The sequence below is a fragment of the Haliaeetus leucocephalus genome, unplaced genomic scaffold (assembly GCF_000737465.1).
Source record: "Haliaeetus leucocephalus isolate CR32 unplaced genomic scaffold, Haliaeetus_leucocephalus-4.0 Scaffold173, whole genome shotgun sequence".
NCBI lineage: Eukaryota > Metazoa > Chordata > Aves > Accipitriformes > Accipitridae > Haliaeetus > Haliaeetus leucocephalus.
In genome coordinates, this window is record NW_010972609.1 from 8,149,510 (window position 1) to 8,220,354 (window position 70,845).

Consider the following 70,845-nt stretch of genomic DNA (forward strand, 5'->3'; position numbering starts at 1 on the left):
CGTTGCCCCATACAGAACCTTTGAAAGAATTCATACATCAAAAGAAATACACTCCAAATAACAGAGTTTACAGTGTATTTATTCAGTTAGGTACACAGAGCCTTGAGCTTCTGAGAAACACCTGTAAGTACACGAGGCCCTCTGTTCGGCTGACCTGGCAGGCATCTTTTCCTCCATCTGGAAATCCAGCACACATTATAGTGTCACCTTGGATGGGTTTCTTTAAAGTTGATAATGCTCTTGAACACTCCTTACTGTTTAGGATTGGTAGATTGACTTCATATAAGACCTGAGGGAGTACTCCATCTGAAATACAAAAAAATTGTTCATAAGAAATGCTGAAAGGTGAACTTAATGTCACTGCTAATACACCAAAAAAACTTAGTTGGAAACTTGCTCCAAGCCATTTTATAGTTACAAGCATGTTTTGATAAACATCCAGTTTTGTGTACATAAGCAGTTTTACTTGAATAAATTTTAAAATGTTTCCAAATCAAAATACAGGTCTATATATTGTAGTGATCCGTTTTGAGATAATTCACAGGTAGGCATAGAAGCCAGCAAAGATCCTGTTTTGAGACTACAATTCTTAGGACCAGTTGATGGTTTCTTCTGGTCTGCGTATGACCTACGCAATCAAGCTCTTAACTTCAGAAATAAGACACTGAGAAACCTGAATGTCAAAGAACAATTTGAGTGGCTTACTCTCATTTAAGCGGCCCCAACCACAAGCAGTGCAGATATATCCAGCTTCAAACTTTTCACCAGGATCAGGAAGACATGCTGGCAAAACTGATGAACCTGCCACACACGGACATGAATTCTATTGGTAAGTATTTGAAAGAACAACAACAAAAAGCTTCCTTTCTCAGTTAGGTTTGTTGTTTTTTTTTTTAACTGAAAAGTATTGTTATTTTTGTGACATCTAAAAAATTAACCTGGCATTTGACAATTTATCTGTGCCTCCCCTTTGTAGTGTTTTGGAATGGAAGAAGAAAGCCATGAGCACCACAAGCTTCGGCCCAGGCCTTGCCATTCAGCTTAAACTTAGCTGCTACCACGAGCCAAACTTCCATTAGAAAAAGTAGTCACTCGTCTTTGTGGTGACAAAGAACGAGCAACCTCATGATCAGAGCTGGAGCCTTCGGAAGAGCAAAGCATTGCGTGGACTCTCCTATGCACCTCAATATTACGTAAAACTGATGTGAAGTGGCCTTCCAGAAAACCTGACCGTAAGGCGAAGTTAGCGTACAGCTGAGAAACAGCTGGCTCACGGGCCAGGAGACGGGCAAGCAGCAGCTGTCCTCCCCCCTTCCCATTTCAGCCCCCAGAGGGACCACTCTGCCACCGCTGCAGATAATCCCAACTCCCTCCCGCAGCCTGCACCAAGCGAAGAGAGGGCAAAACGCAGAGCGGGTGTCAGCGAGTGAGGTACAGACAGCACCGCGGTACGCTCTGAGCTCTGGTCTGCCTTTCACTAGCTTTACTGTTCGCCAGAGGCAGAAATTTCCACCTGTGCCTTCAATAAAAAAGAAAACCACCTATCTGGTCAATTTTAAATCTCCTGCATACAAAGAACAACACCTTTTTCTTGAAGGGAGTATGGAGGCTGAAAAAGGCCATTGTCGTGGTTTAACCCCAGCCAGCAACTAAGCACCACGCAGCCGCTCACTCACTCCCCCCCCATCCAGTGGGATGGGGGAGAAAATCAGGAAAAGAAGTAAAACTCCTGGGTTGAGATAAGAACGGTTTAATAGAACAGAAAAGAAGAAACTAATAATGATAACACTAATAAAATGACAACAGTAGTAATAAAAAGATTGGAATGTACAAATGATGCGCAGGGCAATTGCTCACCCCCCGCCGACCGACACCCAGCCAGTCCCCCAGCGGCGAATCCCTGCCCCCCCACTTCCCAGTTCCTAAACTAGATGGGACGTCCCATGGTATGGAATACACTGTTGGCCAGTTTGGGTCAGGTGCCCTGGCTGGGCATGAGAAGCTGAAAAATCCTTGACTCTAGTCTAAACACTACTGAGCAACAACTGCAAACATCGGTGTTGTTAACATTCTTCACATACTGAACTCAAAACATAGCACTGCACCAGCTACTGGGAAGACAGTTAACTCTATCCCAGCTGAAACCAGGACAACCATTTAAGTCAACTGATACATTTTTCTGACTCACCTCTGGTATTTTAAATACTACAGCTGCAAAATACTCTGGAGATTTTTAGTGGTATAATCTGACAGCTGTGAAATTGGTTCAAACTGAGTTTCAAGATCTTTCACAGCATCTGGGAGAAGCAAAGGCCTTACCTTCCCCACTGAAAAAGATCACAGATAACTATGGCCTTACTGAAGGTGAAGGCTCCATCCAGCTTCAGAAGGGCAACGTCATAGTTCATCGGCCTTCTGGGGTCAAAGTTTGGATGCTTAATGACATATTTAACAGGGAGTGTCTGCTCGCCATTCTCCCTGATCCTCAAATCATGCTCTCCTGCAGTGACATTCATGTACTGGACAAGGTTCCTGCAGAATAGAAAAATAGAAGTTCAGCTACAGAAGCTTCAAAATGAAAGGGAAAAATATAGTTGTTTTAAAAGAGAATTTATTACTACTGATACCTAATACCTTTCATCTTCAGATTTTAGAGCACTTAACTGGTAGTCAGCAAGAGCTGAGTATGCCCTGCAGTTGAAATCAGGAGTTGAAAAGGACTGAGAAGAAAAACAATTTAGCTACGCTCCCGACTGTGCTTTGGTGGTCCACTGACGAACCAGGTCCTCTTACTGTATTTAAAAATGTTCAGTCACACTGCTTTTTGAAGGAGGAAGGAAGATTTGGACATAGGAAAGTACAGAAAACATAAGACCACTTCTCTAGCATTCTCAGTTCATAACTTAAAAGCTTACGTGAATCCTGCTTTAGGGCTCCTAGTACCAGATCAGATGTGCAGCAAGGAAACACAAAAGCAATCATTATAAACTTTTTATTCTGCTTCAGATTTATTCCCCGGACTTGAAGAATTATTTTTGTGTCAGGAGGCTTTATACTGATTTAGATATTGCCTGTCCTTCTGTAGTTAATATAAACTTGGCAGTTATTGGCTAATTTGACGAAGATGTGATCACATACAATGCCAGATACAGATCAAATTTATAATTCCAGGTGATCCACTGGTAGAAAGGTTCAGTATTAACTATAACGGAATTAGAACCTCAGTGAAGCCACCACAGATCAGCACTGAAACCTTCTGTACAACGTTCACAGACTTTTTTTTTAAGCACTAAGGCTGAAAATCATCAGCATGCAAGAGGTCAGTACTAATCGCATATACTCTGCCAGTTGTTACTGAAAAAAAAAAAAAAAATTGCAGTCACTTGATAATTATAGTTAGGTACAGAGTTTTACCTACACTTCCAAAATCAGTCTCCAACAATCCCTGTAAGTTAATTTTATTCTTAATTATTTTTGAGATGCTCAAAACTTTTGTTTTTTCCCTCTTTCTGTTAAAACATGGAAAATATTGGTTACAAATAAAATGGTAGCACCTGTAAGTAATCACCACAAAAGATGCTACAGCACACACACACTTCTACAATCAATCATTTTCTGCACCTGCAGCTCCTGAAATATCACATCCATACCTGTCTAAGATGCAGTGAGCTGCCGTGACCACCCACTGAGCAGAAACAATAGTGCCTCCACAGAAATGCTTTTGCCTTAGTTTCAGGGAAACCTGCATCATAAAGAAGGCACACCAAATAAAGAAAATCTTTATATCTGCTCTGATTGCCTTTGAGGAAGAAAGGAAAGAGTACATGCAGGTACTTTCTGAAGATTCACATAGCTAAAGTACATGCTGCTTTTCAAGCAAACACACTTTCATGGCATTCTTACAGTCCTTGAGTCTAACAGATCCTAAACCTTGCTGTTTTCCCCTCAGCTGTGACTTGGTACCTGGATAAAAGCAACATACATATAATAAATGCCAAGTCACTGAGGTACCTGGCCGGCTGCAAATATTCCTAGTTAGTTGAGAATCTTTCTTTCCTTTGCAGGTCACTGGGAGCACTGCAAATCCATGATGCCTGACAATAGTTGGGAGCAGGGGTGGTGTCCTTCGGTGCCCTACTTTGGAGCAGTTTCACCCATGCCTCTTTGCAGTAGGCTAATCTACAGATGCTCTTTCAGAAATAATGATAAACAACATAAAAAATGATAAGCAAAGGTTTCTCGGGGAGCAGGACAGTTTCCACGTCCTCTCTGCCTGCTTCATTGCTTTTCACAAAAGCAGGGTGGAGCTCAACAATACACCCTAAGTGTCAGTAAGCACAAAGTATACCTGTTTTCTTCTTTTGTCATTTCTATGAACAGTCAGGACTTTGTTCTGAAGATAAAACCACATTTGCTTGTGCAAACCTGCCATGGATGTGAGCCTTGTTTCACCTGGTTTCCTCCAACAATCCGAGTGAAAAGGTTAAGGTAACTCCATGGTTTTGTCTCTTGAACTTTCTGCCCACACTTTGGATCTGAGGAGTAAAAGGGGGAAAAAAAAGGAAGGATTCAGTCTGAACTTAACTTTTGCTGCTTTCTTGGTAACATAGAATTGGAAGGCATGGCCTGGTGCAGAGGTCAGTGCAGTCTCTCTGCCACGACAGGAACCACATCTTGTAATTCCTAATACAAACTGCCCAGACTAAGGCTGAATTGGGCTAAGAGAAAGGCAACGTACTTTATTATTGCAGAATTTCTCCAAATGAGCACTGTATGGTTCAATTGTATCACAAATATTTAAGTTTTGCCTTCCAGGAGCAAATGTGTGTGTGTGTGTGTGTGTGTATATATTTTAATATTCTTGTTAGGTCCACACTTACTTGAACTTTTTGAATGTCAACATTCTCGTTCAAGCAAGTTTTGGAATTATTTTGGACTAAATCACTGTTTCATTATCACTTTCAGAAATCTCTTTACACCCAGTGTTTGTACTTAAAATATTTTGGGCAATTGGGGTAAAAATGCACAACATACAGACCTTGATGACCAGTAACAGTGACTGAATTTCTCCAGAACACCTATTACTGTACCAACTTTATTTCTGCTTAACTCACTATCATTATCATCTACTATGGCTAAGTGAAGCCGATAATATTTACGTGTTTGTAAAGGAGTATATTTACAGAAACAAATATCTGTGGTGCTAACTACTGATTTGGTGGTATTTTAAGAAAGATAGAAGCAAAGCAACCAATTCTGCCAAGCAGCACATTGTAGCAGAGGAATTCTTTGTAGTGCGCTTCCCAGACCCAACAGTGGCCACAATTTTTTTTTCTTGAAGCTGTATGAAAACTCATTGAAGCCAAACACATCTCTGACATTTTACTACAAATTCTGTTAAACACTACCTTGGGAAAAATTTAGCATCCATAAATTTGGAACATTTTGTTGTTGTTTTGGCAGATAGGTGGCTGTATTCAAAGGATGGAGAACCAATACTTGTATACAGTAGAAAATGTGGAATCCTCCAAACTATAAAATACAGCCTACAAAACCTACAAAAAGGGTTTTGCAATCATCCTCAGGATTAGCACGGCTGATGTAAGTGATTACAGTCTCACAACAATGCTGACACAATGCTATTTACCTTAGCTTATAAATAAAAAAGGCTTTATATAGAACTGACCCTGTTCATTTATCTCATTTTTTTTCATTCTTTCCTAATTCTCACTGCACCCACCTTTTTCCCATGTGCAAAGATACAGTGAAGAAAGGGGAAAGAGGAAAGAGAGACAAAATAAAAAAAATAGGATTTAGGTTTTACCAAAAGGAATTTGGTACTGGGGAAACGGGCAAAAATAAATAAATACAATTTAAAAATCAGATTCACAAACTAAAACTTTGCTTTTTTCTTTCAGCTTGAATACGTCTACGCTCCTAAGATACGCAAGATTAGTTTGAAAGTTACAAGTTAATACTTATATTAATATTACACCAAACTTATATTATCTCTATTTGACAAACTCTAAAATCTTCTGCGCCATGGCTTTTTTAAGCCCAAGAGATTCCTGACTGCTTTACAGACTGCTTCAGGACCAATGTCTTTCACTGTTTGGATGAGAGATTTCTACGTAAACTGCATCACAGTCGGCTGCATGGAAGGACGCTGAAGCCAGCAAATACCATTCTACAGAATACTATGCTTTGGACTGCTTAAGTGAGCAATTTACCATGATGATTTAGATACCACAACCATTTTGACAGCCAAAATAGAGTTTTTACAGTGAAAACAATTGCTTTGCAGAATTTCTGAAATCAACCTTCAAATTTCCCTTTTTTACTACTGCAAATTTAAAATGGAAGCAAAACGATCACACAAACAGCCAAGATCTGACTTCCATTCCAGTTTGCTATAAATCAGTAAGTCTTCATGAAGGAAACAGGAACAATTACAATCATTATTGTTCCAAAACAAGAATAGGCTGGATTTTAAGATGTAAGACAACAGAAGAGAGGACTCGTATTTTGTTTGCAGCCCATGGGTAACATGTTAAACCATGACCTTCATTAACTTGCTGCAAATCTGAGAGTATTTAATTTTATTTACTTAATTATAAATCATATTTATTTAATGTTATTCATTCTGAATCATCAAGGAATCAGACAACAGTTTCATAAGAATTACTCATTAAAAGTTACAGTTACAGACTTGGACTGGAACAAAAGCAAAGAATGAAAACTAGACCAATTGTTCTAATGCTACCTTGTGTCTAGGTCTACCAGCTCTTAGCGTCAAAACCTTAGAGGGTGAAACTAGCGCAGTTTCTTTATTTCAGCATCGACTTTCATGCTTGTCACTGCCTAAGAACAAAACCGCTAGTACACGGAAAGCTGTTAAAGTAGACGTGAAATTTTCATCCTACCTTTCTGAAGAGCGGATGGTACAGCACGAAGCTCTGTAATACAAACTATCCCCGTCAGGAGAAACTGCAGCTTACTGGGGACAACGCGCATCTTGGGGTGCTAAATGACTGAGTGAAAACAAGGAGAGTTTTTATAGGGAAAAAGAAACCCAAATACTACACTGCAGGAGAACAGCAACTAATTGAAGTAGAAGTTACTTATTAATCCAGCCATAAAGCACTTAACCTGCACAAAAAGTTTTCCAAATTTAACAGAGCATGATTCCTTTATATGCTATTACTGAAGTCTTTGCTGTAAAGCACTAGCTAAAATCCTCCCTAAAACTATTTTTTTCAGGCAAAATGACAAAATGAAGTTACCATTGCACGCTGTGCTAGCAACACTTACCCAGGCTGATGTACGCATCGAAGTAGAACACACATGAACAGAATGTCAATTGCTATTTGCCCTTACAGCTTCTACAGCTTTTGAAGAGGCAATACTTTGTATTTCCTGCACACTTTATATTTAGCCAATTTTACAGACCTGAGAAACACACCACAAACTTATCATTTTGTTGACAGCATGCTCAGTGTTGTACAAGACACAGACAGCTCTCTGCATCACAGTGTCATTTTTTTCAAAAGAGCAGTGTTTTCATCCCATTTTTGAAAGGCAACTAAGGAGGACAGGGCTCAGCTTTTTAAAAATATTTCAGTATTGCTGCAATCAGCAGTGCCGGTTCCGAGTCACTTTGGTGGCTAAGCTCCACTTTTAATAGCAATTTAAGTGGAAGTCTCTTAGAAGACTATTCAAATCCTAAATAAGGAATACATCAGCAGCTAAATTAAAAGATTTCACAAAACAGAAAGCATAAGTTACCCTGCAGATTCACCACTTAAAACTTTTCTCTCATCGGTTTTAGCAGGTATTGCCTGACTTGGAAATGACTGACCGAAGTGATAAATACAATTAAAATACTATTTGAATGATCTTAAATTCATATGAAATATATAAGCACAAAAGTAAGACATCAGAGTCATCAAGAGAAGCAATAGATTTACTCTGAATGACAGAAGCCACAAGTCTCATTTGTACCAGAAAGAGCAAGGGGTAGTTATACCTGGGAACAAAGAAATATTTACACAAGACAGGGAAAAACAGTTTGTTTGTGTTGGTTTTTTTTTTTCTTGGCTTAAGTGGTTGAGATCCTCAGCTTCCCCTCTCTTTGTAAAAAATAATTCAATATTTCCACCTTCAATATTCCCACAAACCCCATAATTTTCACATGGGAAATGCATCAAACTTTGAAGACAGAAACATGGGATAAATAATACATGCATGTTAACACAGATTTCAGTCTCAAACACCTTCATAGTCATAACTTATCCAAATTACATTTTTTAAAGATGCCACTAGGTAAATGTAAAATATATATTCTTTTAAAATAAGTTGCAAAAGTAATTAAACAGTTTCTCTTTTGTGGTTACCATCATGATGGACAAGACTCATGTTTTTTAATTCTGCTCAGGCTCCCAAAGAAAACGATCTTATACTTGACCCATTAGCCCCAGTCTATTGAATATGTGCTATTATTTGGCCAAGGATTTCATAATACCTCTCTGATCCACCATCAATCAACATCCCAACAATCATTTATGCTCTAAATTCTAGGTTTTTGTTGTTCTTTTCCTCTGCCAGTCTGAGGATAACAAAACCCAGCTTTTACTCTGGATATGCAATTTCATAACAAACGACTGAATACAAACCCTGTTCTAGAAACTTTGAGTTGCAGTTGTTATAAATTATATTTCTGTTATAAATATACAGAACTCCTTAAGACTGCAGTTTTCCTACTGGTCCTGTGGAGATCCCTAATTCTGCAGCTTCTGAAACCTGCATCACTAATATCATTCCGTCTCTAATCAAAAACTTTGAAGGCTGCTTTCCTTCATTAATTCATTTGTATTTTGCAGGAACAAAAACCCCAAACACCCAAAATCGGTTTCGTGTACAGTAGAGCGCTCTGATCACCCACCACAATGACATCTTTGGAATGATGCCATCCAACAGGATGATATAAAACCCAGAATAAACAATCTCTGCAGTTATAAGTGATGCCGTACAAACTAAATCTGTCGCATTTCTGATGAGAAATAGAAACATCCAGCCCACTGGCAAATGAAGAAACAATCAGCTCATTTCAAATTTATGACAGAGAGGCAACACTTACTGTGCAGCAGCCAAAGAGGTCGGAAAGAAAAAGCATAGAAGGACACGTTCTGTACAAGCTGCTCCTTATCTGGGATGGCAAAACAGAAGCGCGGGCTTTCTTGTCTTACTATTCTTTGTTCTCCTCTTTTGCTACCTATTTATCTTCCTCCTGACGCTGTTATCTTTATCCTGTGTGCAGACAGAGGCACTAATGGCTTTACCTACTTCCCCCACTGTATAGCTGCTATTGCTCTTAAAACTCGCAGGTTTGGCAGGCAGCCCTGCCAGCATCATTCCTCAAAGGCAGGCAAAGGTCAAATCTTACGACTTGATCCCCATCCACGCATTTGCTCTGAATCTCAATGCAGAGCTGGCTTTGTGTCCTGTTAGCGTCCTGTACCTTCGTAGTAAGAAAAACAAAGCCATTAAATCACTAACTGTCCAAAATGGCCCGATCCAAGTTTTAGCAGGTAGAGCCAGTCCCTCGCCTCAAAATAATGGTGCTAATCAATGCTAGTCAGTCTGGCCTGTGCCTTCCTTTGCTGTGCACTTGGAGAACAAAATGCTTGTAAATCAAAGTATGCTTGATGCTGTATAAATGTATATAGCTGCTCCTTCCTATGAGGTTATTAAAAAAAGCAAATATGCACACATACAAGTAAGTTTAAAACCAAGAGAAAGCAAAGACTATAGATAATATTAACCACCAGAACCTTCCAGAATGGTTGCTCTGTTCTGGTTTTGAGGGCGTTTTAAAGGGGGTCGAGGGCTGGTGGTAGGGAACGCACGCTGCTTTTCAGGGAAGGTTAGTGGACCGCTGAGATGGCCAGACTGCAAGACATAAAAAACCACTTTCTAGTCTTGCTAGGAAAGTTGCTTTGTGCTGATCCTCCTGTCCAAGGGGGAAGAAAGGTGGAAAATTTATTCACTTAGTGACAATGTAAAGTTTAAGAGAAGAGGGAACGAGGAGTGCAGGACAGAGGGTGGGGAGGGTAAAACAAGCATCAAATGCTGGTTAGTAATTAACCTGTTAGAAGATCAGTAGAAAAGACACATTTAAATTGGACTGGGTTTTGCTGGGTTTGGTTGAGAGTTGGTTTTGGGGTTTTTTATTTGGTTTTGGTTTTTGTTTGGTGGTTGGTTTTTTTTTTAAACACAATGAGCTGTGCTTTCAAGGGTCACTAATCACATCCAAACAGTTTGCAAGGCCACTGCTGGAAAACTGGAAAACCTATTAGCTCAATAAAATTAACAGTTTCATATTTTAAACAAGATATAATGTCTTGAAATATTAAACTTCAAAAATCTTATCATTCATGTATTACATTTATGAATCCAGTAGTTCTTAACTGAAAGCAAATTTAGTTTTAGAAGGGATTAAATATATTTGTTTTGATAGTTGCGCATGAATTTTGATTTTCAAAAAACTTATTTTTCACCAGTTTTAGCCTATTGTAATTCCAATGACTTGATTCAAATTATGCCCAAGTTTGACGTAACAAGAAAATCAAGTTTAATTCTCAAGATGAGCCCATTATTGCCTACCATTTCCCCAAAATTAAATAACACATTAAAATGCATATAAAAGACCCTAAATAGCACCAGCACAAAACTCACTTCAATTTTAATATGCTTAAAAAACCACCACCACACACACACACATTGAGAGAGATTAACTTTCCATTCACTTCTTTCAGCCAAAGCCTTCTTGTTACCTCAAAGATCAATGTATTGAAAAGCTGAGGGAATTACCTCCTTGAAATTCTCAATTCCTAGAATCAAAACATTAAATAACTCAACTCATAAACACGTTCTTCCCTCTCCACAAATATAGTCTCATCTCAGAGCAGAACCATGCTGTTCTGCCACGTTACGCCTTCAGCTGGGATTTGAGCCGCACATTTTTTAGACTAGTAGAGATCATTGATAAATTTACTTGACCTCCTGCAAAAGATAAACCACAGAATTCCACCTCAACATTCCCACATGAATCCTAGTTAAGCTAGTTTTATAGTTTAGTATTATAGTTAGGTTTGGGTAAACATTGCAAAAAAAGATCTGCAAACTAAAATTTTGCAGTAATAATGTTCACAAGGCTATCAATTAATTTTCCGAAAAGATTCATATCCATGATTTTTCAGTCACTGGGACTTTTTTGGGGAAGCAAAGTGTTTGCCTGAAAATTAAGCAAATAAATATTTATAAAAAGGTCAGAGATGAAAGTTTTAAGCCAGCATTGTTTTGAGCCTATTTAATTTCCATCTATTAATAAGATTGATTGCTACTATACCAAGGACAAACAGTAACTGTTGAAAACACACAAGGAAAATGCTTCACAAGTGATCCAAAAAACTGATGTATGTTTCCACAGCACTTGTAGGTTCATGATAGATTTAAACCAACCTAAGTTTAGGCTGCTACCAAGAGGGCAGTTGTGCCCCATCTCCCATGAAAGTACCTGTGGCTGCCATTCCCCTGTGCTAGCCTCAGTTCTGGTCAGGCTGGGTGGACAGCTGAATGCTCTTCTTTTTTATGTAGCTGGATTTGCTTTCATAGCTGAATTGGTTTCTTGATCAAAGCTGTTACTCAAAAATTGAATGTTAGTGCGAATGCGAAGGAGGAGGAATGAATCTATGCACTAGACAGATCAGTCCATTCCTTTTGCTTGCAGCCTCCATTTACAATTTAAAATACCTAAAGCAATCATGAAACGTCAGCCAGACTGGGTTTTAGACACAGTGTTGTCCTAAAAACAGACCCAGAGTTTTAAGTTCTGGTCCAAGCTTTGTTATGACCTCCTGTCTGGTTCTGGTTAGTAAACGTGTCATAGCTAAATGTCTGCAATATTCAAGTATCGACTATCACACTCTGGGGATTATGAAGTCCCTTTTCTTAGGACGTGAAGATCCCTGAAGGGGCAAAGTATCTTTACAGACTTTTAGCAATGTAGAAGTTAGAAGATACAGTCACCTAGTAACTCCATAGTTCAAATAGGAAAGTTGCTACGACCGCTGCACAACTTGCATCCACTCCACATCCTCCCAAGTATTAGTCAGCCTAATATATCAGATTCCCTTGGATGCAGACTACTTTGTGAGACTTTGTGCTTTTAACGCTTCCTCCCCCGCTTCCACCGTGTTCCCATTACAGCCCTCCGCATAACTGAAAGGGCCACTGTTCTTGCCTCACAGAGAGACATTTAGTTATGTTTTATTGCTTCTAATTAACTGAAGTAAGGACTCAGAGGGAGCAGTAAAACAAGAAAGGTTGGCTTTTGATAATGTTTTTACTTCAACTTGCTACATCCTCCTAAATTCTTCAGTTGACCTGTCAGGGCACAGAACAAAGCGTACAATAGCAAGAATGTTCAGAAGAGTACTCGGTGGAATGAGAACCCACAGAAACCCCCCAAGACACTGTTTCCCAGAACATTTGGTCTTCAATTCAGCCTTTTGGATATGCATCAAGATCTATTCGAGTCTCCTGTGCAAAAAAGGAGTGCAACTTTACAGAAAAATGCACTAAGATCTTTTTCATTATGCAAAGCAAAGCGCAATAGTTGCTATACTAGCCAAAAGGAACCGGTAACCAAGAACTAAAAGAAACAACACCTGCTGGCCTTTTCCCACTTATCACAGCAGCTCCATTTTTCCTGCTTTCAGAGCTTACCAATACACGAGAATTGTAGATACAGGCTCAGTTACTTGCATCTGTGAGGAGTAATGCTATGACATACATTTTCCTTTTGTAGCTAAGTCTTCTCATACCTTTCAAAGTAAAGACTACCAAAACCAAACAAGATGAACAATGTCAAGAAATGCAAAAATACTGCATGCTATGAAAAGCACAATGTGTTAAGGTACAGGCCAAAGCTTCCCCTGGATAGAGTCCAGCCTTACATCTACAGCATAACCGATTGAGAAAGGACAAATGAAGGAAGAGAAAGGGAACAAAGTTGTGCTTAGCTCAAGCATTTGGCCTGAATATCTCAAAATGCTTTGGAAGGAAAGATCGATACTAATGCTTTTCAGCTAAGGAAAATCTGGCATATGGATTAAGCAAATCAGCAACGGTCAGAATTATGCTAGTTGCTTAGCTCCCAAACATACAGCATCCCCTCAGGAATGTTTTGTTGCTAATGAAATACATAGTCTTTAGCACAGCAGCAGCTCCCCAGTGTAAACATAAATGAAAAATAGAGAAACACTAAAGCATTAATTTCATGTAACTGCACTATTTTATCCTAACGTAGTAGCAATTACTGGGTTTGTTCCACAGGTCTCTAGACCCTATATTTAGCATCCTCTCACATCCAGAAGAATAAAGCCTGAAATGCAACAAACCTGAGCTTACGAGGATTGTACCGCAGAGAAGTTATCATGAACACAAAGGGTATGAGGTCCTGGCTCTCCTCACTCAGCAGGCACCTTGATGACGTGAGATGTAAGGCACTGGAGAAACAGGCCCTCCATCGCTGCCAGCTGTCTCGGCTGTTCTGCACCGCTTTGTGCACAGATAAGGGAGTCTGTCCATCCATCTCGCCCTCCATCCATCCTCCATCTCCCTCCCACTGTTGTTATTGTGTGCACGGAGAAGAGGATGCCTCACACAGCTAACTGCTACGAGACAAGTACGCCAATTAACAAGCACGTTTTTATATCATACCACGCTTTGACGAGGACAGTTGAAATGATGCTAGTGCAATCTGGCGTGATTTGGCTGACCAAACTGGCATGATTTGGCTGAACAAACGTTCATCAAGCAGGCTTTGTAGATTAGGAGACAGAATTTTTTTTCCAAGAATGTAATTTCTTCTCTCAGCATGACCAATGATAAAGAATAGAATGCTTTCCAGAGTAACTAGTTAAGCCACTTAAAAAACCAGATACTCCTATTAAGATTTATCACTTATCCCCTCACCATCCTCTTGATAAGAATCATTCTGATATGTTTATATTGATCATCTCATAGGAATAAATCTCCAGCTCAGCTGTACAAGTATCAGCTCACACTTTGCTTACTGCTTCCCTCATCTTTGGGCCCGATACTAAAAAAATCTTAACTGGACACACTAGATTTTCAACATCTACACGTCTATTCTGATTAAGCATTTCTATGATGGCTTTAGCATTTTATCACAAAACACAAACGACTCCTGAACATAAGAGCTGAACGTAAGGAACAACCTTTGGTATAACCATTTGATGACTGCATTATTTTTTTATACCTGACACTACAAATGAGGAATATACTGCTAAGTGACAAGTGCAGGTGTGAAACAAGTACGAGTGAGACTACAGTCCTAACCTGTCCTCCCTCCCCAACTTTAGGTACTCTTGCCCCAGATACACATTTGCCAGCAAGCTCTGATTATATACTATCTTCCAACAAGGTTCAAAACATCATAACAGAGCAAGGTATAAAAGGAGAGTTTGTCTGCTACATAGAAGACATTCATAATAATTACATAGAATCAACTGCACATCTGTCATTAAACTGATGCGTAACAGACACATGGTCCAAAATAAATCCAACAAATTACATGATTTTTGGAGAGCACAGTGAATACATTTTAATGTCCGATTTTAACATGGGAAACAACATTTACAGTATTACAGCGCTTAAAGAATATGCTCAAAATACATAAATACTCCATCTCAGGCAAAGGGCAGTGAGATGAATTCTTGCATGCTTTTTCAGAAACATACTTGAGATAAAAATGTATTATAAGATAAAAAGGTATTACGTTAGCGTGGCTATGCTGCCGGTACAGTGTCTGTACATCGCATCAAGAACAGGACATAAAAGGACAGCACTCCAGGTGCCTGCTACGTTCAGCACTGGAAGTCCAAAACTCCTGGTATTATTGCACAGCCTATTTCACGGAGGGTACCACTGCCTTACAAGGAGACAGAACTGAATCCAAATGGTAGGTGATGAGAGTTGAATGATTTGTCAAACTAGCTTAAAAGCCCAGGAGAAGGAAGTCCAGAAGTAATCCATATATTTGCTCTTGATCAGTCAACAGAGACTAGCTTCCACTGTTACAGAAAACTGGCACATAACCACGGTCTGTTTGCTCTTGGGCCAGGCTTGGTCTCCATGGCTTAATAATGTATTTTCGGGACCCAGGCAAAAATGCAATCAGCGCAGGGAGAATCAGAGAGCAGGTTCACAGCCCTCAGCTACTAGTTTAGACTGAGAGGTCAAGCCAGAAAAGAGGAGAGAACAGTGACAAAGTAGCATACTCATAAAGCTATTTATGCTGCGCCAGAACTGTAGAAAGGTGGATTTAAAAATCTTCGCGGGTACTTTCCAGGCTGAAATCTGGGTAGTGGGTTTTGGGGTTTGTGAAAATTGCAAGAGTCACAGTCCCCACCTTTAAACGTGGAAAAAGAGACACAAAGAGAGCCAGAGAGGAAGAGTGCAAAGTTAAAAACAGAACTTAGTCTTCTGTCAATCTTACACTACCAGAACAGTGTAACAGTGCAGAAAGCACAAACAAAAGTCAGCCCAAGCCCCAGGAGAAAGCAATTTCAGAAAGATGGGGAAAGCTAAGCCAAATGGGATTACTGAACAATGATGGGATATTTCCTTTAATTATAAACAAAATACAGGCAATAGCAGAATCAACTGCATTCATATTTATTCTTCTAGCTGCTATATTAATATATGCATACAGTAGTCTTCATTGAAACCAAATTAGGAAGTACTGTGTTCTGTTTTCAGCTCTGCCATAAGATGGCAGAGCAACACTATTTCTGTCATGGAGGTAGTTGATCTACATCTGATAATTTGATATTGCCTGGTAAACATGCAGCCATGCAAGCAGCTGTAGAAATAAAAATCGTTTCCCCTCTGTACTGCAAGACAAACCTCATGCAAATCCAGCGAGATATCTAAAGTCATATCAGAAAATTTATGTCATCCTCTTAATAGACTTTGCAGAAATAAATTTTAAACTGTGTTCATGATTACAGAGAAGGCTTAAGGAAAACCAAGAAATCTGCAATGTTATCTAATCATAAGGAACCACATTCTGAATAATGGTGACACAGCCAGCACGGACCTTGCTGCATGATTTTTGTATGGCTCTTCCAGTTTTGTACCTCATTCTCAATGCTGAGTATTCAAGGGACAGTAATTTGCAAACCCTTTCTGCCCCATAGCAAACCTAAGCAGGATTTATCCTAGTACAGGTATATGCACTGATACAAAATCATGCGGGTTTAATTTTTAGCTAGCTTAGAATTCTTAAATTGAATTAATATGCCCGTTTCTCTCACTTTCATAACTAGCCTCCTGCCTCCAAGGAGCAAAGACTTAGCAAGCAGCTTGTAGCAATGCAATCACCCACGGTATCTTCTGCCGCAGGGGATACTCGCTGTTTAGGTCTTACCAGCCAGCAATGAAACTACTAGTTCTCTCATTTAGGGAAAGATGCAACATACATTGTGCTACAGTAAATACCACACAGTAGGATGAAAGAGGGGAAGTAGAAAACTCTTCTGTTGAAAATGAGGGGATTTCCCATCTCTGCAATGGTAGATGTAGCTCTAAATACCAAGTAGGAAATGAGAAGTCAGCCTTATAAAATGCTCAGTAGTTTGAACATGCAAACACAACTTAAGTCTCTGCAAAAATGATTGTGGCAAGGAGAAGAGGCAAAAAGAGCCAAACCAAAAAAGCTAAATAATGAAGGTACTAAAAAAAACCCCCAACATTGTCATATCTAAGTAAGATGATCATGCATACTGTGAAGAAGAGGTATGGATGTACAGCCATTTCATCACATCTGCTTTGGATGGGATAAATTTCAGCTATCTCAGCAAGATTTGGCAAAGTTGACAGCTTCAGGGTTTAGGTTGCTACTATCACATCTGCAATGACAGGCCAGAGCAAGTTCCAACCAGCACGTTGCAACAAAATGATTGTGGAAGAATCTTAATAGCTTAAGAAAATGAATTTACAGGAGTTCCAGGGCTGATGTGAAACTTCAGTAGGTAGAAAACTGAACTATACCACTGGTCAATTCTCTTGCACCAATTCAGTCAAAAATTGGAGGCCTTTTATGAACATCACAGAACACTACAGAAGCCACATTATACTCAAAGACAGGAAGTGTTTTTTTCCTTTCATCAGCAGATGCGTGATATTCCACACAATCAGCATTAGTTAAAGCTGCTAAATTCTTTCCACTCAGAACAACTGCAATACAGTCTACCTAAGCTAAGCAGGCAAGTTTTAATGTCAGCCCTCTTTCTTCAAGAGACAGTTATCTCTAACATAGTGGTATGTGGCACTAGGAGACTGGTCAGTATATTTATTTGTGGCTCAAAAAGACATGTGAATTCAAACAATACAGACAGTGTTAAATTAAAATGAACAAGCTTTATTCTTGTGTTGATGTAAACAGGAGAGGAACTAAACCACCTACAAATTCTGTGCATACTTTACTTAAGACTTCATTGCCGTGGGGGTCGGTCACATAGCTGTGAGCAGCACTGTGCTGATCATGCAAGATCTCTGGCCAGTTCTGAAAAAAAAAAAAACCCAAAAAAAAAAAACCAAAAACACCCCCCACCAAACTAGACCGCAAATACTAACTCCCTACAGAAAAACAGCTGAAACACACTGAATAGCAGTGTTTCTTTCACAACTTTGTGCACAATGCAACCCTTTTTATGTAGGAAAGTACGATGTCAAGCCCTCGGAACACTGCAGTTCACAAATACTGCAGAATACTGTAATTTTGTGCCACCCTGTGCTAGTTTATATTGAAATAGTGCACATCACTTGCTGCACTGTTCCTTGCCCTAATGTAATATGCATGGGGTTGCATCACTAATCCATGATTTAGGAACTCTCTACCTTCTCTAAAGCAAAGTTCAGGGGTAAACTGTAGTTTTTGATATCTTTTCATGCAGAAAAAGCCGCAACGTACAAAGCTTGAGCAGTACATGTGTGTATGGACAGATGGATGAAAGGAAACGGGGTAGGATAGATAAATCTGCAACCCAAGTACAGCAAACTTCAGTGAGGCACATCTTAATCTCCAGAGTAACCTATCAAAAAAAAAAAAAACCCAAACAAAAAAACCAAACCACCCAAAACCCCACGAACTTCCAGAGGCTGAAATCATGTGTGGTGCTGAGAACATGAGATGTAACAGGGCTGTGGACTACCATCACAAGCCAGCCAAGGGAAGCACTGCCATTGACATTCAAGATCTTACCGACAGGCAACTCCTTCAGTTTAGCAGCTTCTCCATCTTTTGCATGCTTTTCTCCACCAAGATGCAGAGAGTCATTTTCTTTCTGCACTGTATTTCTACCTGCAATGTTAGAGCTCCTCCATGGGCCTGGTATAGTCTTCGGAATCCTAAACTGTTCCCAGGTAGCAAGAAAGCAAACCAAAAGGTCTCTCCAGCTCCTAACTTGCAGGAAGGATGCCAGATTTAGGACTATGAAGAGTTAATAATTCAAGTAGTCTCCAATATTGTCTTTGTTACAGGCAGGAAAGAATCATGCAAGAAACTAGTGGTTACTTAATAGGTGTGTTCAGCATGAGTCATTTTTCAAACACCAGGTAAATTAGAGAGTTTAACACTGCAGTGCCACAAAGCCTATCCTATGGACCAGGATTCAACACCAAGCACAAGAAGCTTCTGCTTACAGTCTGATTTTCTGCGCGTTCACAGACTCTATCACTTGCGAGCTCCGTTTAGCCAAGGCTCTCCCACTTCCTAGATTAAGTTAAAAGTTGACACACAGCAAGCAACTGTCTAGACTTCATAAATGTGGAAAAACCCTGACAACAGAGTTTGGGTACGCTTCAGCTTAAAACTTCTTAAAGTTGAGATTTTTATTTATTTTTTTTTTAACTTACACTTATTCATTCCTCACTCTGAAATACCTGGTTTGATGTACAAAATACTATTATTAAGGTGATACAATTAAATAAACAAACCTGAATTTAATCTCTCAGTTAACATTGGATGAATAACCACTGCAAAGGTCAGAATAGCAGAATGGCTAAGGTAACTTAAAAACAAAGAGAAGAAAAAAAACCAAAATCAATTCAGAACCTCTGAAACGCCACTCTTCTGTTGCACATTTTACACGTTTCTGACCATTAGGATACCCAGAAACTTCAATATCTAAAACTCCATGAGTTCAGCTGGGGCTAATAATCTTGACTTCTTGGCAGAACAACTGAGACCAGAAGTCACTCCATTTTGCCCTCCTAGATTATTATCGGCACCCAAACTTCCCAGCAAGGACTGCAGTCTTTGCTAGCGCAAAGCTCTCTCTATAGTAGAGTTTATGATTCCTGAAGTAAAAAATGCTGCTTTTAGAATTAAAGTTTGTTGGTATCAGATCATCTGCTGCAGTGTAGCTTTAATTGGCCAACCTCAAACAGCATCTGACCTGGGTTGTTTGCCTGTTTAGACATTTTTCCCTCTCAGGAAAATGGCCTTTAATCAGAACAATCCTCTTCTCCAACAAAATGTTAAATGTGTGTATGAACGAGAATGCTTAGAAAGAGTTGGTTTTGCTATGCAAAGTATCCTTGCTGCAATACCTATTTCAAACCCCGCAGAAGACTCGCTTCACTCTTTCCATTTGCCCTCCTGCAGTTGAGATCAATGGCAGCAAAATCAGGGCTGGCCTGTTCCCCACGTTCCACCCTGAAGGGCTTCAGGCTGCAGACCCAGAGTTTACCACGGAAACACCAACAGTCTCCTAACAACAGGGCTCTGAGCGATGTTGCAGGAACGTTAGCAACTTGGAGCTAGTCATCACAATTTCCTATATTTCCTTCCTATCTCTGCCTGCCGAGCATTCAGAGCCGCACCAACAGCGACGGCGTGCAGGATTACCGTGTGCCAAGAGAGATAAATAGGTGTGCGAAAGAAAAGATTAGATCTCTGTCTCGAGGCATCTAACTGCAATTATATTACACAAGTGAAGTTAGACAACAGGCTAACAGTAGCCCCTGCAGTAGTAACGCTCTATTTTGCAGCAGGCGTAATAAAGTTTTCAAAAACAGAGCACACAATAATTGCCATCAACATGCACTCTGTCTATTTATCACTGCTTACCTAACAGTCTGTGTGCAACAACAGCCCATTGTATGATCCCTGGTTTAAACCCCCTTTTGGCTTGCTCTCTCTATTCCAATGAATTGTCAGTCCATCAACTCACTGAAGCAACAGCGTCTGCAATATTGTTATTAATGGTGTATCAGCACTTTCACCCAACCACTGCTTAGCTGTGCATTCAAGTTTGCTCTAAAAATTAACTCTAGAACACAGCTCCTACAGAGCTGTAGAAAAAGTAAAACTAAAATGATTTCCCCCCCCCCTCAAATGTGTGCAGTAACAAGCTCCCGGGTTGTTTTCCATAACTGGCAGGAAGAAAAGTGCCTTTCATGGAATGCAACTAAACTTGCTCCTCTTCTTTGACCTTTCCACTTACTGCTACCTGCTCAGGCATGTGCGGAGAGTATTTTTAAGACTGATACCATCTCTCTGCAAGTTCGTTTACTAGTCATCAACCTTTCAAACCCAACAGTAAGCAAACTGGAACTTGCATATCTTAATGCAGTCATAAAAATAGTTACTGCATACTGCATTTCATATACCTATAACGATTAAATGGAGATGATAAACCTTTCAGTTCTGTAAAGTGGTGAAAATCCTCTCGTACACCTTGCACTGCAAGCGTTTAAGCTTTTGCTACGAAGACTGACACTGAAAAGCCATTCATGCATTTGTGTACGTGTGTGTGTATATACACACACATACATGCTTGTAGAGTTTACACAAAAAATAAGCAAGTTATGTAATTTAGAGATTATTTATTGGAAATACTTAAGTTGGGGCTTGTATTTTAATCTTCTATTCAATAATGACATGGAAAACATTTAATTCTATTACAACTGGAACTGTCTGCCTGTCACAATACAGCAGGTATTGTCTGCACAGTGTTGAACTTCAATTGATTTGGAAAGTATAGACTGTACAGATTATTTACTATAATTATATATTATAGTATTATATAATGTATTATATATATTATTTACTTTTTAAAACACTGTATTGGTAGACATGCACCACTTACAAACAGTCTCTTGAGGCAAGCCTCTTTCCTAAACAAGGCAACTGCCAGGTAAGAGAGACTGGGCTCTGAGTTTCTTAGTTTCCAAACAACTAATCTTCAGTCATTCTTTTCTGAAGAAAAAGAGGTGAAAGAACACGAGTGTTAGAGAATCTGCTATGATAATGTTACAGTCTAAGTACATAAAGAGACTAATTGTGTGTCACTTCTTCAGAACACTGAATATTGCTTTTCTAGTAAGCTTATAAATGCACACAGTTCAAAATATTAGTGCAGTTAAATCTAAGCAGAGCTTACCAAATAACATCACATGTATTCAAATTACTTTAGCTCCAAGACATCCCAGACACTGGCCAGGAGTCTGTTGTTCAAAACCTGCAATACGATCAACATTTTAGTTACAGCCTTTGTACCTTTTATCTTTCCTCTGATACTTCATTTTGGCAAAATAGAATTAAACAGCCCGAGAGACATCTTCCTACAGCAATCTTACCAATAAACTAAAACGAATTCCTGCAGGAGCAAATTTCAGTGTTTGCAGTAACTTAGAGTGTTTACTTTCAAAACACAATCTCTAAAGCGCTTATACTTTCCACTCTAAAGAAAAGGACAACAGTAGAAATATTTTAAGAGCAGTGATTCATCATCCACCTTCCATTTTAACTCTTCTTCCGCTTCTCTTCTAGACAGGTGCACATACTACCACAAGCTATGCAAGTTTTATTTAATCCAGTTGTATAAAATTTGACACTTTTTTTACCACTTTCCCATTTCTTTTATGCACATGTACTTCTTGCTTTCAAAAGGTAGCAGGCCAGAAGGCTTTAGACGAGTCTCAGGAAGTAATTTGTGCAATAAGGATGAAATGTTTCTTCCCATTTTCCACATCTATGTCTAGACACTGGTGACAACCTGCGCTCCTCCACTTCAGTTCTGGTGCCCCCTGATAAATCATAAGTTTGTCAAATCTATTTACACTTTAGCATCTATCACTGGTGTATACTTCAAAAGCCTCCTTCAGAAGCTCACCGCTGGACACAAGCTTAAGAGTATTTCATTCTATAGCACAGCATCAGTCAGCAGCCCTAACGAATTTCAAATAATGCTGTATCCAGACCAGCTTCATGTCTTCTCCTCAGACCAAACAGTGCTCTTCCATACAGCCAGCATGAAGACCATGGCATCAACACAGCAAAAGAACCTGAGAAGGTACTGGACTAGTGCAGTTTTGATGCAAGCCAAGCACTGAACAGATGGCACGAGTTAACACAGGCATTCTATTTTTAGCCTTCTTGTAAAGCAGTTATGTTTTGAAAATAGTAATGGTTAAGTGTTTCCTCCCTCCATTCCAAAAGGAGCCACAGACAGAACAGCAAATCAGAAGACACGAACAAAAACAGAAAAGAGGGAAGACTAGCAATATATATTGCTCTTTATATATATGTACATGTTTATGGAGATTATGAGACATGTACACATTAAATACTTTGGAATTTTTTCAAATTATTTTACAGTGCTTGCAAATTACTATGTATGTTCATAATGTGATTAGTGCAATACTTTGAAGAAACACGATGGCTCGAATCTGCTATGGATATATGTTTTAAATAGAATTCTGTCAAAAAAATCCCTCTCTCCAGGGAACATAAAACCAGCAATAAACCAGGCGGCTGGACAACAGAAGCCATGTGCACTGTATACATAGTTTGAGAAGTCCTATAAAATCCAACAATTAATAGACAGCATAGTATTAGAGATAGCTGGAGGGGAAAAAAAAGTAAAAACACCAATAGTTTTTCCACTTCACACATTTTACACTAAAAAAAAAAAAAAAAAATCACTTTTTTACCTTAAAAGTTGGAGTGCTGACTCTGTGCACATGAAATCACACTGATGTTTTCCTCGTGACCTATGTCTAGGAATTTGCACTAGCCTCCCAAGCTACCCAGACTAAGGATATTACCGAGAAGACAAAGCATTACCCAAAGGAAGCTGTTTGCCATGTATTTGGTAGGACTTTCAAGAAATTCTACAAAACTCAGCAGCTGTGAAACATATTTGAACACCTACTAACACACCATATATGCTCCAACATATATATAAGAGGGAAGAAAAATTGCTGCCTGCAATCAAAAGAACTACGGCTGAAAAAGGCCTGCAGTTGAGGACAAATGCTTTAATTAAATGCAGTGAAGCAGAGGAAGCAAGCAGTCCCTCTGGAAGCAAGTGTTTACAAGTCAGCATGGAGGGGCACATGGATGATGCAGAAAAGATGAACAAGTAGAGCAGCAAGTTCACTGTGGGTCAGTTCAAACAAGCTGCTATTCAGAGGAACCTCTGAGCCTTTTCTGTCTTCTCCTTATGGAAACTGCTTTCCTCTTACCTGAAGTCTGTGTCTATCCCCCATCTGTGACCAACTTCCTAAAGAACTCTATGAAACTGCTGCTGCTGAAAAGAACAAGCAAAAGCTTCTAGAAGAGTGATTCAGAAGCAGCAGCAGTAATCAACCCTGAAAATCCCATTAAGGAACTGGAGACAAACTGGGCAGGAAGACTAACACCAGGCGCTCTCAGTTTAAAGTGGTGGCAGCCCATCTTTCAGCATCACTTAAAGCCCAAACGAGCTTGTTCTCCTACTCCAAAGCTCCAAGCAGTTAATGTGTACCACCTGCCAGTAACTACCTGTTCTAAACTCTCCCACCTGGGTTTCTAAGAAGGTGATCTCAAAATAGGAGCCACCCAATGTTTCACAGGTGGGAAGAGGAATTAAGGAAAGATGACCTGTCATGCTTTAAAGATTATAATCATTCATCAAGATGAAGTCATCATATTCACTTGTCATGTTTTAATACCTTTCTAACAGAAAATGCAAAAAACATTCTGATGTGGTGACACCACTGCCTTAGGATTTAGAAAGGGTGTTACTTTAAGTATGAAGGTGACATTGGCTTTCCACTTAGCATGGTTTTCCTGGAAATTTTTTTTTTTTTTTTGAAGTGCCTGAAGAGATAGCCCTTTCAGGCAAAGCTATCTTACCACACCACCACATATCCAACTTACCCTAAAAGATGCCTGACATAAAAAGGTTAATTACTAAACCTGCATGCCAAGCACCTGTAAAGCTAGCAGGAGCGAAGGGAACATCTGTTTCCAGATTTCTCATTCAGCTTCTATGCCAGCTATGCTGATCACTGCTGGCACCCAGGGTAATAACTCCTGACATTTTAACAAAAGACAAACAAGAAGCACAAAACCCAAGGGTTTCCAACAGAATGACTAAAGTGACAAGATTGCATTTAATTCTAAAACAAAGAAAGAAAGAAGTGCCAAGAAGAACTAGCTGATTTTTTTTTTTTTGCATTCGCTTTCTGGTCTTAGCATTTTTTTGCTTACAAAAGTTACAGTAAAGTTCTAATTAGAAGCAAGGTTATTTGATAGGTATTAGCACAACCTTTAAAGAGAAAAGCACCAACTGTGTCTATATTCTGTGGCTCTGAGTTTTCCCAGCACTTTTCTTTCTATTAAGTCTGATTAAAAATATTTCAGATCATTAATTCAGACATAACTAGTATTTCCTACCAGTGGTTTAACTCACATCAGTACTTTCCTCTTTCTCTATAGTAATACTGGAGACTGATAGAACAGTGAGATCACTTAACATTTAAAAAACTGGAATTGTTCTGTCTCCCTAACCAGAGAGGTTTGCTACAAGGAAAGCCTTCACAGAATACTATTGGAGTGCAAGTTCCTAAAATATCTTCAGCCACCTAATGTTCTGTAAAATTTCAAGTCACATTTAATGCTCTTTGAACTCGTATATAGGTGCTAAGCACCTACTGGCTCTGAAATGCAGAAAACACATGGAATGCAGAAACCAGCGCAGACATAGCCAATTCATCCCGAAGGTGACTTACTGGGCTAAGCACAGCACATTCCTATTAAAAATGGATAGACTTGGTTTTAAATTAGAGTCACAAAGAGTGGAAGTTACCTTGCATGTTTTTCTTTCCAAATCAAATATTTAACAGAGGAAAACCACAGGTGTCACTGACAAGGAAAGATTAGTTGTGGCTTAAAACCACACAGATGAATTGAAAAGCAGAGAGACATGCTTTGCTCACTAAGTAACCTTCTAAGTGCACGATTCAGACCGGTATGTGTTGTCACGGGTGAATGAGAAGCCTTTCATTTGTTTCCAAGAATTGGAATTTAACATTCCTAAAGAGACCCCAAATGGCCATTCCCCTGCTATCTACAGTGCCTGGCATTAATAAAGTGTCTACGACCAAAAGCATACAGTGGTTTTGTCTCGAGAGGCCCAGCACTACTACAGTCAGTAGAGTGGGTGGCAAGAGTAGAGGAGCCAGTAGTAGCATGGGGGCAGGTGGAGAAAGCAAAGGAGCTAACAGTTTTTGTTTGCTCAGGGCAAACTAACCTGCCATAAAATACTCCAAACATACCAGATCTTACAGAAGCATAGTTAAATCCAGAGCTCTGGTCTTCCTTCTAAAAAAAGCCCCTTCAGCAAGGGGAGATTAAGCCTAAAACCTAAACATGGAAGCAGCCCACTGGATTATCACTCTTGCAACATGATACAGAGGAAAAGGGTGGTTATTACGAATCCTACGTGAGATCGTGTTAACTAGCTGATTATAGGCAAGTGCTCTGCCAGCAAACAAACAGAATGCTGGGGGAAATCAGTTTATGGGTCTTCCACTGTTGTATTTGGAAGAGAGCTCTTTCACATGTAAGCTTGGAGAAGGTTGCATTAACAGTCAGAATAGCGTATGTTGTTAATTCACAGTTACCCAGTGAAAGCTCAACAGCTTCAGGAGGATTGTGCTGCTCTGGCCTGAGATAGACTTAAATCCTTACCCTAGTTACTAGGCACAAAGTACTGAAAAACCATATGCTGTGTGCTTTATGCAACAAATAGGAGGTCTCTGACCTAAACTGGGAGAGCCCGTATGAAGCAGGAAAGGTAAGATGGATTGTAAAGATACAGGCAAACAGAAAACAACTAGTCTCTCTCAAAGTAAATTTAACTTCATACAATTGGGATTATACTTAACTATTAACTTAAGTACAACTTAAAAATTAGGCATGTCAAATAAAAAGTCCTTAAAGGGACATGAAGCAAGAAATCGTACAGCACAGCAAGTGGATCACAATATTTCCATTCTTCCTCCAAGGACTTAGAGTAGCTATGAAGTCCTCTTGTTCTAGCCTATGCAATTTGTTCAAAATTTATTACCTCCTTGAAGTACGAGAAATTTTTTAAAGCCTATTTGAACAGATTGGGAGTCTGTTCATGGGAGTCTAATCATGGGAGTGATTAACGTGTATTTGTGGGACACACTGCTGCGCTTTATACCATGTAAATAACTTAACTTGCAAGAAGATTTCTATCCTGTAAATTGCAAAGAAAACCTCATCTTGCACATACTTCACAAACTTTCATACACTGTCAGCAACACTCCAAACATCTCTAGTTTGCTCTCCAAATTGAATCTGAATCTTCAAGTTGAATAAGCACTGTATTAGGAGAGTACATTAAACGAGAAGTGCTGGATGACAGACTTGTTCGCTTAGAGTCAACTTGTATGATTTGTTTGGACCACAAGCTTTATCTACAATGCAGATCATGAGCCACACGGCACAATACAGTGTCAATACAGCCTCAATTCCACATACATACTAACTTAAGTACAAATATTAACAATATTCAGCCTGCTCCCATAATTTAACCATTTCATTTCCACAGGTCTTTAACTCCTCACCCCACAATGTGACTGCTTTTGAGATGTCCCTGCTTATTTTAAGCATTTGCCTTATGATTCTGAATCGTACTAAGAAAACTGTGTAATAGAGGAAATCGAGCCTCCTAACTTTAGATTCTTGAATTCCATCCAAGTTAGGTGCCTGTAACAGTAAGTGTAACTATTTGTGTCCCTAGACATCCAGTTCTGGGAAAATTTCATCAGGAATGAAGGAAAGGATGAGCTATTGAGTTTCGTAAGGATAAAAATACTCAACTGTATGATGCCGTCTTGAATCTGGATTAAGGCTGACATGATACATAAAAGTTAATAGTGGCTAAGTACTGAAACATTTTCACTTAAGTGGTAAATCAGATGTTTGTTGATTAAAACAAGAATACCAGAACTACTTTTCTGACACTCCTGGTGGTAGACTGAATTGCTGTTTCTACCGTAGACATAGGGTATACACAGATGATGTAGTGGAAACTAGCACCACAAGAGGCAAGGGCAATTTAAGATTTAATGTTCATCCTACATCCCAGAAAATTTTAACCAAGTGGTGCTTTTAATTTTTTCGTTTCAGAGAATCCTACTATAAGTTCATACTTTAGTTTTTTCATATGCTCATAAAGAAGCCAAAGAGGCCTTGCTTCTACATGTCAGGCTATTTTTTCAGAAATTATAGTGGCTACAGAATTTTACCATCCTGAAAGGTGTAACAATTCAATTAGAATGAAATGAAAGGTTTCTGGGTAATAATCACTACACTTGCAGTTAATGGATATAACTGAATCAAGAGTAAAAAAAGTTCCATTCGCCCTACCTAGAGCCCATGCCTCTAAGCATTCTAATTTTATTCAGTGCGTTAATGTGTTGGAACTTTTGCTTTCACCAATTAGTCGTGGTTTCTCCTGCTTCTCATAGCAAGAATAAAAGCTGCTCAAAGCTGTCATTGTTCCATATTCCAGAAAAGACAGTTGCATCACTACTAATTATCTATCAGTGAGTCACATTTGTTGCAGAGCAGGCAAAGCCAAAGTGAACGTCAACTCTGCACTGAAGAAAAGTACTAAAATAACATTAAGGAGGGAAGCATTTATAAATATCTTGAAAGTGGATGCAGGGTTAAATTTAGTTCGAGACAGCAGAGAAGCAGCTCACAGTTTGGTTAAGTAACCTTTAACTTGCAGTCATCTACAGACAGAAAGGAGGAGAGTGTTGTCTGAAGAAGCTCTGAAGAATACTCTAGAAGAGATCAAGAAAACCTAGAATTTAAAGTGGTGAGACCTGTCACGCTTTGCTTCTAAATTTATGATGGTACAGCACACATTAAAAATAAGAGCAGACAATTCATATCAGCTCCACTGGAACTATTTTACAGTCTCTAGAGATTTACACAAACACACAGTGAATGTCACCAGGCTAGACAAAATAAATTGCACATACTTCAGCACAAGACGACTGACAAACAGCATGAATACAGTTCAAAGCAATTCACTTACATTTCCCCAGAGCAGCCATTCTTTGGTGACTTTTCTTCATTTCTGTTTTAAAGTCTGCTCAGCAGATTGTGAAATATGTAAAAATATTATGAAAAGTTATACTTCCCAGCTCCGTGCAGGGTACTTCTCAGATCCAAGTTACCTCTATAAACTTGTTCTTTGTTTTTGAACAACCTACGATGTAATACTGCACTATGAAAAAAGGGTAAAATGTTTAACAGCACAAGATACATAAAGGATAACATCTTGAAACTTTTTTTTTTTGCTTTCAATTTTGAATCAAAGACACCAAAAAAACCCCATCTATTTCTGGTAGTTTACGTCTTAAAGTCAAGTAAAGGAAAGGTTATGCTTTAAAGCTAGTAGACGCCAAACCACAGCTGACAGATGATGTATGATCTCTAGATAAAAGGAGGAAGAATCCATGAAATCTGAAGATTCCAAGAAATTAAGGTTAAAAAAAACCCAAAAAACCAAGGCATTTTGGTGATGCACTAACTTAATGCTACCTTCTCCTCCCTCACCACAAAATGTAGATGCTACAAGTAGCTGTAGTCACTTACAATTCCTTGAAATATTAATCCAAAAGCTACTGCAAAACCACAGTATCCTTTTAAACCACATGAAAAAGCACCCATCTATTTAAGTAAATTTGAAACTAGTACGACAAGGGAACAGGCAATGACAGCGAAAACTAGCTGACATACAAGGAAGTCACCATGACCAAGCATACCTCACCATGTGTTTTGATATCACCTCATGAAGGTTTAGATTGTGGGGGTTTTGTTTGTTGTTTTTTTTTGTTTTGTGATTGTGAAGGGTTTTCTGTTTTGTTTTGTTTTTTTTTTTTTAAATGCAGTATTAGTCATTAACTTGATTTTCAAAGTTTCTCACAAAGGAAAGAGCATGTTTGTGTATATTAAGATGGCATTTACATTATCCAGTTATTTTCCACAAATTAGACTAGAAACATGCAAAAAAAAATAAACACTGGAACACCACTTTCAAGGGATTTGTTTATTTTTGGTTTACAAACAAAGGCACCCAATATTTCTGTTTATGTCTTATAAAAGCTCACAGATTTAGCATTTGTTTCCAAACATCTGTTCCTACAGCAGACAAAAACATTACAGGAAAATGTAATTTTTTTCTCCTCATCCCATATTTAAATACCAGTAACTTAAGTGATCATGTTGTTTCAGGCTGCTCTTCCTATTTAACCAACTGGAATACCTCCTGTAACTTGCTAGTCAGTACAGTGAGTCTAGCTTACTGTATCAAAATATAGTTCCTGTATATTTTTGATCAACATCTGTTATGTGCAAACACTGGTATGAAGAACTGCAAGGGAACAGGGTTCTGATATGGAAAAAACCCCAGTCGTTTCAGATAGAATTTCACAGACTGACCACAGGAAGTGACAAAACTAAGGTAATAAATGCAACACTGAATCTATTGTCAATTAAATAGGATGACTGATGAATTTGTGTAAGATACCAATAGTGCACAGAACCACAGTCTCCAAAGAGGAAAAAAAATTGGGTTTCTAGATTGGCAAATGTTGAAAGAGAGAGGTTAAATACCCTTATGTTTAAGCTAATCCTTTTCTTTGTTACTTATTCAAAAGAATATATTTTTTAAGCAGTTTTGGACCAGAGATAATCAGTTCATTGGCTTCATAGTTCTCAGTATAAACAAATGAACATTATAAGTATCATGTACGATAAACAACCAAAATTCATAAGTGAATTGCTTCACAGAATCATTTTCAGAATATGATGTATTTGTCTTTTCAAACTTCAGCCACATGCCAACATGGGACAAGGGGTGTCACTGGATAGTAGGCACCTCTGAAAAAAGTCTACAATGCAAGAATGCTTAAGCATACTTTCAGGTCCAGTAAGATACTTGGGGAGGCAACTAAAAACGGAATACACCTAATGTATTTGTTCAAGTGTAACATCTTCAATCACAGAAGCCATAATTTATTTTCAGCCAGTTAGAGGTCTCTCACACAAGGTGTGGTCCTAGACCATTTAGGCTTTTCATCACTAGCTTTATATATACACAGGTAATTTTAAAAAGGAATTACAGCTTAACTACTTACTACAGAATATTTAGCTTCAACAAGGAAGCCATTATCTTTTCAAAATGAGATATACACCTGCATGAAAGGTGTTCTCTTGAAAGTAAGAGTTTTCACAAGAATAGCAAAATAAGTTCTTTACCTACTCAATTCAAATAGGACAAAAAACTATCAAGGGCAAGTATAATGTAGCTCTTGTGTAATTAAGTCATTATTTGCCTTTCCAAGCAGATTCAAGAACAAACTCATCAGTATAAACTGATTTTAATGAACAAACACTGGGCAACGGTGCTGGTCAGTGCATCAATTAAAGGAGCATTACAGTGTTCTCAGACAGAATTCTGTGCAACCAAAATTTAAAGGGATCTTCATGTATTGCCTTAAACAAGGATTCATTCTTTTCTTACACCTTGCTATTTTTACAAATGGTTTCCCTACTGCAACAAACTAACATGCAGAACAACCAGATTTCTTCAGATTTAATCCTAGTAATTTAAGTTAAAAGATAGATGGAAGAATTGTTAACATACTTTCATTTTGAAGCAAGGTACATCTTGCTCTGCTTGCCCAGTGAAATGAGAAGTTTTATTGGGGCAGGGATGCGAAAGTGTGCTTACGCATTAGTGTTGTCCATGCATCAAATGTCATAGCTCAGATTTTAAAAATTATTAATTCATGAAGTATTTGCTAACATTGCTTAAAATTTAAAAACAGGTATATCTCTTAATGAAAGCCTATAGTTTGTCCAACTACTATTACCAGTAACATAAATAGCAACTAAGCATAATAAATTCCTTTCAAATACATTTACCTTTTGAAGTCAGAAGTGTAACAATCCAGTGTTGGCTCTGTGTTCCCAATAAAAATCATTAAAAAAGAGGACAGTCAATGACTTTATTTTTGCCCCCCTCAGGGTTACATTTCCTTTTATCTACCCAATGATAAGATCAATTCTGCTTTCAGAGAAGCAAATCGTTCATGACGACATAAATGCAAGTTGGATGCAGCCAGTTTTGAGCACAGAACTGAATCACTAAGTGCATTCTGAAGACCAGATCAGACAAAAGGCCTTTCAGTAATTAAGGAAGGTTGGGTTTTTTTGTTTTGTTGTTTTTTTCCTTTTTTCTTTTAAAGCAAAGTAGGCACCATTGTTGCATCCCTACTTTGAGAAGAAGGGAAGAAGTGGCAAAAAGTAAAGACAAATTACTGAAGTCCTCAAATAATTTTTTTCAGGAGATCCACCGTCATTTATACACTTTTGCAACTTGCAAAACCCTTTGTAATTTAGAAGAATTTCAAATAAATAGGTCTACAGCAACTACTAAGTCAATATTTATCTTGCTCAATGTGGAGTAAAACTTAAAAAGAAAATAAATCATGTTAAGGCAGATTTCAAACACGTTCCAAATTGCACAGTTATGTTGGTCAGTGGTCTAAAATGTTTTCCCCAGGTCAAAGAGTTAAAAGTTACTTAAATGCTTGTCTAATGCCAATTCAACCTGGCACTTGACCATTTTATTTTCTCTGTTTCCAGAAGATACACAACTAACATTACATATACCATACCGTATATTTTGCACTCCAATTTAAGATGAAATTATGCTTTTACAAAATGTGAGATGACTACATGTTACAGGCTTTGTGCAGTTAGACCACCATATGCATAGATGTCCTAATGCTAAATTCTCTTCTTCAGTATCTCATAGTACTGGAAGCTCTGAAGTAGGAGAGGAACTTGTAACACAGACTAACCACAAAGTACCAGATATTTCTTGCCATTTGTGATCTTGCAATAAAGATACGCCAGATCAGGATCACAAGAACTGTATTGAAGCCATAGCGTATATTCCTTAACCTAAGGGAAAACAAAAGAAATAATTAAAAGCTAAGGTACCAAGACTTACAGGAAAAAAGAGCACTCTAAAAATTAACTTGTAATGTAGAATTTAATTTGTTCATCTGTTCATCTCAAGATACACTGTGAGTGGTATTACATGAACAACGGAAGTAAGCTGATTAAGTGAAGGACCAAACAGAGAAGGCTTTTCCATAGTTCACTGCTGGAAACCGGAACACATGAAAACTAAGGAACAGAGCCAGCCCTGTAGCTAACCACATGTACTTCTGCTTTATAGCTGCTTGATAAAAACATCTTAAAGCCAAGGTCACACATACAGTAACTTACCTGTAGAAGGCTGCCATCCACCCCAAGAACAAGGATATATTTAACACTATGAACTCCCCTACACCCCTCCACATATTTATAACTTCATATATATGTAGAAGTAACTCCAACTGCCACTGACCAAAAAAAAAAACTCCCAAAACCCAACATCATAGGATTTTCCAACCACAGAGCCTGGAGTCTTCACTGCAATTTTAAACTTACTCCTTCTCAGGGAACTATATGGAAAGATTAGAAGAAACAAAGTGTCCTTCTAGAGCAACTGTGACTTTTAGTAGTCTTCTCACAGGTAAAGATGGAAGCTTCAAGACAAACAGCAACCAGAATTGGCTGGGATTTCTTAGAAACAGAGTAATCTCTTTGGTTCAGTAGATCGTGACAATTTGTATTTTTAAGACACCTCTTTTTAAGGAAATACTGACTGCCCTTATCTTGTTTTACAGGTAGGCTGGGTGTTAGTATAGCCAGACCTTCCTCTACATACTTTATTTGTAGAAAAAACAGCCTGAATTTTTGTATTACAAAAGTAAAGCCCACTTTTTTATTCGAGGAAAAATTCTACTCAGTAGTTTCCTAGAGAAGCCAGGTCCCCTAGGCTGCCACATCTGCTTAATATTGAAGCAGTGAACTCAAGTTCAGATTAGAGTAAAGAGCTAGATGGTAACAGAAGAGGCCAACTTAATAGCTCAGAGTAAATATATGTTAGAATCTGAACCTCTTGCAAAATAATCCACTTAAAAACTGAGAGCTGTGGGCAACCAGATGCTGTTCCAATACAAGACTGTTTCTCACGTTATTCTCGGTACGATCCCTTGCACAAAGAATGGCAACTGTATGATAACTCCTGTGCATTTTTAACAGCATCTAGATTTAAAAAAAAAAACAAACAAATCTGAAGGGGATACCTCTTCAGCTATCCTCACTGTTATCAAAGATTACCATCTTTCAAAAGTATCTCTGAGATCGTAACATATCATGCCAATCCACTCTACAACTGCAAATCCTTGTCTTTAGAAGAATGACACAAGTAATGACCTACGCCACTTCTCTTTGTGCTATCAGGATAGCTGATGTGAAGTAGAACTGCAGAACAAGATTAATCACTTTTATTTCACTCTTTAAAAAGACAAATCAAAAAGTCTGCAACTGTCTTTATGAATCAGCCAAGAACAAAACAAGGGCAACTGTGCCAGTAAAATTCTGGACAGTAACAATGCATTCGAACTGGAGGAGTTAAGCCACAGATAAAAGGCTAAGAGAAGTCATCTTAAAGCACCAACATCAAAGTTTCCTGCTCTGAGGTGGAGAGTCCATGCCTGTTTACTCACCTGCTTCAAAAGATCACATTCCCAGAAGAAACAACTATTGTTCTATTAAAACTCCTTAACTGAACAAGCCATTCTGACCTTGTGTTACTGTGTACCTGTTTACCTTCCAAAAGACACTTGGGTAAAATCAGAAACCTGGATTACAGTATACACTAGTGATCAGAGCTACAACCATAACCCCAGACCAATACTGTAACTATTAGTACTGAGAGCAACTCAGGAGCAACAAATGGAACAAGAAAGATGACAGCTGACTTCTTCAGAAAATGCTTCAGACCACTGAACTGGAATAGAAGAATTTTGGAGGACCTAAACAGGTGCTATAAAGAACAATTGAGTCATAATATGGAAAAGCAAAACTTGACAAGGGCAGGAAAACACAGAAAATATAAACAGAGGAAAATGAAAGTTTATACTTACTTATTCAAGTGTTTCCTAGCTGCAGGGAGGCCAGACATTTCTTCATTCAGCACATATTTCTTCGTTCCCATGCAGTAATTTTCCATGTATTCTGCCCAATGTAGTTGTCGAACATCAAAATTAAATGTCTGCATAAAATGAAAGCTTTCACTGTTAGTTACCTAAAAATTCACCTGCTATACAGAATAACTTAAAGGAAAAGAATAAATGCCTTTATACCAGATAATTCCAATTTGTCTTTGATGTAAAAAAGTTATCTTGTTCTTAATCATAAGAACAATCCAGACTTAGATCCCATTTCTGACTCAACTACCAGCTTCTTAAACCACCTCTTCCAAATCTCAACCATTTCATGCCTTATTTTTCCTCCTCAGCAGTAGTATTCTTCCCTCCACTTCCAAGTGCACTGCTTTCCCATTTCATTTGTCTGTAAGGAATTCTCTAGAAATAACTATTTTCTATTATGTTGTTTCCTTTTAAGCAACAAAATAATTCTAATATGCTGTAGAATGAACACTGCTCTGTGCCTAGTTCACTGTTGCATAAATGCAGAATTCTTTTAGCTGTGCTTATAGTTGGACAGCTATATTTTAAAAAGAACCACATGAGTATCTTCCTCAGGAGAGGAAGTTACTACAGTAAATTCACAACTAAAGTTTTTCACTGATGTATTGATTTCTTCATCTCAAGATTCTACAACAACAGCTGTTTAAGTGCAAATAAATACCAAGATTTTCCTAGCAGGCTTTCAGCTCTGCCAATTTTGTTGCAGGTAAAAGAATAAGTAAGATCATTACAGGAACAAGAAACGAGTAAACAGTTTTGTGCAGTGAAACTGTATTCGGCTTTAAAAGTTGTTATACTTATGCTAAATCCCCAAGTCCATGTTTCCAAATAAGCTGCTTAACAGCATGGCAGGTGTGTTATAAGGTATGATGAAAAATAAATGCATTACAGTTCTGAAGACAATCCCTCACACTGTAATTTAGCATTGTTTGCAAGTTTAAGGTCAGCAGTCATGACATAAGACACATACATGCCAAACAGCCTTCTAGTAAGTTATCAGAAGGTCTCAATTAAACATTATTTTCCTTAATATATCATCACAGCAAGAATGTAAAAGTAAAGAAAGTACAGTTTCAACCATTATTCCAACTAGTTCTTTACTGCTGTATGCACATCTTATCGAAAACAGCTATTTGAAAATACTAACAGTCCAAAGCTCTGGGATTATTTTGGGTTTGTTTTTTAAACTTTTTCTGAATTCAAGTTGCTGGGTGGAGGTGAGATGGCGGGAAGGGGTGGAAATCCTCTCCACATAAGAATCACTAAAAGCTATTCTACTTCTTATTTTTAGACAGTTTATTTAGAAGTTTGGCAGCTTTTCTTCAACTTAACTATAGAACAAGATTCTGGAAAATATTTGAATAGGAAAAACATCTTAAAGATGACAACACTGTTCCAAATGCGTAAGGGAATTTGTGTTTTTGAAACTGTAACTGGTGATTTTTATCCCGCTGAATATTAACCAACAAAACCATAGTAGAAAGGAAGTTTAAACTCAGTTGGGGGGGGGGGGGGGGCGCACAGCAATTTATCTCAGTTGCAATACTTCTTTATTTTAACACATACATGTATCTTCCTATGAGACATACTGGTGTGGAGAACAAGTCCATTCCATTACAGCTGCGCTATTGCACAAGCATATTTTTGAGTAACTTGGAATGAATCCGATTAAGATTCCCAGGCATATGAGGCACAGGGAGGTCGGAATCTGGCAGCACAGGCACATGTGCAGGAAAGGAAGGTAGCTTCAGTCAGTACTAGTCACCAGGGAAAACCAGCTAGCCACATCGAGGTTGTTTTGAGTTTGCATGACAAGGTTTTGGTAGCAGGGGTGCTACAGGGGTGGCTTCTGTGAGAAGCTGCTAGAAGCTTCCCCCATGTCCGACAGAGCCAATGCCAGCCGGCTCCAAAACAGACCTGCCACTGGCCAAGGCCGAGCCCATCAGCGACAGTGGTAGTGTCTCTGGGAGAACAGATTTAAGAAGGGGGAAAACTGCAGCTGCAGCTGGAGAAAGGAGTGAGAACACATGAGAGAAACAACCCTGCAGACCCCCAGGTCAGTGCAGAAGGAGGGGGAGGAGGTGCTCCAGCGCCGGAGCAGAGATTCCCCTGCAGCCCATGTGGAAGACCACGGTGAGGCAGGCTGTTCCCCTGCAGCCCAGGGAGGTCCACGGTGGAGCAGATCTCCACCTGCAGCCCGGGGAGGACCCCACACCGGAGCAGGGGGATGCCCGAAGGAGGCTGTGACCCCGTGGGAAGCCCGCGCTGGAGCAGGCTCCTGGCAGGACCTGCGGCCCCGTGGAGAGAGGAGCCCAGGCTGGAGCAGGTTTTCTGGCAGAACTTGTGACCCCGCAGGGGACCCACGTTGGAGCAGGCTGTGCCTGAAGGACTGCAGCCCGGGGAAGGGACCCACGCTCGAGCAGTTTGTGAAGAACTGCAGCCTGTGGGAAGGACCCACATTGGAGAAGTTCATAAAGGACTGTCTCCTGTGGAAGGCACCCCATGCTGGAGCAGGGGAAGAGTGTGAGGAGTCCTGCCCCTGAAGAGGACGGAGTGGCAGAGACAACATGTGATGAACAGTCCTCAACTCCCATTCCCCCTGTGCCGCTCGAGGGGAGGAGGTAGAGAAAATGAGGAGTAAATTTAAGCCCAGGAAGAAGGAAGGGGTGGAGGGAAGGTGTTTTAAGATTTGGTTTTATTTCTCATTATCCTAGTTTGATTTGATTGGTAATAAATTAAACTAATTTTCCCCAAGTCAAGTCTGTTTTGCCCATGACAGTAACTGGTGAGTGATCTCTCCCTGTCCTTATCTCAACCCACGAGCCTTCTGTTATATTTTCTCTCCCCTCTCCAGCTGAGGAGGGGAGTGATAGAGCAGCTTTGGTGGGCACCTGGTATCCAGCCAGGGTCAAACCACCACACAGGTGTTTCTGTTAGTTTGAGACTGGTAAACATAGCACAAAAATAGAAACTCACATAGATGGTTAACAACACACAGTGGGAAGACAAAGATTTTTCCTTTGAGCTCTTTTCATTCACTCTTACTGAGACCCTGCACTCAGTTTTCATTCTTCCTCAACAACCTTCAGGACTTTTCTGTCATCCTGCTTGTTACACTTTCCCCCCTGTATGGGGCAGTTTTAGTCAAACAGCAAGAGTGTACTTCAGAAAGAAGCGAGAGAATTTACACTTATATTTCTTGAATACACGTGGCACTCTGGCCAAAGCATGAAAAGGGTATATAAAAGTTATTATTAGTTTAAAAACAAGCAAAAAAAAGTCCCTCCTGTTCGTCAGGAAAGAGACAATGGTCAAGTAAAGCCTTGTTTTATTCATGATGTAGGTAAAACCGTAACAGCTTGGCCACTTGGTTGATATATGGGTAACACCAGATCACGTGATCAGGCCACTCCAAAGACAGTGATCTTTTATAATCAGGACTCCTTCAAGGGGGCCCTGCCCTTCCTCATCTCTGATCACACTTATAACACAGCCCTGGCACAACTGAAAGAATGTGACAGGAATTTCCAGCACTGAGTTAGTACTAGGGTTAGCTCCACATTACAGTAAGCAGCATTACCAGCTTATGTCCTTAGTCAGTCTTAAATGAGCTTGTATTTCACTTTCAGTCTCCATGCCCACATCACACAGCTACTTGCCTTTTTGTCTTCAGGGCTTAGCTGGTTCATTAGCATAGTCATATTTTCAGTATTCCAGATCCACGAATTGCTTGTAAAGTATTCTATTAACATCAAGGCCTTATGAAGACGTGTTATTGTTTTCATCATCCTACAGTCCAAGGCATGGAATGTACAGGTTATAGTGGTAAAGATTAGTTCAAACAAATAAAACAGACAGTAAGATTATAAATTTTTTACCCTCCAACCCCACACCCCCATGTTAACATATCTCGTCTTGCTCTGTACCCAAAGCATATTATATTTATCAATAAGATATTTCTGCATATTATTGAAGTGAACTTTGGTTGCCCAATCTTTATATAGAATCAGAAATTATAGGACAGTCCTTTTCTCCTAATCCTATTTCCCACTGCAATGGTAAGATTCTTCCCTAAAAAGAAGAGATGGTAATATGTCTTCTGTTGCTAACTCTTAGTTTAGGACACAGACATAGAACACTCTTCACTTCAGCATACTGGACTATCTAGCTGTACTGAACAATTTGACTTGATGAAAGAGTCAAATTGCACAGTGCAGAACATATGCACGTGACAACTTTAAGCAAGGGAGTAACTTTCCCTGATCTTCCTGCACACTGTGCAGGACCAGGTCTCTGTAACAAAACAAAATTAGTTTCTTACGGTCACTAAAAGATCAAGGTTTAATACCACCAGAAATATGGCTTAGCCCCTTAACCCTACTGCTTCTGCAGCAAAGGGCAGGAAAATATAAAGGCACAGACAGATCATAGCAGATCCTGCTAGTTAGGTGATCAGTTCTATGCTACTTCAAAATATGCAGAAATACCTTCCATCATTGCTTATTATGCAAAGGAAACAACTCTACAAAACCATCACTTGGAGTACAGAGAAGTTGTTATAAGGATCAATTGGGCAAGTTTCTTTTTGATCAGGCTATCTGAAGTGGACCTAAAAAATGTGAGTCATCCAGTCTCTCAGATGGAAAGTTCTCACATTTATGACAAGAACATTGTTTCAAGTGTTACAGTGCTCGAGATGGTCAATCACTTTTAGTAAGTACTAACTAGTACACATAACCTAATGCTATTAAATTCATGCTTTGGGTGCTCAAGGTATTTCCATCTCACAGAACTGCTTCCAATTTGATCCTTATAGCAGGACACACTGATCATTTTAAGCACAGAGTGAGAAGGTGGGAGGGGAGGCAGAGAAAGCAGAACAACCCAGCATTAACAGGAAATGGCTTTCTATTGGTAAGTTTTGATCAATAAAGTTCATAAAGGCAATAAAACCCACTGATTTTGCTCTGAAAGCTGCCTTGATGCATTCATACTTGTAGAAGGGATATAGCACATTGTCCCAGAAACTCTTCTAAAGAAAGTATTTTGCATCACATTAGGGTCCCCTACTGTCACTAATGGCTGGCATCTCAGTATCTAAGGGAATATCAAAATTGCCTCTTTTTCTTCTCATGAAATGGAGTAATACAAATTGCAGAGACCACTGAAAAAGAATATCTCTAAAGCACAAAAAGCACAAATATTTTTCCTTAAACCCCATAGGACTCTATCTACAGAGTAATTAAAATTTGAATACAAATCTGAGACCACCAGCAAATCTCATTAGTAGACATTTCTAGATGCTTTCAAACACCTGTTTACAATTTCACCAGTTGGGCAAGGTGGCAACAATGGGAGCTGAGTTGAACCAGAGTTCCTCTGATTCAAAAATAATTAGGAATACAGATTGCGCATCCAAAAGATATCCTGTGCTAACAAGACTGAACATAAAAAAAGCATATTAGTTAAGACAAAAAAATTCAGAAAACAACTCAAAACTTGGAAAGCAAAGATCTCATTGATCAGATAAGCCGAAAAGACCTCACATCAAAATGGCCTGGAGAAAAATAGTGCCAAACAGGACATGGTGGCTAAGTGCTGAAGACTTTTTGCAGAAGTCTGTCCACTGACAGTCTAAAGATTATTTAACTCAGTTGACTTGCCTTTTGTGCCTCCCCAATTTCTGTTCTCATGCTAAGCTGGAAGAGCAGCGGAGTTTTAGTTAGAGTACTTAGACAGCTACAGTTTAAGAAAATTTGTGCCCCTGCAAAATACTAGATGGTGCAAATAAGTATCTGATTAGACAGGTGTGGATTTTGAGCTTGTTACTGGCCACTGACACTGGTTTTCACTCTTTTCTGTAAACAAAACTTAAACTGAATTTAAACTAACATAAAGAATAACCTCTGCTGGGAAGCTTGCTGTCTCTGCCTATGGATATGGTTTTAGAGCATAGCTAAGCTGATTAAAAAAAAATTTAAAAAGTCAAGTGGCTAAAAAGAGTTATTCTACCTCAGCTGCAGATTTTTTCCCTCCCTCCAACTCAAATTGAATTTAGTGACTGGCCACAGAATCAGCTGATTCAATTCATCAGTGGAAAAATATTTTTTTTTCTTTGTAGGGTTAGTTTCTTGATATATCAGCTGAAAGAATCAAGTGTCTCCATACTCCCTCAGCTGCTAGATCAATTACAAAATTGACAGAAAAGGACCAATTTTCTTGGTGACAGCTTGTTAGTTTGCACTAAATCAACATGAAACTACACTTTTTTTTTTTTTTAAGAAAAAGAAGTATGGTGACAGCCTCTTATTCAGAGATGTCAGCAATGAATGTTATTTAGCGGGCACTTGTGCAGCTCTGGCAGACTAAGTTTTATAATTTCAATGGCACCATATTCCTCCTGCAAATGGGAATATACACACGACTAAAAAAAGAGCATGAATACACATAATGGAGCTTTATCTCTCAACCCAAAGTTTTGAAATATACACTTCACAGGTTGTTCCAGAGATAGCCATTGGATAAAAGTTGTAAATATCAAAGCCATATATAACCAGTCAGTAAAATATCAAGCATTACATCACACCTTCTTCATAAGCTGAAGACAGAAAATGTCACCCCTGCTGATCATCATAAAGAACTGAATATTAGCAGCAGTCAGCAAGTCAGTGTGACAGCATGCAAGACGTTCACCTAGAAACTAGGTAGAATTTTGCCTCTACTAGGCAGTCCTTACTGCCATTAACACAAAATACATTACACCACTTTGAGAAGCACATCACAGGAATTAAAAGTTTTAGGCAATAGTTAACTCAATTATCCATAAGTTAGGTGGGCATGTTTCTATATCAGACAATTGAAAGCAACCTGGCTTAAGGCTATGACTGCATTTTGAAGAAGTCTTGCATGCAACCTATTGTCTCCAGGCTAAAAACAGTTCTGATGCTAAATACAGCCTGATCCTTCACTGTACCTACAGGCTGCCAATCTGCAAGTCTCTGTATAAGCATTAAAAAGAGTTGTTGTTTTTTTTTTAAATATTCCTCTAAAATACCTAAAAAACAAGCTTTCAGATTTGTCTTTGTTCAGATTTTCATTTGGCTCTAAATTTTGAAGTGCAAGACATACTACTAGAACTCCAATCTTTCCAGCAGCTCTGTGGTTCCTTTAAATGCGCAACTTAAAAGTGCTTTCAAGAGGAAAAACCATATTAAGCTGTTCAATGAAAGTGTACTCTTTACTCAATTCTGGTTTGTAAGACAGTAACTATGTGAAAGGTGCTTCATGTTAAGTTTTAAGCTTTAAATTGAAGTGATAAGATACGAAATTATATCCTTTACACCTCCCTACATACATCAACCACGCTTTCCTTTTAACTTTCTAAGCAGTAACAGAAAATGAGTTGCTGGAGAAATCCCTGAATTACAACTTTAAATATTTCATGCCACATTCTGTTCTTCCAGAGTAATTGGAAAGATCTGCCAGGTGTGTATTTTTAAAGGCTTTAAGATTTCAAATACACTGAATTGTTTTTAAATAATATATGGTTCTGTTGTGCTAAGCCCTATGCAAAGCTAGAAGAGAGAACTATGCCTTATATTAAAGTTAATTACACAACTAATAAGCTTTGCTCACAACTAAGTATATATGGTAAGCTACTGACAATACCATCCTTAAACTTGGACGCTAAGGATTATCACCACTATTTATATAATTGCACAATGCTGTAATAGTCTTAAGTATTTAGTATAAAGTATTAAATCTTCATTATGCCAATCTTTATTGTGCATGTTCTTTCTATAAAATTTGGAAAAAGTATTATATGCATTATTTCTTCCTTCCCTTCACTGTTAGTATTATGAGAAAATTGTTAAATTCAAGAACCTTCAACTAGACACAAAAACAGCAAAAACATTTCCATCTCACTAAAAACATTGCTTCCACAAGTGACACCCAGAAGAATGACTTCATATTGCAGAAAGACTTCAACAGATAAATTTTCAAAAAACCCTGAAGAGGAAGACTTTTTCATTATTATTATGAGCATAATCCTTTAGTTCTGAAGGGTCACAGGCCTGATCTATTTCTTTGACTTGTTAAAAATTTCTCATTCAGTTGCAGTACAATATCCTGATGGTATGACAACAGTGCAGTTAAACCTACATAGTAACTCCATTGCTTAGTTTTCCCTACTTTGCACACAATAAAGACCTCAGAAGTGAATTCAGACTCAGCACAGAAGGCAGGCTATTGACCATGTGAAGTCAAATTAGCACAGTATTTGAATTTTCTTGTGCTGATTTTACTGTGTTTTTACTATACTGCTCAAGTCTTTCTGCTAAATCGTGGTGGAAAATATCACATTTCAGATTAAGACAGCCCTTCTTCACTCAGAACAGCATTATATTGAGTTTAAGAATCTCCAGTAATGTTTCGAAGGCTTTACAAGTTTCCTAGTGCATGCTACCTGGTAATTAAAACCATTCTGTCAACTGGACAGAACAACCACAGCAACAGTAGTACATCACTATACCATGACTGTCTCCAGCCCATCAGTTAAAGCAGCTTTCAAAGTACTTTGAGCCAGAAGACTAGAAAAAAGTGGAAGAGTAAAGATCTGTCCCAAATTTCTTCTATTATTAAGCAACACATGAAGCCCATTAGGATTTAACACTGCATGTCTTGCTTGCATCTATGTATTTATTTCCTTCTACTGCTTTTACTGCAGGCTCCCATTTTTTAAATGCTAAAAAAAAAAAAAAAAAGAAAAAAGAGAAGAGCACTATATAATGAAAGCTATATTCCTGTAAGTGGGCTGCGTGTCAAACTCAAAAGCTTTTCTTTCAAGTGCATTTGAGTAACCTTAGTGACAGAACAATTGTTTTAGTTGAATCCCCCATGTTTCCTCCAAACTGGAAATCTTGTGCATGATAGGAAACTCACCTACCCACTGTTTTATTAAACTAAGTAGGAATACTCATATTGGTAGTACTTCACAGGCTAGAAAACACATATTTAATGTCACCAATTGTACTAGTACTAATTAAAGTTCTAAATGCTATATTTGGACATCAAGTAAGCATTCCAGGAAAAGCAAAACCAAGGATTCAACATTCCCAGTGTTTAATATAAAACTGCTAAGAATGTTCTAAATAAAATGATTATTCACAGCCTTGTTTTACTCCCACTGGTCAAATACTTAAAAGACCAGACGCCTTTTAAAGACTTACAAGATTCTGGCAGCATTACTTCCTAACCATTTGAAAGACAGTAGGTTGGCATTTATAGTATAACTATTTTTAGGAGTGATGAACTCTTCACATTTGTCAGGGAATTTCTATCAATATTTATTAAGAATAACTTAAAATTGCAAAAGAACCTAAAAGCTAGGAACTTGTATGTTCAATAACTTTCTTTTCATGTGAAGAGCTCACATCTTTTTAATGTGGGAAGATTACTATACAGGCACAGCCTCCTGCCACTACTGTTGCTCTGAGTATTACACTGTTGAGTAGACTTGGAACAACAGAACCCAAGGCAGTTTAGAAGATTTCTCCTACAAACCACTTACATGGCTTCCTTTTACTGATCCAGTGCCAAGTCTGTTACAGACCTTTTGCCCTCCTAGTAAGACAGACCTAGACTACAGGATAATGAATGAATACTCACTTGTGTTAATACACTGTCACCACAGTGGAGATTTTATAGTCTGAAGACAAATACTTTTGAAAACACAACAAACACAATGAGTTAAGATCATATGGCTTGGTAAATCTGAAACAAATTGAAGTGACATCTTATATTCCTTCTACATAATTTAGTTTAGCCCATTTAGCAGAGCTATGCCATTTTCACCACTTAAGAAGTTAGCCAGATACTAATGTAAATATTATACACTGAATGGAACCTTGAGATGATACAAACCAACATATCAGATCAAGTTGTATCATCTACAGGAATAACCCACAATTATTAATTCTGTACCCCTTTCCATTATCAGTGTATAATTGCAACAACAATCTTAATGCAAGCTACTTACTGGAGTTTAATGACTGACTAGAATTCTGACCCAAGACGCATCTTGGACAGCATTGTTGAGCCAGTCGTTAATCTCTTCAAAACACAGCCAATGGATTGTTATTGCTTATAGTTAGTAAATCTAGATAGGGCCCAATGCCACATCTTCTTCACAGAACTCCACCACCTTACCAGTAAGATATTTTTAGCCCTGTCCTTCTTACCATGGTTTACGACCTGTCAATCTGAGCAAAAGATCGTACAAAAATGCAGGCACTCTATGGCTGACAGCAATCCAACATTGATACAAGAGGGGGTTGGACTGAAAACTAAGGTTAGGGTGCCTTACTGCACCTTTAAAAATATTTTTCTTGAAATGCAATTTAATGTGGTGTCCTGTAGGAAAAAATAAGGATCAACATATTTTGAATATTTATTATTCAAGCACGAACATCACTTGCTAGATCTTGTAATTCTGTTTACCTTGACTACTCAAACCCCCAAACTATCCAACAAAAACATCCTCATTTTTGCTAGAAAGTTCAGAGTCACTTTGAATTCAAGGACCTGTTCTCAGGAAAAAAAAAGGCTGAGTTTTAGTCACAACACATTCAGTGGAAGAAAAAAATTTTTAAAATAATCAATATACATCATAGTGTAAGCACAGGTTTGTTTAAAAGTCAGAGGAACAGACAAGACAGAGCTAGTCACCATTACCTTGGCCTTCTTCCAGTAATCCTGAGGTAGATATCATACAGGAATGCTGGGGCCTTATGGCTTACAGCAATCCAGTAATGATATAAAAGGTGATTGGAAGTTAGATTTACATTGGGCCGTCTGAAGGCCTGTTCGAGAGGATTCCTCTTGAAAGTAGAAATTACATGGTATTCTGAGAAAGAAAAGTTGCATAACAGCTTTGATAATAACCATGTAAAATTGAATGGTTTTCAAAGTACATTACAGTGTACAATACTTACGTCAGCATGTTATTTAAATAACCACCCTACCTCTTCTACAATCCACAGAAACTAAGAGTCATAAGCTTTTAACCTAAAATACAGTTGAACTGCTTCTTATTATAACCAAGCAGCCTTTTACGCCTTCATCTTCAGTATCATATTTTATTGTAGCTTCTCTCTTTCTGTTCCTCTTTCCTACCTTAGAAGTTGTTGGTTTCAAAAACTCACAGCAATTTCAGTTTATATAGCATGTAAAGCTATATTTAAATAGTCATCTATATTTCATGAAGAAGGCTATTCTGATCTCTTGTGTGAAGCATAATTTAAGAACAGATTGAGGACTTTGCAAGCATCTGAAGTGCATCTCAAATGACATTTTTAAACAACCTATCCATATTTAAGCATTAAGCGATTAGGATGGGACTCCATGTGAAACTCCTTCTGACACCTGAAAATTCTGTACACGACAGATATGCAGGATCAGTGTCTTAAAAAGCTATATTGAAATTAATTTCTCTTTTTAATCATCTCTCATAACTTTATACTGTTGTTTATAAACGGTGTTTAAATACCCTGATTCAAATTGGGATATAAATGAAGTCAGCAATTTTCCAAGTTTGGCTGAAGCAACAAGGTTTATAAAAACAGATACACATAAAATGAGCAAAAGCAAGTAAAAAGCATGAAGAAAGTAGTAAAAAGAAATAAAATAGATTTAAGTACTGAAGTTAACTGAAAGAAAGAAAATAATCTGAGCTTAAGAACTCTATTTCTAAAAAATTGAAAGCTAATTAACAGCTTTACCATGCCAGCCAGCTTGTATTGTTATTTATAACAAAAACTATTACAAAGCTTTTGGCATGTGAGTTACTTTCTAGGCAGGATATCTAAGAGTTGAAAATAGGTGGCCATATATTCTTAAAGATTACTTTTCCTTGCACATCAATAGTTGAAGTCTCATGTAGCTATCTGAAGATTAAAAAAGCCACCTCAACCAACAATTAACTTAAGCCAAACACAACAAAGAGCTACACAAGTGCAAAACTATTACCATACCTTTCAATTATGCAGATGTACAAAACATCTAATTGTGGGCTGTTCATCCATATGTATTTAGTAAGGTTGGCATTAAACCCAACATCACTACTGCTCCTCTGAGCAATGCTTTTTGCTGCACACTACCCACACTCTGCAGATGAGGTCATGGCAGCAAACAGAAAAATCAGTTCTTCCATAGTTTAAGTTATAATGGAATACAAAAAACCCAAGAACAAAATGATACAGTGATACTGCTGCAAGGGGAAGATAATGAAAAAGCACAATACACTGCAAAATTGAGAGGTATGGCTATCAATAGTTTCAACAATAAAAATACAGTATGACCTAGTGATTATAGCATGTCCTTTTTTTATTTGACCTTATTTTTCTATTAAAGCTTATGAAAAAAAGAAATATGGCATACCAACTTCACCCCAGTGGAAAGGATTGGTGCCACCTGTTGTACAGTTATATACCATGACATTTCTTGGTCTGGGGGGAAAAAAGACAAAAGAGCAAGTTAGAAGACAAACAACCTTTTAAAAACACAGACAAAAAAAACATATCCAGAGTTATCCTTTCCCTCAACAGCATCATTTACATAAAGCAGAAAAGCATCAGTCTCATGATGTAGAAAGCAAAAAATTTAACATCTTCCAGTATTTTTCTCATTCTTTAATCATTACATTTCTTTTCTTTCAGAGAAGGCATCACCTATGTTACCGTAAATTGTATTGATTACAACAAGACCCAGGAAGAAATTTTCAGGCATAGCTTGTGCAACAGTATCAGTAGGTGATGTCTTTCTCTTTGGCATAAGGAAGTTACACTTTGAGGGACTAATGCTGTTAGAACCTTAGATTCCTTTGTCCTGGGGAAATAGCAGGACACCGATTAGAAGTTCAATAGAAGACTGATTTATTAAAATATACAATACAAGTTCAAAATACTTAGTACTCTCTATTGTCACCTGTTATACCTATTAACTCCAGAATACCAGGCTGCAGCCAGTGCCATATTGATAACAACATCTACTGGAACAAGGTCTGCTACTGCATCGTTGGAAGCTCTCATTGTTCGAAGAATTCCTTTTCCTGCCTTAAAAAAAAAAACCAACAAAAAAGAGACAGAAGACCCACCAGTAAAACACACGAACCTTTGTCACCTTCCAAAAGGAGGAAAAAAATTTAAGTATATTCATTACTTACAGCAATGAAGACACCACTAGGTCCATTGAAGTTATCGATCCATCCCTATCATGAACAGGGGGGAGGGAAAGGATTTGGTTAGAGTATACCGAAGTTGGCAGTTTCAAGTAAAAATCTGAGAAGTTTCTACAAGTGTAAGGGGCAAAGGGAAAAGAGAATAAAGAGGAGAAAAATACTAATTTCCATGTCTCTAAATGAAGTTCTTCCATAGCAAAATCTCGTGATGTAACAAGTTGCTATAACTCAGACAAGATTCACTGGTCCTTCAAAGTGAGATGCTAGCTTGTTTATTTCTTAGTGAATAAACTGCAGAGTATTGTCTGTATAAATACATTTATGTTGAAAGTATTCATGTTTACAAGTGTTTTTAGACTACCATCTAACAACTCATAGAAGACAGATAAGCAGTTTTGGAATCGATTATTAGTTTTTTCATTTTTCAAACAGAAGCCATTCTTGCTCAACTTTAATGACAGTATTTAGACACTATATACTTAATGGTTTGACATGTACATTGTACATATTCAAAAAAGTAGGCAAAGTCAATTATATGGATTTTAAGGGCTTGAGAGACAATCTTGAACTGCACAAGCTATTCCAATACCATCTCCCATACAGGAGGAAGCATATAGCATATATGCTATATAACAATATAGCATACAACACAAGAACTTATGCCATCCCCTGCAAAGCTTACAGGGTTTGACTAAAGGAAGTGGAGCCCAAACATCTTTATGTCCCACAGTCCCCAGTTTTCTTAGTCACCCTTTGCAGCTACTGACATAGCAAAGCATCTTGAAGAAGGAAAACCAGATGAAGATACATAGAATCATGAACTAAAAAGCTGACAATTTATTTCATGTGTGAAATAGTATCTCCCATTGCGATAGAAGTGTATTGTTCTAGGATTAGAAGTAATTTACCCCTAAATTTCACACATAATACCATATTTGACAGATTTTGTATCAGAGTTGTTATCCAGAAGCAACCAAGCCACAACTCCATAGTCTAAAAGATTTTCCTCTACGAAGGTCACTAGATAAACAGGCTGTCGGGATGTACTACGGTTTACAGACAAAACGGTCAGGTGAAAACTCAGTGACTTACAGGAAAAGGTTCCTTCCAGCTAGCACCAACAATAGATGGCCTTATAATGGCTGTGTTTAATTTTGCACCTTCTTGTTGTACTACATATTCGGCTAAGGCTTTTGTATATATGTAAGTATTAGGCCTGTCGCCTATCAGTTTAGGAGTAATATCATTCACTAGGCCATCATCCATCCACCTAAAGAAACAAAATAAGAGGCAAGTGTAAATTACTGCATGTTGCTTCACTGGGGACAGGGGGTAGTGAAAGCAATATGTGAAAAGGATAACCAGATAGATCAAAAATACTTTGGAAAGTAAAATTAAAATCCAATGTCTTCTTCAAAACACTAATCAAGGCAAAAAAAAAAAACACAAAAAAACCCCACTCAACAAAAAAACCACCCAAAACATACCAAAACCACCAAAGCATTAGCATTTCCCTAGAAGCTGTGTAAGCAGAGGAACAAGAAATTCTGTGAAGAAATTTAAGCAATAATTAAAAACTCAGTTCTGCATTTCACGTTTCTGCAACAACCCCAGTATCCAACACTAAACCACTATGCTTTAAATCTCAGCCTGATTTTCAGAATCTAATACCAACTTCCACCGGTTAGTATGTCACATACTTCTTTCTACTGTAAACAGCTAGACATTGTAAAACATTTCCATAAGTATTTGGAAATCAAACGATAAATGTCTGACAGCTTATACTGTGCTTAACTTTAAAACCATGTAGCCTCCTAAAATATCATTCATCAAGTATCATTCATCAAAATATGAGAGTTAGGGGTTTTTTGCTTATTTAAACTGAACACCAATCCCAGAGGCCAGAAAAATCAAATTTAAGAGTCTGCCTATTACTCATTTTGATTATACACTACTATTTAAATTAATGTGGCAACTGCATAGGTAGAACCCTTCTGAAAAGGGATCTTAAGGAAGAATGTTGTATTTGAGATCCTACAGCAGCAGTGTAGTTAAGCTGGTTTAAGGACTTTACTACCAACTTACAGAAGACTGTCTACACTGACTTCATGCTCGTTTTGTTTCAAATTAAACTATAAAACTAAACATTTGAGAGTAAATGCCAAGAACAACAACAAAAATATTTCACCAGAACATGTGCCCAGTTCCAAAACACTTTTGGAACTATTTTATATGGTGTACTGTAGAAAGTAAATGAACTTTGTTAAATATTAAATCTTTTTTCTTTTGTTGTTAACTTTACCATGAATTTTTTTTTCTCCTTTAAAGAAAATGGGATACAGACCGAAATGAAAACAAGTTTTTCAGTAAGAGTGGAGGGTTACATGTTTAGTGTCCACTGAAAGAAGCATACTGCTATTTACTTTTTTGCCCAAGTAATTCATTTATTACATACCAACTATGGAGGAAGTAGTACATTCCTTTACAACAATCCCAATTCTGTCAACTAAGTTCTCAAACATGAAGTGCAGACACAGCAAGTTACATCTTTGGGACACAGGCACGCTGCTCCTCAGTTAGCATTAAGTGATCTAGAAAGTGATGTCACTGCAAAGGAGTCCCAGCTCCATCAAGTATCACCTCCACCTTTGTGGTGTTAAGTTATCACACACCACCTCTGAAGCAAGCTGGGTCACCATGTTTCTCCCTTTAATTTAGTGGTCTTGCAATTCCATCTTGCTTCCCAATTCATTCAGCAGTTTGTATTTCAAATTGTAATAACCTTCAGTCATATCACACAAGCACAACGTGTGCCTCTTGAACCGTCGCTATTTTGACATTCTCCACTATTTTACTTGCCTCGGTCAGCCAACATCTTAGCCACATAAATACAATTTAGCCAACATCGTTATTCACCAATGTCCTATTACAATCAAATCTGACATGCAGACTCCCTTCGTGATATGAATTGGGGTGGGAAGAGGGGTAGAAAAGCCCAGAACAGGACACAGATCTGTTTGTGTCTCAGTCAGCTACTGGCTAGATAGATCACTCTTTTGTAAGTTTACAAAAGCCTTCTCTCATTACCATGAGTTCTAAAATACAGACAGCTGTCCAAGCCCAAACCAAGCAGTTGAAGTTATATTTATTCTGCTTGTGAAAAGACAAAAATATGACTACTTCAGAATATCTCATTTGAAAGTGTATTTAAAGTCAATATTATAAAAAACAGTTGGCTCAATGTGCATTCTAGGTAGTAGCTCATTTGTTTTGAAATGTTAGTGCTCTTCCATCTATAATAACAAGTTAAAGAAGATGTTTTACTTTTTAATTAATTATTTTTAGTTTCATACTTCTCTTACAAGGGGTGATATTTTGTATGATGGGGAAGAAGGGAGAGACTGATTTACAGTTGAGATTATTATTTATTACATTACACTTGACTTATCCCATATTTGCCACCTGTTTCAGTTAAGGTTGACAGCTACTAAATAAGACCTCAGGACAGCTAATGTCCACAGAAAAAAATATAGAATGAGAAATTTTTTTCCCCTCAGTAATGCCCAATTCAAGACTAAAAAGCTACAGAAAACAGTTTTTTGATGTCTGCACTTTTTGAATACCTAACAGAACCACTCCTACAGTTGTGTTTCTAAACAGTTAAGTAATATTATTGCAGTATCTCAGTCTGATCTTGTAATGGCATTTAGGCAGATGTAGTGAAGGCTGCTGTTAAAGTGGACTGTCTTGGTTCTACCCCTTTCCTTCACAATGCTGGTGCTACCGCACTTGTAACAGCACAGCTTTTTTGTTTTTAATAGCTCTTGATTCAGCTCATCATACAGTGGAAAAACTGCCACTCAGCATACAGGAGACATCACGAGTAGACATGAGCATCCCTCTCCTTCAGTACCGCTCCACGCCTAGCTCAGCTGAACATGACTGTAAAACCTTAACCCATCTTCTTTACAGAAAAGGCAAGTGTCAGCCATGCTGTCAGACATAAGCACAAGCATAATAAGCTAATTTCTTCATCTTTCAGGTTCCTAACCATTTTTTGGTACTTCATTACTACAAAGCAAGTGGTTACAGATTACTGAAGTAGCTTCATAAAACATAACACATACTCAAGAGAATCTATCAGTTTCCTGGGATCAACAGGAGGTGGATAAACTATTTCCTCAATCTGTTTTCGATTGCAGTACGCATAGGCCGTTGAAACATGCATGAACACTTCCAGATTCTTCATTCGCTGTGCCAAGAAGAGGAGCTGTTGTGTGGCAGTCACGTTTAACTGAACAGCATCTCTGTTGATTAAACAGAAATTTCATTAGCAGAAAGCAAGACAAAACACAAGCAAAACATAGTAACTAGTCAATTCACTCCTAAATGCCTCAGTGATGGATATATAAAAGTATTCCTAAATACTCCACCCTCCCCCAAAAAGCAGCACAGATCATCCTAACTTTCTGCTTAGAACCATATGCCACAGTCTTAACCTAGACCATCTCTCAATATTCAGGATAATTTTCCTAAGTTTTACCCTGTTCTTACTGGCATCCTCATGCCCCATTACTAGAGTGGGAAAGCCAGCATACCTTTGATCTCCTCAAGCTAAATCCCAAACCTACATTTTTCACAAAACCTGAAAGGAATAATGCAACACAACACCTAGCTGCCATGAGATGCATACCTGAAATTCCTAGTTCAAGTTGAACCAGGTCAACTCCTCAGAAGGAAGGCTTAGAGGGCTAGTAAGTTGGAGACTGGCATGTTCTTGTAGCACAACAAGATTACAGGGAGGAAGGAAGAAAAAAAAAAAGGAAACGCACCAAGCAGCACACTTTCATCCTCCAACTTCACTGTTCTCATTAAAATAGAGTCCTTCAGGATACTGTAGGAGAGTAGGTCTGTCTCTACAATTCCCACCAGAACACAGCTTACTGAACAACTACTGTAATTATTTTTGTATTGGGTCTGCATGGCAAGGTTTTGGTAGCAGGGGTGCTACAGGGGTTGGTTCTGTGAGAAGCTGCTAGAAGCTTCCCCCATGTCCGACAGAGCCAATGCCAGCCGGCTCCAAGACAGACCTGCCACTGGCCAAGGCTGAGCCCATCAGCGACGGTGGGAGTGTCTCTGGGAGAACGTATTTAAGAAGGTAAAAAAAAGTTGGTGAGGCACAGAAACTGCAGCTGGAGAAAGGAGTGAGAACACGTGAGAGAAACAGCCCTGCAGACCCCCAGGTCAGTGCAGAAGGAGGGGAGGAGGCGCTCCAGGCGCCAGAGCAGAGATTCCCCTGCAGCCTCTGGGGAAGACCACGGTGAGGCAGGCTGTCCCCCTGCAGCCCAGGGAGGTCCACGGGGGAGCAGATCTTCACCTGCAGCCCAGGGAGGACCCCACGCCAGAGGATGCACCCAAAGGCATGGGAAGCCCATGCTGGAGCAAGCTCCTGGCAGGACCTGCAGACCCATGGAGAGATGAGCCCATGTCGGCACAGGTTTGCTGGCAGGACTTGTGACCCTGCAAGGGACCCACGCTGGAGCAGTTCATGAAGAACTGCAGCCCATGGGAAGGACCCATGTTGCAGAAGTTTGTGGAGGACTGTCTCCCATGGGAGGAACCCCACGCTGGAGCAGGGGAAGAATGTGAGGAGTCCTGCCCCTGAAGAGGATGAAGCAGCAGAGACAACGTGTGATGAACTGACCCCAGACACCATTCCCCATCCCCCCCACACCACTGAGGTGGGGATTAGGTAGAGAACTCGGGAGTGAAGCTGTGCCCAGGAAGAAGGGAGAGGTGGCGGGAAAGTGTTTTAAGATTTAGTTTTATTTCTCATTACCCTACTCTGGTTTGATTGGCAATAAATTAAGTTCATTTCCCTAAGTCGAGTCTGGTTTGCCTGTGACAGTAATTGGCTGAGTGATCTCTCCCTGTCCTTGTCTGGACCTACAAGCCTTTTGTTATATTTTCTCTCCCCTGTCCAGCTGAGGGGGGGGTGGGGTGGTGGTGGTGATAGAGCAGCTTTGGTGGGCACCTGGTGTCCAGCCAGGGTCAACCCACCAGAATTTTATATAGTTCAGATTCTCTCTCCAGCCTATAAAACTTACTATGGGCACTAGTTTTCTTGTATACAGTGTATCAATCAACTAAGTTTCAAGAATACAGCTAAACAAAGCTTTATCAAAGTCTTTGCAATAAAGTGTTATATTAACAATAAAAATCTTGGTGTGTGTCCCCCAGATAAGCACCAAATTTAAGACTGCTTTATCACCCATTATTACTGAAGCATTGAGGGTACAGGAATGGGGGACCACTATCCCGAAGTAATTAACATCAATGGAAAAATGTTGCTTCTGAATAAATTAGGGTTTTTAAGAGAAAAGTATTGTTCTCAGTCTTCACTTCCTCTTTTAAGAAGTCAAAGGAAGGAGATCATAATCAGAGCTGTATGCACCACTAAAATACAGAAGTGTATAGCAAGTACAACTTACGAAAAGTTCCAAAACAAGCCCAAGTATTTTGCTTTCTTGACTGTATTCCTACCACTGGCACCAAGCCAAGTATTTTGAACTTCACATTAGTTATTCCTGTTAAATATGTGATGAAGGCTGCTCTAGGTGGTCTTCAGATTTGTAAGGTTCCTCCAAGCATTCCAGCATATATGTTAGGAAAGAGTTGATGCCAGAGCACCTAAGAAATGCTCGCATTTTCTATTTGGCTAAACATACTGGGCTCGCCAAGAAAGCAGAAACTACCAGAGACTTTTTGTACCAAGACCCCATTCTACCAGTCTTCAAATTGTTTTAGATTCCCTCTGGGCTTTTGTCAGGTTGGCATTTCCTTAACCTTTCATGATCATAACACAGTGATAAACACAGGCTACCTCATGATGTTTCAGCATACAGGATAACATTCTTAGAAAGGTAGTGCCAGCCTTTGTAACAACTCAAAAAAAAAAAAATCTGAGTTGAGAAGCATTTTATCTCAAAGTTGCTTTACTTCCCACCCCCTCCCAAAAGTTGGAGCTATTTCTCACAAAGTCATTTACCCAAATTGGATATTTATTCCAGTGTTTCAGCACTAAATCAAGTAATTGTTTTTGCCAAAAAGCAACATAATCCTTTCTTGCTTCTGGTACTTCTTTCTAGTATTTCCTTAATAGATTCTCTGTGCAACATGGAATTTTTCAACTTTCTCCCTGTGCATCTACTTCTCCATACTCCCTCCAATGCAAACCTCCATCCTTCTTAATGAAGGACTTTCTGAAGACATGGAGAAAACTGAGCAATATTTAATCTCCTGTTTGTTCATCAGGTAGAGAACAAGCGCTAGAACTTCCCACACACACAGTTTTGCCAAAAAGTTATCCTCTGAAAATGTGCATTCCCCTTCTAACAAGGGAGGCTAAAGGAATAGTTTCTGTTCCCTTTTACACACTAGGAAAAAAGCTCTAACATTACTAGTGAGCACAGTACCTATAGCTACAGCTTATTCATATCCTTTCTATCCATCCCAGAGATGAGAGCAATACATGATGTTAGGAAGTCTCAGAATAGCAACACGTTCCCTAGTCTCTTCAACAGCTTCCTTTCAAAAAGGCCTTGAAATTCAGGCACAGGGATTTAGTTAAAAAAAACCAAACAAAACCCAAAAAAACACAAACAAAAAACCCCCCAAAACAACCCACAAACACACCACACAAAACCTGAAAGACCTATAGCAAAACTACAAGAATAATTTATTTAGTTTCGAAGTGCTAATAATGGATTTGTCTTTTTACCTAAAGATTTAAAAATATATGAACTTTTCCATGTTAAATAGTGTGATTCTAACCTCTGGCAAAGCAGGTCTATATAATATGCCTCCATCGTCTTAGGAAAAGCAAATGAAAACTCAACAGCTTAAAATAAGTTTGAGGGAAAAGATTACTACCTGAAGGGGCATCATGAAATTGACCACGCACACAAATATCAGAGCACATGAAGTAGCATGACAGGCTGAATATTTGCAAGATTGCACAGACACCTGATTTACACCCTCCCTTTGAGTACCATTGGTTTACCAGACCAGAGTATACAGAATTTTAGACTCACCTTAGTGTTTCATTGAATCTGACTGTAGCAGCACAATGAAATATAATATTAATGCGTTCTATAAGTTCTTCCTTGATTGGTTCACTAAGGTCCAGTTCAGGCTGTGTAAGTTCACTCGTAATTACTATTATTTTTGCTCTGAAGTCTGGTTGCTCATCTCTCAACCTGTCAAAGAGCTGTCAAAAAAAATAGAACTAAAAATTCAGGTAATAGCCAGTGAAGATGAGATACACATTTCATTTAAGTGAAGAAAAAAACCCACATTTTCTGCCTATACAGAGTTATACCTCCTTATTTCTAAAAATCATCAGTAAGCTAGAAAAGTGTGTTAGGAATATTACAACAAAATGTTACTGACTTCCCTTGAGCATATTCAATGATGAAGCTGTGCACACTTTATCCCACACAGTGAAAGCAGTGCTGCATGTGTTGTATAGAAGGTAATAAGACTTCAATTTACACTTAATTTTTTTTTTTTAATACTCATCCCTATCCTTAAAACCAGATCTCTATGAGTATCAGAAGAAGGAAGGAATGGTCTCTATTAGACACCAGGACTCAAAGAAATTTTAAGTAGCAGACTAAATACTGCAATCTCTTTTCTTTCAACAGAAGGAAAGGGAAAAGTCTGCCCACTTTCCAAGCTTGGTAATAACTATTCAAATTCTTATAGATTTGCCCAAGTCATGCTGGTTCTCAGGTTTAGAAAGCTTTCATCAAGCTTTAAAAATTTCCAGTGATTTAAGAAATGCTATCCCGGAATTATGCTAGTTTTGAGGAATTTCCAGATTAAAAAACATTGTTTCTCTGGCTAGTTGAAAGAAAAAAAGCAGGGTTAAAGGCTGTACACCATGTTAGAACATCTGATCAAATCTTATCAAATTGGTGTTCAACTATTCTCACAAAAAAAACCCCAAAAAACAAAAAAACAAACAAAAAGCAAACCTCACCCATACTCTATTCCAACATATATTCTTCTCATAATTAACTGGGTTCTAGCCACATGGCTTAACACACACAGATAAAATTCTTGCCTCACCTTATTTACACTCATTAGTATGCGAGTTTTCCTGAGCAAAATAGTACTGTGGGAATAAAACATACTTGAAAATTTCACCAGAGCAGACCCCTCTTCTTAATTGCACAGGGGCCAATATCTTAGCAACTGCTTCAATACAAGTCAATTAAAATGTACTACAATCAGAGCAGTACTTTTTTTTTTCCCCTCCAAGCATGTAGTTATACCAAATGCAAATACTTAAAAGACATTTAATTCATTTTCAACTAGAAATCAAATCACCTAAAGGTGCAGTTTCATGACACATAAGGCAATTTAAGCCTGTACTGCTACCAAACACATTGGTCCCTCTCCTAGCTTCTTTATTTTTACATTGCTTCTCCTGCACTGGCAAAAACAAGTAGCCTGATAGCTGTGTGAGCATACCAGCTTGCAGGTCCAGCTGAAAAATATTTTTTTTTTTAGATATTTTTCAACTCAACTGTGAGCTAATGCAGCTCACTGTGTCACCACCTAAAGTAGTAGTAGTGGTAATGTTATAGTGAGAATATGGGACATCTCCAGTGATAGAGGTCTTGAACTGATTTCCCAAGCACAAAGCTTCACCTTAAAGGACAAAACTGCCAAGACAGCATTTAAAGCCTCTGCAATTCTTAGAGGTACAGCAAATAGTGCTTGCACAGAAAATTATTTACATAAGCACTTTGATAATTCCAGAGCACAAAATTTCAGTGCCTCTCCTTCATTGTCACAGGTTTGTAGTAATCTGTATGACTAACAAGTCTGTAATAGAATCTATTAAGACAAACATTTCTGTTCTGTTTACAAACATAAGCTATTTAAACGACCTGTTGAAATCACATTCTTGCTTACTGGTAGATCCAATAGCACAACCAAGAAAAAGGAAGTACTAAGCCTCATCTTACAGAAAAGAAAATAAGGCACAAAGAAGAAAAAGTGACTTGCTTGAGATCTAAAGAAGGGTCTCAATCCCATCTTACAACTCCCAGTCCACACTGCCTCTTGAATTTGATAATATATTCTCTCAATCAGTTTTAACTCGGGTGTTTTTCTTCTCAATTCTGCATTACAGCTGAACATCCTCCTCCTGAATTAAACACAGGATAATTTTCCACTACTGGCTTTGCTAGACACTAACAGCTTGAAAACCAGCTATAGAAGCACTGCTAAGTCTTGGATTTTATATTTCTGTTAGAATTAAAAAAAAAATTAACAACAAAATTTTGCTTTAGATAAACCAAAGTTGTTCTCAAAATGAAGTGGGAATGTTATAAAGAAGGACAAAAATGTACTTTGTGAGCATGACACATACCTTACAGCTGGTAATTTCTTCTATTCGTGCTTCAGGCGTCTGCCCTGCTTTGTGCCTTACCAATACATACACTGCTTTCACTTTAGGACAAGATCTGAGCAGCTTTTCCAGAAGCACTTTTCCCATGAAGCCTGTAGCTCCTGTCAGGAGGACATTCTTTCCTTCATAGTATTCAGGGATGGAAACCATTATGACCTTAACAAAAGTTAAAAACAGAAATATATTAAAGAACTTCTAGAGTTCAGATTTGCAGAAGATATAAATAAATGGCACAGACACAAACATTCAGTCTCATACCTGAAAGAAATGCTTAACAGCGTTTTTGGGTGTTTTTGGTTTTGTTGTTTTTTTACCTATAACTAGTACTTAAAGATGTCTTTTTTTCACCACATTCCAAAAGAGTCCCACAGGGTCACTATAGTAATCCCAGATCCTCTTGTAAACTGTCCCTGTTAACAGTGACTTAAGGAATTAGACACTCACCCACTCAGTCTAGGAAAATAGCTCAACTTCAGTCTATTTTTACCTCTACATGCATGGTCCTTTACCACCCTAAGTGGCTGTTCCACGTAAACTAAAGGTCATATTAAAATATAATCACAAGTAGATACTTCAAATATGTTGACAGAAGACAGGGAACCAGGCGTCTGCCAATTGCTGGCCCTGCTGGTATTTTGCCTGTGTCAGCAAAGACCCCTGACAGTGTTAGGCTGAGCCTTCCTACAAATTATGCTAGGCCAGAGAGAAGGTATAGTTAGCCGCCTGGTATAAGATCTGCTGGTCTTATATCGACTACAAAAAAACCACACAGTTCCACAGATTGTACAGGTTTCCAACCTTTTCATCAATTAAGTCTGTTGGGTTTTTTACCCCAAATAAGTGATCAGAATTCTCACACAAACTAAAGATTTAAGTTAGCCTCAACGGATTGTTACTTAAATCCAGCACAAAGCTAAAAAGTATTGTAGGTTTTGCTTCACTTAGGAAGTTAGCTATGAGAATTTTCTTGCCCCTCCCTTAATCAACCGCTTGGAAATTATGTCTAATTCTAGATACTGGAAGACTTTCTAAGGACAAATATACTGCTATTTCTCACATTAATTTGGTCTTTGGACCACGACCTTTATGACCTTTAGAACTCAACCTGTGCCTCAGGCTAACTTCAAGCCATTCTGTTAGGTCCAATACACCAACATCTTTACCATAACGCTTGAACGGCTTACTTTTACTGTAGAATATGGACACACTTCCACCATGTTTTATCAACCTGTCTAATTAGACTTATAAAAATAATAAGCTGATGTAGTGAAAATCTAGTTAGTCTCCTATAGCAGATCCACACACAAACCATTACGACCAAAACACTACCAAAAGGGACAGATTCCATAAAAACATGACACTAAAAAAAACCCAACAAAAATGACTCTCCTTAAACACAGATGGAGTGTTTCTTAAGCAAGTAAGAATCACAACACTGAATACCTACACAGGACGAGAGCCTTTCTTCACCTACCACCCAAGAATAAAGAAATGTAACTTCTAAATATGCTTAGTTCTTCTGAAACAGCAGACTACTGCAAGGAGGAACTTATCAAGGATACAACATCTTGTGTATTGTTAGGAGTGAACAACTACAGGCTTAATTTGCACTTTTTGCCTGAAAAGTAAGTAAATATTTTTGGAACACTTATCTACATCTCAAGTATCTGTCATATTAAAGCAACTGTGCTGTGCTTTTCATGTGCTTATATCACAATGAAGCCTCTGAACAAGCTCGAAGTGATTACTTGCCAGAAATGAGTTGTCACCTGCACAAGCCCCAGTTTCAGCAGTCTGGGTACAAAGTCTTATGGGTTTTGGTCCAACACTCCAAATCTTACTTTGACTCCCTTTTTTGACAAGGTTTGCTCCTGCATTTACTAGTAAGGCATCTAAAAACTGGTAATGGGATACAGTAGCAAGTTTAGAACAGAACAATCACTACTATTTCCATTGGCCACAGCACATCATCCAAAATTGTTTCTTTGAAGGTTGATGAGATTGAAAAAGGGGGATGAAGGGAAAAAGCTATTTATGTTATACCACTTTTGCCACATATTTAAGAGACTTTAATGCAAATTTCAAAGCACACCTCCTGCAACAAAGCATAGAGAGCAAGATACAGCATGCTTATGAGTAATTTTTTCCTGTTCAATGTAAGATACAGGTCTGTTGTCTCCACTGTGGCTCTTTAAGTCACAATTAATGCTCTTATTCAAATATGTCCTCATAACTATTTTTTTCCTGGTCTTTGCATACACCACTCAACTCCATTTTCTCATAAAAATCTGCATGCTTGCTTCCACATATAAGACTTGTGTTCCCTCAAAGAGGGAAGAGAAAATTCATGCAATCATTACTGCACCGATTTTGTCACCAAGATCCAGTTTTGTTATGATTCCTACATAATCTTGTTACCAATTTACCTGCCTAACCATAATTCATATTTTTTACCCCTTAAGACTCTATGACAGTACTTCAATACCATCAGTTCACTTGCTCTTCCTCAAAGGAAGGCTTAATACTACTCCTGACATAATGCTGTATCCTCAGTCTGGAGGCCTGTTCACATGGGCAGAGACAGCCTCTGGCTACATAAACACAGGAACCTTACTACAACACCCAGTACATGGGCTGCAGTCCAACATCCGTTTCTAAAACCTAAAACAATGAAAAAGAAGTTATGCTGCCAGTCGAAATACCTGTGTTGCTAGGGTCCAGCTTTTTAGCTAACTGAAAAATCTGACAATATTTAGGGTCACGCAATGTAAAGAAAACTAGAAGCCAGAATAGATCAGAAAGTTTCCTGCCTCGGTTATTTCTGACCATAATACTTTGAGTATGAGGTTGGTATCAGATCAAAAATAATATAACTATGCTCCTGGAACTCTTACAGAATACCAGACCTACAAAATATCCAGATGCAAAGCTATGATTAAGTATAATGATGAAATGGGTTCAGTTAAAAAAACATGAACATACATAAATACTCACATTCACACTTGAGAGGCAGAAACACCTGTGTGTTTGCAGGCTAATTTTTTTTTTTTTTTTTTTTTTTTAAAGGATCAACAGAAACATTTCCTTTGAGAAACTCTCAACACCATTTTCCTTTACACTGCTCTCTGACAAGTAGCCTCTGGTAGACTTTATTCATTAAAATTTTCCACACTACGTTTGTCTTCTACGTCCATTCCTGTAGAATATTCCAGCTAGAAAGCAGAGCTGGTGACCTTTTCAGAATCACACATTGCTGTCAAAGTTACAGCAGTAAACACTGGGATTATAAGGGAACTGCTTAGAAGCACCAAATTTGACCTAAGGGTAAACACCATGTATGGAATCTAGGTGCGAACAAAGTAAGTCTGAAATCAGCAGCCTATGTTTTAGCCTTTCTAGTAGGACATCTCAACCGAAGGAAAGGGAAAGAGTGTTCCCATTCCGTACCTACCCTTCCCTGCCTTCTCTGAGAATGCATCTCCACATGGCAGTTAGCATAGCATTGCTGGCAACTCCGGATTTCAAACTCACAAGAGGCTTCTCACATGTATAAAAGGTAACACAAGTAATATGTTAAAGTTCTTTGTGGCAGCAAATTACTGAAGAACTACATCATACAGTGTTCTTAAAAAAACAGTTAAGAATATGTGGTTTCCAGTGGAAATTTAATTTGACCACCAACATGTAACAAGCTGGAATAGGTCTAGAAAAAAATACCTACCTTCCAAGACAACCTAGCAAAATCAAATTTAGCATTTTAAGGTTGATATTTAAGTGTCAGCAATCGTTTTATCTAGTTTTAGAGTGCAACTTGTTGCATGTTTGCAATTACTGAATTGTAGCTATTTACCAGCAATACATCTTTCCACCAGTTATCTGGTGACCTGTTAACAGATGCCTCTTCAAACACGCAGACAAATAACTCCTATCAAATACAAAATCGTCTAATGCACACTTTGGAATATCTGAATCCCTGTATCGTAGCTACTTTTTAAGCTAGTAGGTAGTAACGGTCAAGAAAAAAAGAAAAATGACAATTGAAAGGATTAGTAAGAGTTCCGTAAAGAATTCTTTCTCTAGAACAGGGATGTTCAAAATTACCAGATGACTTGTAGGGACAAACAGCCTTTGATAGAGAAAGCTTCTGTTAAGCTGCTACAGAGAAACTGATGCTAGGATACTTCTGAAATCACAGGTTCAGGGCTAAACCAATGGTGACACTTTGAAGATACTGCTTATTTGAAGGGTGCTGTCCTTTGATAAATCTAGAGCTCCTAAGCACTTCAGTAAAAAAACCCCACACTCCAGGACCCTAGCCAACATTCCCCATCTTGTAAAATATTCTAGTGTCCGAGGCTGAGCAAGTGCTATTATGGAGCAAACAACGGCAGCTCTGTTTGCCTTCAGAGCTACTGCAGCAATATTTAACTCATTGCTTCAAACAGAAGTCTCCAACTCTCGAAACAAGGACAATCCTGTTTTTAACAGGAAAAAGATCAGTTCTCAGATTTGTCCAAACACAGATCAAGATGCTTAAAGATTTGCTTTCCAAGTGCCAGGAAAGGCTGCTGCAGTTCCACTGAACGTTTAAATGCTAAATCCAGCAACCAGAAAGAGTGTGCATGGATGTCCTTGTTTGAGATTAAATGGTCTGTTTTCTAGTTTATCACTGACAAACATTAGGTCAACAACATGCTCCCTCCAAATTCAGTCATATTGAGATTATCACTCACATGAAACAGAAAACATGTATTTCCCAACCTCTCAAGCGTCAGCAACAAGCTACAAAGTTCTGCAAAAATACAGCCTCCCCCTTTCCCTCCGACAGCTTGAGCCCAGTACTAGCAGTAGTACAACGGAAATAAGTCTAAAAGTAAGGTGGAAGAAACACTTTGTTTATGTATATTCAGGAGATTAAATCCATTTAGACATCAAATCTGAATGCACCAAATATTTTTTAAACACCACACATGCATGCATCCAAATCATTACAGAAGTCCCTCATCCAGAGCTTCAATTGCCACATTGCAAGGACACTATAGCAAGCCAAAAAAAAAAAAAAAATCTAAGAACTGGAGAGATTGGAGAGATTCAGGCAACAAAGGAAGTAATATTTAACTCATCTAAACAAGGTTACTGCCAGAAAGACAAGCCTGGGTCATATCATGATATCATGTCTCATTTCATTTGGTGCCTTGCTTCCACAAAAGTATATCAATGAATGCTATCAGCAAAATGTCCACATTTTCAACCACCACAAGGGTCAATGATCTGCCCTATTTGGACAATACCTATCCAGCATATCACCAAAGGATGACAGTTTGTTTGTCTTCACGGTCCAAGGTTATACCCATTGAGAAACCTTATCTGTGAGAGATACTGTTTTAGAATAGGAGTAGAGACTGAAAGGATGGAACAGAGTATTTCCTGTTGTAAACTGCTTTTGGTGTAAGCTAACCTTAAAGCATAGCCATTCCAAACTTCACAATCACGTGGAAGATTTGTGATTCTTCCCACAGCTAGCAGAAAGACAAGCTTATCCACATTTTAGACTTCATCAACATTCTTATCTACTCTCTGCAAGGTCATTTTCTTTACTAGCTATAAGCTACAGTTCCCTGCAAGATAAACACGCCAAGAAAATTTAACACATCTCCAGGAGCTGGCAAACACATTGCCAAGTTTGGAAGCTAATTAGAACAACTGAGTTTTGAAGAACTATCAAAATGGGTCCACTAATTTAATATTAGCTAGCCAGTCTTTGGCTTATGCCTGGTAGTATGCCAGATGGTTAAGTGTCTCACTACTCTCTTTCCAGACAAGTAACTGGAATGGACTCTGGTAAGTTCTCTCGTGTATACCTACATGTCTTTACTGATGATCTCTACAAACAAGTGAATCGCAACAGAACTAAATAAATCCAAAAGATTATACCTAAGTCATCACAACTGCAGTATAAATGCCACCAGAAGACCCAAAGCTGTATGTGGTATATGCCCAATTTGTGGCCAGCACTCAGTATATTAGAGCATTTCTGAAAAATAAGAATAGACATGTCAAACTAGTTATATTCTTCAATCTTGAGGATGTTCAAAGAGACTAACCTACTATCAATGAAAAGATTTCTCCACTTTAAATCATTTATCTATTGAAACACAATACCAGTTAGAGTAACTAATATAGTTAGGTCAAAGTTTACATAACTGTTACATAACTTATGTCCACAAATAAAATAGACTTGCTTTTAAAAAAACAATACTTCTCCTCACTATTCTTAACCACAGAAATATGCTAGACACTGGAAGTTTTTCCTGGACCGTATGCTCCTCAAGTTACATTCCTCCTGGATAGAATACTACCTCTGGCAATATATACATTCAAGGTAAGGGGCATTACTAAATTGATTTAGAGGAGACTTACCCAATACTGCATATGAACTATTTAACAGCACTACAGCATTTTGAGACTAAAATCTAGATTGATACCAGACATTGAAGTCGTTTTGTAACTTCCTTTAAGACAACAATGACAAAAAACAAGCACAGCATTCACTCGATTACTTTAGGAAGACTATGAATTTGGGCTAACTCATGACCACCCAGTAATTTATTAGCAGAATTCAGCCCAACCCACAAACTATTTCATTTGCCATTTTAAGACACTTTTGTGAAAGTAAGGTACTTTGAAGTCAGGGCTGTGCCTGAAATCATGGAGTCTTTAACCTCTTCTAATCCCTTAGCCTTACAGAGGGGAACCTGACCTGGCCACTGTTGAGTTGATCTCAGCAGAACTTTGTCATTAGAGGTATTCGATGCATGTACATAAGAAGTATCTGTGTAACCATGGGTTCACATACCTTCTTTCAGCCAAAATTCGGATTTTTACCACAACTTCCATTCACTTACGCTTCTATTCAGAGGGATTCTGTACCAGATGACTTTGAAATTACTTCTAAGTACTCTGTTTACAAAGTACTAGAGTGGCCCCTTGCTTCGCTGTAATTACATTTCTCTTATAGTAAGTCCCTCCTCTGAAAATGAATTAAAACAAAGTAAAAGGTTTTTACTATCCCTTTATAATTCGGTTGCAAGTTGATGTTTTTCTGAATTGTTTACTGTTTGAGCTTAGTCTTCAAGTGCACATTGAAGAAAAAAAAAAATCTCTTTTGGTATAATTAACCTCATTTTTCGAAGTTGCACAGAAGGCATAGATCAGTTCAGGAGTTAAGCTATTACAGTAAAGCACATACCACGTCAGAAAATTTACTATAGTCCATCTCCAGTTCACGTGGAAACATGTTTAACACTTATATCCAGTGAGCTTTCAAACAAGTTTTAAGAAAACAAAAGGCAGGCAGATTCAAGATTTGCTGAACAGGATCATAGTTCCAGATCATTTTACCCAAGTTAATTAGAAATCTGCATTAGAAATCTCACTTGTGCTTTTGGTTACAGAGGGATTACAAGATAAAGCCTCACTGTTTATCAAGGTTGCTGCATAAATCATGACTCCAGTTAACCCCAAAAGGAGAACAAAACCTGTCTGAAGAACCTACCTACAACGTAAGAGTAACACTCACAGTTGACTACTACATAAACTGCTAAAGCTACAAAATCACTCAATTCTTATTCAGTGCATTAAAAAAACATAAGCCAAAAGCATCAATTTAGCCTTCATATGAGTAGGTTGATATCCAGTCCAGGTTATCACCAGGAAAAGCCGCAGCAGCAGCAGGATGATTATTGCTCCAGTTGTTACTGTGATACTGTCATTTTGCTAGGAGGGGAAAGCCAAACACCAAGGGGGGGGGGGGGGAGCGTAACAAACAACACTCAAGTGGCTCATCATTTTGCCTAGTTTCACTGTTAAGAGACAAATCTAGGTAATTAAAACCCAGATTCACATTCCTTGTATTGATCAGACAGGACAAGGATTAACTACCCAAAAACTGCACCTGCAATTACATTCTGTTCAAAACATCAGAAGGACAAGATAAGCCACCTGAGCTAGTATTTTACTAGAATTTCCTTGGCACATATTATGAAATTTATTAACAAAGCATTTACAATAAGAATATGCCATCCAGAACAAAAAAACCCAAACTCATTCCTCCCTTGCTTTAAATAATGTATATTATTACCGAGTTAGAAGGCCTGAGTAACATTTTGCAGCAGTCATTACACAATGAATTTGAAATCCTAGGAATCAACACTTCCAGACTCCTTCCATTCTTTCCCATACATTTTACAATTGAAAATAAATCCAAAATGACAAACTTTGCTGATCCTCTCAGCTCCTGTCAACTGAAGAGTTTCAGGTAGTTTAAGATTTACAGGGTAGGGGTGAGGGGGAGCATTATTTGACAGATACACGTGAATGTTTAGTACTAATTCACTAACTAGACTTCTGTAAGAAAATCCTCAAATGCCCTTGATCATGGTTCTCCAAATTCCAACTTCTAGTGCCTTTGTAGTAAAGGACACTCCATAGTAAGCATGCTCACAGCTGTTGAGCTGATTGTCAAACAGCTGTAAAAAGAGTTTAATGTTAAGGAAGAGTTCTAAAATCTTCAGTCAAGTCCTCCACAGCTGCAGCCAAGAACTTGACTCCTTAATGTTTAGGTGAGCCATTTCAAAATTCTTCATGCAAAACCACAGTCAAAAAATATAACATCTTTACATGGTGCAATTCAATGGCTTTCCAATGCAAATCAATAAAGATATTTCCTCTCCCATTATGTTCCTGCAGAAATTCCCAATAATTCTTCTGAAACCTAAAAATAACTCATCTGACAACTGCTCTATCAAGTTGTATTTGAAGCCTAATCACCTCATTTAAGAAAAAAAAACCACACAAGTTTACCTTTCCTTTTTTTCAATACATGTAGAACAAAACCCTGTGAAAAAATTAAAAGCCCATTTTCACAACTTTCTTATCTTTAAAAATAGCTTAAACACATACATAGTTAAAGCAAGTTCTACTAGCAGATTGCCTACCTGTCCTTCAAACAGGACAAATAGAAGTGAACACCAATTAAGCAGGATGCATGAAGCCTCTCTCTTCCTTCTCAGAAAGGCAGAGGTATTTACTCCACTCCTGTAGCTGATACTGATCATGTAGATACCAAGGGCTTCGACCTTACACTAACAGATGTATTACTTGGATCTATCAATTATGCCTATTGCACAAGAAGCCCTACAAATTTACAAACATCAAGCTGAACAATGACATGAAAAGGTTGGCATGATGCAGTGATATATAGCTACCAACACCAAATGGCAGCTTAGGAAGATCTACTAAGCATAGTCTTTCTAACCACACCCAAAGGAAGAAAGTAATAGGTACACCACACATTCTTTGAGAAAGTTTGGAAAACGCTTAACAAAGTGTCCTGGTTTCAGCTGGGATAGAGTTAATTTTCTTTCTAGTAGCTGGTACAGTGCTATGTTTTGGGTTCAGTATGAGAAGAATGTTGATAACACACTGATGTTTTCAGTTGTTGCTAAGTAATGTTTAGTCTAAAGTCAAGGATTTTTCAGCTTCTCATGCCCAGCCAGCAAGAAGGCTGGAGGGGCACAAGAAGTTGGGAGGGGACACAGCCAGGACAGCTGACACAAACGGGCCAACGGGGTATTCCATACCATGTGATGTCATGCCCAGTATATAAACTGGGGGGAGCTGGCCAGAAGGGGCAGATCGCTGCTCAGGGACTTAACTGGGCATCAGTCAGCGAGCAGTGAGCAACTGCATTGTGCATCACTTGTTTTGGATATTCCAATTCTTTTACTATTATTACTGTCACTTTATTATTGTTATTATTATCATTATTATTTTCTTCCTTTCTGTTCTATTACACTGTTCTTACTTCGACCCATGAGGGTTTTTTTTCCTCCCCAATTCTCTCCCCCATCCCACTGGGTGGGGGGGAAGTGAGCGAGTGGCTGCATGGTGCTTAGTTGCTGGCTGGGGTTAAACCACAACACAAAGACAAAAAGAACAGTTTATTGAAAGGGCCTCACTGTAAATCCTGGGTTGAAGACACTCAGAAGGAAAAAAAAAAAAGCAAATAGGAAGACTTCGTCTATTCAGAGAGACAGTATTTGTTAGGACTGTTTGCAGCTTCCAAAATTTAAAAGTGTTGAGGCTAAATAAAGCATAGCTGGAGGACTGTATTACTGCAAGGCTCAGAATTAGCAACTGGGAGAAACACTATGCGTGTACATGAAGGTACTAACCATGCCCAGCCGTTCAATGATGGTAAGTCCTCCAGCTACAGACAAAGTACTAAGCTAACCAAGTACAAGTTTTGATGATATTGGTTCCTCTTCAGAAATTTTTGTTTCCTTTTTTAAGTTACCTAGCAGCTCGGCTTTCTACAGACAAGTAACAGGCATACTGTACTGAACATAGATCCTCCTCAAACCTTAGTATATTGTGACAAAAAACCCAAACATGCACACAAGACACACAATTTCTGGCTGGAGAAGCTAGCCAAACCTGAAATCACTGCAATGATACAACTATGTTTTCAACGACATCTAACACATTTTCTAGCACTTGCCTAAACTTTCAAATTGCTGTATAACCATTTGAGTTTATCATACATCCCTTCCAAGCACTGGGAGCACGGTGCTTGTAAGGAACTGTGAGATCCTACAAGAGCTAGAACTCAGACGCAGGAAGATGACAAAGGACCCTTTGCTTTATAGTAGTCAGGAGGAGATTCAGTTTGCGCTCTCAGGAGCTAAGAGGTTCTGTGGATGGACTGACTCTCCCATTTGCAGGAGAAGTGCTAGTACAGGTATTTCAAGACATCTGTTACTTCAGCTTTCAAAGATGACTCTCTTACGCAGAATCACGACATACTGTCAGGAGTTGCACTATAAAACTGACACTTAATGATGCTCTCTGCTCACATCTGGCTAGTAGATATCCTGTACATTTTCAAAGTCTGAGGAACACTGAATACCAAATGAGGGGAAATCCTTTGCTATTACAAAAGTTACAGTTTTGCTTCAGTGCTAACTTTTTATTGTCAGTTGCTTAGGATGATTAAGATGTTGACAGGTTGGGGTTTTTGTAACTACAGGAAGGAAAAATACTTACGTCCAAAACATACCTCTACATTAGACAGCCACACTTAATGGAAAACAACTGCCCCACTCTGCTTTTACCGTTAAAATTGTCTTTAGTAAAGCTTCATTAGACCTGCAGTCCAGCATAAGGTAAATAAAGACTCAGTACTTGCAATAAAAAGTTACAGATCTAGATTGGCATATTACTTTATAGTTCTGCAAGAGCTAGGAGGGAAAAAAAACCCAAAAAACCAACAACAAAAAAAATGCAAAGTCAATCTTTCATATCCAGTTGTGGGAAGGGAAATGGCTGATTTTTAAGCCACCTATATCTGAGAGAAAGGTCCAAAAACAGGGTAGAAAAAAGGAAGAATAAAGACCCTAGAAAGATATACCTAATGCATAATCTCCAAATTGCTGAAATAATGGTATTTCAGTTATGAAGCACAGATATGATACACAAATTAAGGAAGCTGCAGGTCAAGAAATTCTAGCCTGCTACAGTACAGATGGGTGTCACAGACTGTAAAACTCCTACATGTTCCACTTCTGGTTTAATTATTATTGAAACAGTTATTGAAATAAGAAAAACTTTCAGCTGCTAAAGCTGTGAAGTAGGTTAAATGAAATTAAAGGTTTCTACTTCCATGGGATTCAAGCTGGTTTCAATTACAAGTTTGCTACCAACCAGCATTTCTCTGCAATTAGGCACACTTTAAACTTCACTCAAGAAGGTCTGTCTGGGGACCCACGCGGCTCCTGCTCCACAAGGAGTCCAAGCCTCCACCCAGAGTCAGGGGCTGCCGCACACACCAAGAGCGATCACAGCTCTCCCTCCGCTGCAATTTCCTGAGGCACGGACCCATCGAAGCGGGACCGCCGTTCGAAGAAACAGACCACCTCGGTTCCCCTCCCCATACGTTCTTCTAAGCGGGAGAGAAACTTGCGGTCTTTTCTTTGCCCTAGCCGCAACTACCGGAGCTCCGAGAAAGGGGAACTACCGCGGCAGCACGGTGGGAGCTGGCAGAAGCCGGAGCTGCTTCGCAGGAAGAGCCGGCGCGCCGCTGCCCGCGAGAGGCCCATGCAGCGCCGGGAGGGCAGAGCAGGCGGAGAGGGAGGGAGGCGGGCGAGGAAGAGCAAGGGGAGATGGGTGGTACCCGCCGGCTCCGGGCCCGGCGGCTGGCGGAGCGGGCCGCCGCGGACTCCGGGGCGCTCGGCCTCGCCCACGCGAGAGCGCAGCCCGGCGGCGCCGAGGCAACCGCGGCTGCTCGGAGAAGCCTCTGGGCTCTCCCCCCGTCCTAAGCATCGATGCCGGCAACCGGCCCCCCCCGCCTGTAAGGCGCCTCCGGCCTGCCCGCCACCACGGCGCGCCTCGGAGCTCCCCGTCCCCAGCGCCTCCCCCCCCCCTTCCCCGGCAGCCTCCCGGAAACGCGCGACGGCGGGCGGCTCCCCCCGCGCCCCCC

The 70,845-nt window shown here is 38.8% G+C and overlaps 2 protein-coding genes across 4 annotated transcripts in view; both read right to left on the reverse strand.

The window, feature by feature from the left end:
• OVCH2 (ovochymase 2) overlaps window positions 1–7,014 on the reverse strand; it is an 18,721-nt gene extending 11,707 nt beyond the window's left edge. Inside the window, exons 1-6 of the mRNA XM_010563764.1 lie at window positions 6,924–7,014; window positions 4,426–4,535; window positions 3,651–3,742; window positions 2,360–2,532; window positions 706–801; window positions 155–306 (exon numbers count right to left, since the gene is read on the reverse strand). Of these exons, the coding sequence (XP_010562066.1) occupies window positions 155–306; window positions 706–801; window positions 2,360–2,532; window positions 3,651–3,742; window positions 4,426–4,535; window positions 6,924–7,014 (714 nt within the window). The remainder of the gene's footprint in view (window positions 1–154; window positions 307–705; window positions 802–2,359; window positions 2,533–3,650; window positions 3,743–4,425; window positions 4,536–6,923) is intronic.
• Window positions 7,015–29,713: 22,699 nt separating this feature from the next.
• Window positions 29,714–58,459, reverse strand: FAR1 (fatty acyl CoA reductase 1). Of its 3 annotated transcripts, none has more exons than XM_010563767.1 (11): window positions 58,269–58,459; window positions 55,918–56,093; window positions 51,952–52,131; window positions 48,917–49,094; window positions 47,810–47,854; window positions 47,581–47,699; window positions 47,026–47,093; window positions 44,829–45,000; window positions 38,247–38,376; window positions 34,522–34,649; window positions 29,714–32,443 (listed from the first exon to the last, which is right to left on the reverse strand). In XM_010563767.1, exons 1-11 carry the CDS (start codon window positions 58,455–58,457, stop codon window positions 32,281–32,283), a joined length of 1,548 nt encoding a protein of 515 aa, XP_010562069.1. In that variant the 5' UTR covers window positions 58,458–58,459; the 3' UTR covers window positions 29,714–32,280. The 3 variants fall into 3 exon arrangements, with proteins under 3 accessions (XP_010562069.1, XP_010562068.1, XP_010562067.1); XM_010563766.1 differs by lacking the exon at window positions 44,829–45,000 and adding an exon at window positions 45,322–45,493; XM_010563765.1 differs by lacking the exon at window positions 44,829–45,000 and adding an exon at window positions 45,322–45,493 and having other exon boundaries at window positions 47,572–47,699.
• Between the last annotated feature and the right edge of the window lie 12,386 nt (window positions 58,460–70,845).

What these genes read in the sequence shown, in the direction of transcription:
- FAR1 (XM_010563765.1), bottom strand. Translation starts at nt 58,457, where the DNA reads ATGGTTTCCATCCCTGAATACTATGAAGGAAAGAATGTCCTCCTGACA. An exon ending in AAACTGATAGATTCTCTTGA is followed by an intron (nt 49,095 to 51,951) that starts GTATGTGTTATG and finishes TTGTTTCTTTAG; the next exon opens with GTGGATGGATGATGGCCTAG. An exon ending in TTTCCACTGGGGTGAAGTTG is followed by an intron (nt 45,494 to 47,025) that starts GTATGCCATATT and finishes TTTCTTTCTCAG; the next exon opens with AATACCATGTAATTTCTACT.